This window comes from Engraulis encrasicolus, chromosome 19 (genome assembly GCF_034702125.1).
Source record: "Engraulis encrasicolus isolate BLACKSEA-1 chromosome 19, IST_EnEncr_1.0, whole genome shotgun sequence".
Lineage (NCBI taxonomy): Eukaryota > Metazoa > Chordata > Actinopteri > Clupeiformes > Engraulidae > Engraulis > Engraulis encrasicolus.
Genome location: NC_085875.1, coordinates 32877890 through 32949304, shown reverse-complemented (window position 1 = coordinate 32949304; position 71415 = coordinate 32877890). Strand labels below are relative to the sequence as shown.

Here is a 71415-nt window from a genome sequence, read left to right as displayed (position 1 = left end):
CTAGCAAAACTTCAGGAAAGTGCAGGGTGATTTGGGATTGGTAAGACCATCCAACAATTTGTCTTTGTTTTCTCCAACAAACTTCCTGCACCTTTCTTTGCCAAATAACAATTTGCTACAAATCTCTTCCAGCTTTTCTGCAACTTGTTCCTGTGCAGAAATACATGCATGGCATTTTGTAAATAGGCCTACTGTATACCGTTGGTGTGAGAGAAAAAAATGGCACCATGGCAATGTCATTATGGCATCATGTTTTTTAATCCAAATATAGACATTGAAATCTATTATTTATTTATTTTTAAGTTGTCCTTTCAGTAATGTAGGCTATTCTGCCCTACAAAGGCAAAGTGCAGTTATTACGCCAACATTGAAAAAAATATTCATAGGTTAGATAGGCCTATTGTGGTTGCAAATTTCATACAATATCTAGGAAATGTTATGAAGACCATCGTCAATCTAAACTCAATTTTGACAAAATATGTCGTTGCTGCACTTCGCCTTTGTAGGGCAGTCAAATGTCAAGGGAATGTGTGGTCCTCTACAGAGACAATGAATGAAAACATCTAAAGAACTCAACATCTAAAACAACAACAACTAAATATAATGGAAAGAAAGGAGGCTTTTACCTTGCTAACGTTACAAACTTTCTGAAATCTCCTCACAAGAAGTGTACAAAGCGAACAAAAGGGTCCCGCTTTCTATAAGTAGAATGGATTAGACAAGAAACACATTAGATGTAATACTGTTGCTTACATCAATGACAGCACGACTGCGGGTCATGTTTAGAAAGTAGGCTACTGTAGGCCCAATGCAATTCATGCTAATTTATGCATAAATGACAACCAAATTCAATGGGTAGATTTCCCCAAATTATTCACATTGACTCAAACTACACTCAAGCCCACCCTATACTGTGTCTTACTGTGTCTATACTGTGTCCTATGCTGTGAATGAATGTGTCAGAGAAAGAATAGCAAATTCATGTATGAGTAGGTTAGTTGTGTGTGTGTGTGTGTGTGTGTGTGTGTGTGTGTGTGTGTGTGTGTGTGTGTGTGTGTGTGTGTGTGTGTGTGTGTGTGTGTGTGTGTGTGTGTGTGTGAGAGAGAGAGAGAGAGAGAGAGAGAGAGAGAGAGAGAGAGAGAGAGAGAGAGAGAGAGAGAGAGAGAGAGAGAGAGAGAGATTATTATCAATGTCTTAATTAAATGTCTTTGTTTAGTTAAACTGCACATTGGAGACTGGTCAAAGGCAATTTCAAACTTCTATGCTAACCCTTTTACATAGATTTTTGACAGTAAAGTACACTTGACTTGACTTGACTTTATCTTTATAAATAAAACTGACCTATGATAATGTTTACTCCTCTGATGATGTCCAAAATGTATTACAGTACGTTATAAAAATGATATTCACACACAACATTAAAAGTGGCTACAAACATTATGTTTCTGATCATCCACACTTGAGAGAAGAAAGATTGCTTTTTGTACCTTGCCAGCGTGACTATGCTTTGTCACTGCATGCCCAGGATTGTTCCAGCCAGGTCTGACACCTCCATCCCTAGGCTTCCCCTCTGCACAGCCTCCATAGCCACACATACCTGTGGAGAGATGGAGCATCAGGACACCTGATTACTGAAAATTACATGAGTCATGTCTCAACCATCTTCAGTTCATTCTATTAACGAGTTGGATATGATCATATTTATGTGAATGTCTTACTTTCAAAATTCTATTTTCAACTTTAAAAAGTCTTGAAATAAAAGACCAATGTCCATGTCCCCTACCTTTAAGTCCATAATCTTTGAATAGGCATGTAGGTCATTTATTGAAAAAAAAAACAAAAAAAACAGAAACACAGAAAAGCCCTGAAATGTACCCTTAATTATTGAATCACCCACATGCATAAGGTCTGACAGAAGCTTTTTGACTCTTCAACTCACCTGACAACAGCAACATCACGATGAGGAAAATGTGGCCCATGGTTTCAACCGATGTCAACAATGCAGGAGATATGGTTCCTCTGGTTGTGCTGAAGTTTGTCAGTTGGTATTAATGCTTTATACGCAGTGTTGCACAGTGTTATATGTATATGTGTGACTGCCAGCCCCAGGGCCCAGCGTGAGGGAGCCACCCTGTCACTGCTGACAGATGTGGCACCTCATGGATCCATGAGCAAGTGTTTCTGGGGTGGCATTCTCGAAAGCGTCTTTGCTAACGATGGTAGCAACGTCCTTCGTAAGAGCTACTCAACTCTCTCTCGACAGCGATGCTCACCACCTGCCAGGGGGGCTCACAGGCTAGATATGGCTACAGCCTAGGGCCCCCCACCTGCCAGGAGGGTCCTGGTTGGCCAAAAGTGAAACATTGCAGAATTGTGACAAGATGCAATAGTTATCCTTAATCCCCTATAACTCATAATTATGACACTGTCTATGTAAATTTGGCGCAAAATGTACCTTCGGGGGGGCCTCACAGCAACCCGTAGCCTTGAGACCCCAGGACATCTTAATGCGGCCTTGCATCTGAGAGAGGTGGTATCTGCAAAATGTGGTCGCTGGTTTTTGTCGTTTGTTGTGGTTAGAGAGAGAGTGCAATAAAAAGGGGTCTGCAGAGCGTGTTCAGTGGGTCTGCAGGGCAGAGTTGGCGAGACAACACGTAGTCTCTACTTCAGTCATCAGTAGCCAGTCTTTGAGTAGTGCTGCTGTTTGGTCCAAATGGCTTTGACTTCTGCCATTCACGTCACCTTGGGATTCATGCTCATAATCTCAGGTAAGATGATTGAAGCTTTCCTCCATTCGATTATTTCTTTACATTATACAGTAGTGTTACTATTAGTAGTTGACTTTATTCTATGATACAGGGAATTGGCCACATGGCTTGATGGGTTTTCTGATTCCAAGATTCCAACTCTCTAATAGTGTTGTCCTCTCTCCACAGTTTTGGGCCTTCCTGACCTAGACTCAGCTGAAGAGGTAAGAATCAAAGAGGCAAACATGTATAGGTCTACTGCATGTTCACCATTTTCATAAAGGTGCACCGTGTAATGTTTTTAGTAATTAATTTCCAGAATCCATGCTGCCCATTCACAAATGTTACCTTTTTAACATGTACTTACCACCACCATCAAATTCTAAGTATTCATTATGACTGGGAAAATTGTCCTTTTTATATGAAAAAGGGGATCTTCTCCATAGTCTGCCATTTTGAATTTCCAGAAATAGATTTTTTTAGCGGCAAAGCTTACTGTACTTTGGTCATATTAGTAAATGCTAGCTCATTACTTTGTAAATATTTGTGAAAAGATCAGATTTGGCAATAGGCAGCACACTTTCAAAGAAAAGCATAGTTGCAATACCTATTCTGGCCGCAATAGTGTGCTGGTGATCGTAAGTGATCGTAAGTGATGTTACTTTATGTCAATGTATAGCTAGCATTTAACTAGTTCCTTTGTAGAGTTTTGTCTGCATGCATGCTGCTGGTGAAGGAAGCAAATGGGTGGGCAGGATGTCAGGAGTGTGTGTTTTTTTGGATTCTGTCTTAGTGGCCACCCGTGTTTTCTGTATGACTGCAACTCCACATGTGAGAGTTTAGCTACAGCCCACAAAACTCAAGGATTACGTTTCTACAATGGTAACTCTGAGCCAAGTCATTACAAATAATGAACGAATGCCTCAAGGCCATACACAAAAAGAAGCAAACACATACAAGCAAACAGTAAAGTACACTTTTTTTTATTTTATTTTTTTACCTCCGCCAAGGAGGTAATGCTTTCGGTAGTGTTGGTTTGTCTGTTTGTCAGCAGCATAACTCAAGAAACTCTCATTGGATTTGGACGAAACTTTGTGGAGTTGTTGATAATGACCCAAGGAACAAGTGATTAAATTTTGGTGGTGATCCGGATCACAAACCGGAACCAGGACTTTTAAAAAAGATTCTGTCCGCAGGATAACTCAAAAACAAATCAACGGATTTGGACAAAAGTTCGTGGAGTTGTTAGTAATGACCCAATGAACAAGTGATTAAATTCTGGTGGTGATACGGATCACGAACCGGAACCAGGACCTTTTTAAAGATTCTTCCCCATTGCTGGCCTATACATCGCCCCTAGTGACCAGAAATTGAATTGCGGGAACTCTAAACAAAAAGAAGGCAGAAAGACTTTGGGTGTAACATAGTCAAATGTTCTATCAAGCAGCTTCCTTGGCGGAGGTCTGTGCTCTCTGAGTGCTTCTAGTTTTTAAATGTTATTATCCTCTGTGGTAGGGGTCTGCTGAGAATGAGTCAGAGCTATCCCTGAAGTGTAAAGCATGCAAAATGATCGTGGACAAAGTGAGGAAAGGCCTTCCTCAGAATGCTGACCAGGTAACGTTACACACAATCCAATACAATTCATAACTCGTGTGTGTGTGTGTGTGTGTGTGTGTGTGTGTGTGTGTGTGTGTGTGTGTGTGTGTGTGTGTGTGTGTGTGTGTGTGTGTGTGTGTGTGTGTGTGTGTGTGTGTGTGTGTGTGTGTGTGTGTGTGTGTTTCATTGAGTTACGGTGAATTAAATTTACGGTCACTGGTCATATTACACGGTGTAGTTTAAAGGAAAGACATGCTGGCCTGCTATATTTCGGTTATTTCTAACCCACATCTGCACTGTTACTTCACTAAGCTTATTTGTTAATGTGCTCATGCTATCCTTGTCAGTAACCAACAGTGGTGCTTTTTCTCACTTTCTGAGATCCTGGCTACACTAATTGGGGCATACTTTTTAAAGTGTTGTAGCATACTCCAAATATAATCCCATAAGACATGCAAAATCAATAGCCTACCTTACAACAAAGCAATAACATTTTTAAACAAACTATGTCCCCATTACAATGATCAGGGTCTTGAAAAGAGCTGAAAAATGCTGCTATGTGGAGTACTGACAGGGCAAGGGTATAGCATGACCAATACAACTGCATGTTGAAATAGGCCAGAATTCTTCTTTAAGGTCACATCATTTGAACCCCATAATGACTTTACCCTCTTAATCAAACAGGCGGCGATTACTCAGCAACTGAAAAAGGTGTGTGCCTCTCTCGGCCCCTTGAAGTCCGTGTGCAAGGGCTTTGTGAAAAGGTATCTCAGCAAACTAGCAGCAGAGATCGCCTCTGCGGATGATGCAAAGACAGCATGCGTGGTAACACTTCCAAATAAGGGGCCATAATTAACAGTAAAGTAGCTACAACCTAATACTCAAGTAAGGGTTAATAATCATTACTTAATGCCACATTAGACACATATTAATTGTTATTAATGCATATGTTGAGCATTAGTAAGCAGTTACTTAACTATTCGATAACTATTACCTTGTGTTACAAGTTAATAGCATATTATTATTCAATTAATAGATAAGTAAGGGCACAGTTAATTGTTAAGTAGCTATCAGGTTATACTTAACTAAGGACCAAAATTAACACTTACTTAATACAAAAGTAAGGCATAACTAATGGTTAATTAATACATAAATATTGGGTTTTGGGACCCTTATATTAGAGTTGGCTGAGGATAACTAATGGTTAATTAATAGATAGATATTGCTGTTTGGGACCCTTATATTAGAGTTGGCTGCAGATAACTAATGGTTAATTAATCGATAGATATTGGTGTTTGGGACCCTTATAATAGAGTTGGCTGAGCATACCTAATAGTTAAGTAACTAATCTACTGTGACATCTAGTTTTCACTCGTTCAAATCACTGTAATAGTGGCAACAGGAGCCATTATATAGCAAGGATTGGATGTACACTTCTCAATGATGGTGGGGTGATGAGATGTCATTTTTTCATGCACCACTTATTAGTTTTAATGGTAAAAACCCTACAATAAATGCAGAATATTATGAAGAGTAATAGTTTTGAAGCGAAACTAAACCATTCCTTTGTGATAATAGGTTAATGTTTGAGAATATTAGCTCCAAGAAGAGCAGTGCATGATGGGTACGCAATCTAGAGACAACAATATTTCGATATTATTTAATCATTAGATATGCCTTGCTTTTGTATTAAGTAAGTGTTAACTAATAGTTAAGTAAGGGTTCAGTTAATAGTTAAGTAGCTATTAAGTAATACTTAATTAAGGACCTTAATTAACAATTACTTAATACAAAAGCAAGGCATATCTAATGATTAAATAATACCGAAATATTGTTGTCTGTAGATTGCGTACCCATCATGCACTGCACTTCTTTGAGCTAATATTCTCAAACATTAACTTCATTATCACTAAGGAATGTTTTAGTTTTGATTCAAAACTTTAACTCTTCATAATATTCTGCATTTATTTTAGGGTTTTTACCATTAAAATTAATAAGTGGTACATGAAAAAATTACATCTCATCACCCCACCATCATTGAGAAATGTACGTCCAATCCTTGCTATATAATGGCTCCTGTTGCCACAATTACAGTGATTTGAATGAGTGAAAACTAGATGTCACAGTAGATTAATTACTTAACTATTAGGTATGCTCAGCTAACTCTATTATAAGGGTCCCAAACACCAATATCTATCGATTAATTAACCACTAGTCATCTGCAGCCAACTCTAATATAAGGGTCCCAAACAGCAATATCTATCTATTAATTAACCATTAGTTATCCTCAGCCAACTCTAATATAAGGGTCCCAAAACCCAATATTTATGTATTAATTAACCATTAGTTATGCCTTACTTTTGTATTAAGTAAGTGTTAATTTTGGTCCTTAGTTAAGTATGACATGATAGCTACTTAACTATTAACTGTGCCATTACTTATCTATTAGTTAAATAATAATATGCAATTAACTTGTAACACAATGTAATAGTTATCTAATAGTTAAGTAACTGCTTACTAATGCATTAATAACAATTAATATGTGTCTAATGTGGCATTAAGTAATGATTATTAACCCTTACTTAAGTATTATTTTGTAGCTACTTTACTGTTAATTATGGCCCCTTATTTGGAAGTGTTACCGCATGCGTTAACCTCAAAGCATGCAAGTAAGTATTTTACCGGCATTGTAAAAACTGTAAGGTTTTACTTTACTTTGACAGTACTGTCAATCATGTCAAGGTGCTGTCATAACTGTCATGACACAGTCATAAGAGTGTCATAAAGACTATGTTTATATAATAAATATGAGAATAAAGTGTCATTAAGTGTCATTTTGCTGTTATCATGACAGACTGACATTGAATGGTCTCTGTGTGTGAATGGTATGTGTCATGTCATGCCTCAAGTAAGGTGTTACCAACTACAATATAGAAGCTACAGTACAAGTAGTACATGTACATGTTCCTTACAGATCATTTCTGTATGTCATATCCACTCTTTTTTACAGTTTGGGTATAACCATCCAATTTATCCCAGTAACACAATATTTGTTTTAGATGTCAGTCAGATATGTTATGCATGTTGCAGTCACTTTTGCGTTGTTGTGTACAGTATGTATGAAATAAATGGGGGCATCCATGTTTGTGTTGTTTGTGTGCAGGCCGAAGACAGAGGGCATGCCAGAGTTCATGTGACAATCCACATCCACACATATTGGGAGGGACCTCCTATTGGGTGTCCCATGATGCACTTGTTTATTTAAGAAGTCTTTTCACTTGTGGTATGGTTACTCTGATGAAGGCCTAGTGCCGAAACGTCAGCACAAAAAGAAAAATAAAAAAGTGGTGAATTGTGAAGAAGCAGTGTCGCGCTCTTCCTTGAGTTAAACGGACAATCCACATCACCCCCAGAGTAATCCAAAGCGAGGTCAACACCAAACCAACAGGCCCGGCTGTGGCTCAGATGGATGGGCACTCGACTGCTACACCGCCGGCAGAGGTGTCAAAAGTAAAAGTAAAAGTAAAAGTACTTTTGTGGTGTAATGGCACATGACATTACATAGCTATTACATAACTTACTCCATTGTGTCTATGTCCTTACCTAGATTAGTCTATGTCTGCATGGGAGAGCAAGAAACGCAATTTCAAATTCTTTGTATGACCAGTGCATGTAAAGAAATTGACAATAAACTTGACTTGACTTGACTTGTAGGCCCCTACCTAATGAGAGAGAGAGACTGTGTTATTACTGAAAAACACTGAAAACCTATCAAGGACCCACCACAAACTTGATCCAACCACTGCAGAGTTAGCTAATCGTAAGACAAGTACATAGGTCTACATGGTTACTCAGATAAGTTACTTGTGTGTTGGAAGGAAACTGTGTTTCTTTTTTTAACTTTTACTTTTACTCTTGACACCTCTGACCGCCGGTGACCCAAGATCATTTGTCAAGCCGTCCCCGTTCCTCTGTTACTGCCCTGTCACAATAAAGGCATAAAAAAGCCGCAAAAAATAACAAAAATAAAAAAACAAAAACATCAATGCCTTGCCGCTTCCATTCCTGCTAATGCATATACACAACTGAACCTAATTCGAACCTAATGCTAAATAAAAACCAATATTTGCACTTAGTGTTCTGTACATTTATGGAGTGAAAATGTGGACAAAAAGTTGAGTATTTACAGGAAAGTCATCTGTGCATGTTTGGGATATGCGTGCATCTTTGGTTGTTGTTGTAGTCAAATACATATTTGTAAACCCTAAAAAAAGAGTCCATTTGTACTTATAAGGGGTGGTGTGCTTGGTCTATGTCAGCGTAATCAATTTGTGAATGTGATTTTTGATGTAACTTCTCAGTTTGTTTTTGGATGAATATCAAACACACCTTTTCCAACTTTCATATGTTTGGAGCCCACCTTCCAATAAAACCCAATATCAATACAACTCAAATAGCAACACACATACGTATAAATATATTATTTTTATATTGTAGAAAATTATTTCAAGGTCCACTTGGAATACTTTCAAGGCCCGCCAGTGGGCCCCGGCTCACAGTTTACGAAGCATTGGTGAGAATCTAGTGATCTACACCCGTGACACATTACAGGTGCTGCACTTACACAACACACATCCTGTTTTCTGATCAGAGACCTATTTATAATTTCCACGGCCTACTAGGATAGTGAGGGTATGAGTAAGTAGATGGGAGGAATGTATACGTTATACCTCTAGTCAATGACTTTTGACAAGAATCTAACGTCACTATGCCCTGTAGTGTCTTCCAAGTAACAGAAAGTGAAAGTGAAAGTGGAAAGATGCCTTCATGGCATCTTGCAGAAACAATGGCTGCAACCAGCAACCAACTGAAACCTTCTTTACCTTTTCATGCCAACACAAACATTGTTGCGGCCATTTTCGTGATGGCTTTGTCATGTCAGACATTTAGAAGACCCCAACGTGTTTCGGCAGACATGCCTTCTTCATGGAGTCAAAGCGTTGGGGTCTTTTAAATGTCTGACATGGGCAAGGGCTTAATTTGACATACCCTAAAGATAAATCCAGAAGAGCATTTCATGCAGGTTTATTTGAAAGACGACTGTCAAACGGGGAAATGATTAAGAGGAGTTGGCTTTCGTACTCCCTGAAGAACGATGCTGCATTTTGCTTTTGCTGTAAGCTGTTTTCCACTGAAAAACACAGAATAATAGTTGACGGTATCACCGATTGGTCTAACATCAACGCCATTCTGAGACAGCACGAAGGCAGTCCTGAACACACAAGCTGCATGATTAAGTGGAGGGAACTGGACCTGCGTTTAAAACAGGGGAAAACGCTTGACCAGATGCAGATGACCGCTTTGGAGGCAGAAAGGAAAAGATGGCGAGACGTCCTCACTCGCCTCATTAGCATCACACAGTCTCTGGCCGAAAGAAATCTAGCATTCAGGGGTTCGTCAGATAGACTGTACGAACAAGATAATGGAAACTTCCTGAAAGAGATTGAATTACTGGCTAAATATGACCCTGTGATGGAGAGCCATGTCAGCAAAATAAAAGATGGAGAGACACGGGCTCATTACCTTAGCAAAGACATACAGAATGAGCTGATACAGCTCGTAAGTGAGAGGATTCTGCAAACGATTGTGGCTGAAGTGAGGGACTCCAAATACTTTTCCCTCATCTTGGACTGCACACCTGACATCAGTCATCAGGAGCAGATGTCGATCATTCTGAGAAGTGTGACTTCCAAGGGACAGCCAGAAATAAAGGAGCACTTCCTTGGTTTTGTCAATGTTGAGGCTACAACAGGCTTAAACCTGTCCAGAGTCATCTTGGAGAAGTTGGCTGAGCTGAAAATTGTGTTTGACAATTGCAGAGGGCAGGCCTATGACAATGGAGCGAATATGAAGGGGAAACACCAGGGCGTGCAAGCCAGACTGCTGCAATTGAACCCCAGAGCTGTTTTTGTCCCCTGTGGTGCATACACATTGAACCTGGTGATTGCAGATGCTGCCAAATGCTCAAAAGATGCTGTTGGCTTTTTTGGCTATGTGCAGAAGTTGTTCACATTTTTTTCTGCTGGCACACAGAGATGGAGCATCTTGAAACAGCACGTTAATATCTCAGTGAAATCATGGAGTGACACTAGATGGGAGAGCAGGCTCCAAAGTGTCAATGCAATCAGACACCAGGCCCCCAACATCCGAGAAGCCTTGCTGGAAGCCAACGATCCTGTAGCCAAAGTGGAGGCCCAGTCACTTGCGGAAGAGATCGGATCTTACCGCTTCTTGATTTGCTGTGTAGTCTGGTGTGAGATTTTGTCAACAACAAACACCGTGAACAAGCTCCTCCAATCTGCCTCAATGCAGCTCGACATCGCTGTTCAGTTAACTACAAATGCAAAGGCCTCTCTCACTCTCTACCGGGACACTGGATTCTCTGATGCTCAGACAACTGCCAGAAGCATTTGTGAGGAAATGAATGTGGATGCAGTTTTGAAGGAGAAGAGGCTGAGAACCACCAAGAGGCTTTTTAGCTATGAATCACATGATGAGCCAGTGATTGATGCCATGCGGAATCTCGAAGTCAGCTTTTTCAACATTGTGGTTGACACTGCAATAGCATCCATTGATGAGAGATTTGAAACCCTGAACCAGGTGAAAGCGAAATATGGAGTGGTGTTGAACTTCAGCTCTGCATGTCAGATGTCCGGTGAGTCCTTAAAGGTGCAGTGTATGGAAATGGAAAAGGCTCTGACCTTCAACGAAGAGACTGACATCAGTGGAGTCGACATAGCAGAGGAAATAAAAAGTCTATCTCCCTTACCATCAAGCAATATGACTGCCTTTCAGCTTCTGTCTTTTCTTTGTGAGAAGGGTCTGGAGGAGCTGTATCCTAATCTTTGGATTGCTCTAAGGATTGCTGTCACTCTGCCTGTTACAGTAGCCTCAGCAGAAAGGAGCTTCAGCAAGCTAAAAATGGTAAAAAGCTACCTAAGATCTTCCATGTCGCAGGAGCGCCTGAGTGGTCTGGCCATCATGAGCATTAACCATGATGTGGGGAAGAAAATCTGTTATGATGACATCATTGATGACTTTGCCTCAAGAAAGTGCAGAAAGGGACACTTTTGATGGTGAGTTAATACAAACTGTTATTTTAAGTCTAAATGTATAGACTGACAACCTTATTTTGTAGCAATACACATTCATTGCTATGATGAACTCACATGGATTTGCAAAGAACCTCAATGCACCTATATACTTACCTGTTATATTTGTACCTCTGTGTAGATGCTGTTACTGAGGAGGAGGTGGAGCCACTGATCTACATGTTCACAATCTGTTCAGATTACATTATTGATGTTTTTCTCTCAAGACTTTTTAATTAAACTTGATTTGAGTCTAACTTTGTGTCTGTGGTTCTCGTTTTGCGGGGCTGGGGGGGGGGGGGGGGGGAGGGGGGGGTGTTGCGGTTGCGCGCTTTATGGGGGCCCCTTGGCATATTTTTGCCTAGGGCCCCATGGAGGTCAGAACCGGCTCTGAAGCCATCACAATAAAGGCTTTTTAACTTTTTCAAAAGGAGAGTGCCTTGGATTTTCTTCAGTTTTGCAAACCTATTACCTGTTCAACCCCCTTTTCACTCCTCTCAGACCTACCCAAGTATAGACTCCTCTTCTTCTTCACTCAGGGGAACACTCAGGGCTGCGCTGGGACCAAAATATAAGGCTTTGGCCATTTTAAATGGTGGGCCTTCCTCTACACTGTAACATACTGCAGCCTGTTAAACGTAAAAAAGTAAGTTGCTCTGCTGCCTTAAGTTTGTAAGTTTACTCAACTTAAGAAAACCTCAAGCTGAGTTAAGTCTCGAGTTAACTTATAGCAGCAGGGCAATTTACTTTTTTACATTTAACTGGCTTGCAATGATCTACAGTGTAAGAGAATACAAAAAATGACCCACCAGGAAATGCCCTGTATGCCAGGGCATACTGTAGGCCTGGAGTATACTGTACTGGCCTGGGTACACTAAGGGAGTATACTGTACAGGCCTGGGTACACTAAGGGAGCACTGACTGAGTTTTCTGTGACTACTGGTTTGTAATCCAAGACCTTACCATGTAGTTGCTACAGTACTTTATTGATATGACGCCCATTGAGATACATGCATCACATGAAATATAGCCTATTATATAATGATATTAATTAATTAATGATACATGTACCTTATGTACCTTCTTATAATTTTATCTTTCAATTAGTGTATACTTTGTAGAGTACTATGCCCAGTAGAAAATCAGCAGGGCCTAGACATAAATGGCTACTGGGTCAAAATAGCTAAGTTGAACCACTGGGGTTACTCCCGTGTCTGCTGGGACCCTCTCTGTTTGTTTGTACCCATAGTTATATTTATTGTATGTGCTTTGCAGCTGTGTGTCTCGTCCATTGTTTGTACTTGTTTTGTTTGATATTGGGGAATATGCTACAAAATTTTTTTTGACATGGCAAACTTTGTTGACATGGCAAACTCTTGAACTTGAACTTGAACTTGAAGTTTGTGAGTACAGTCCTAGTGTGATGCTAGTGCATGCTGCAGGGAACTTGTATCATGAGGGAGTACGAGGGAGCGCTCTGCAACAACAGCTCCCATGTGGTGACGTAGTAATGACTGACAGTATTCAACCCAGACTGAAACGCTGCAGAGACATGAAATCACACTACGAATTTTCTCGCATCAGAGTTAAGCCAGGCCTGGAATGGTAGACTGCCATACCAGGTGAAAAAGTACTTCAATTTAGTATAATAGAAATACATCTGAAGTGTACTTAGCACGTTAAAAGTGCACTCTTACTTTTTGTGCTAAGAAAAAGTATGTTTACAATATGCTTATTTAAAGTGTACTTAAAATTAGATGTAATTAAGATGCTCTCAAATAAAGTACACTCAGCCAACCATACTTAAAGTGGACTTGGGGGATGTTTGGCTTAAGTGTATTTGCAGGAATATACTAATATGCAATTGTAATTGTACTTTGTTTTTAGTGCACTATGATTATAGCCTACTTCACCCAAATGTCTTCGAAGTGTGATTTAAAGTGGTACACAAAACATGACCATGTTCCCACCGTCATGACGATGGTCACATATATGTCCTGGTATATATAGACTCACACTTCCTTCTCTCTTATGGTGGGAGGTGAGAAAGAAGTAGGTGACCAAACAAAGAATAGTGGTTGAGGGTAAGTAATGTAATTATAGCATAGGAAGGTGGTTGAGTAGGAGTGATATGTGTATCTCTAGCCCTGTATTAATGACTATAAATGTCAGTTGTACGATGTATGCATATCACTAATACATGTTCAATGTATAAGCTCTGAGAAACATTGTGGGTTATAGTTATACATTTACATGTATGTTATTTCATGTACTTGGGAAAATACTGTAAATGTACTTCAAGCTTACTGTATCTGTTAATATCTTTATGCTTAATATGATATACTTTTTGCAGACTTAAAATGTTCCAATATAGTCCGCAGAAGCATGAAGTTAATATATTCTTATTGAACTTCAAGTAACAAGAAAATGTCTAGAAGTGTACTCCAACACACTCTTTATGCCATACGAACATAATTTCAAACGTAGGCTTGTAGTGCACTTAAAGCTGTCCAAAAGCGGTGCCAATTTAGCATACTCAGTGTGCTGCAAGTGTGCAGAAGTACTGTTTTAGTAGTGCTGGCCAGCGCACTAATAGTGCAATGAAGTGCACTTTCAATCGCTGAAAATAGTACACTTTGTACTAAGTATAGTTATCAAAAGTACACTTTCATGTGTCACCTGGGATACAGCCAGCCAGTGGGCCAGCAGTCCTCAGGGGCCATAATATAGCTATATTTTTTACATTTATGAATTATTATTATTATTTAAAAAAGACTGGTCCACAATTTAGAGGGGACCATGCAAAATGTCTGGCCTTGTTTTTTGTCTCAGCTCTGAGTTTTGCCATAGTGTAATGCACCATGCAGAGTAGGCCTATGTGGCACGTGTGTGTGTACGTGTGTGTGTGTGTGTGTGTGTGTGTGTGTGTGTGTGTGTGTGTGTGTGTGTGTGTGTGTGTGTGTGTGTGTGTGTGTGTGAATTTTGTTAATCGGCTTTGAGTACCAAGAAAAGTGCTGTATAAAACTGATCTATTACAAGGCCTATTAGTAGCAGTATTTTTCTAACGGGTTCAAAGGTCAATTTCTCTCAACTGGCATGACAGCGAGCATAGGGTGTTAGTTCTGAGTTTACGCATTCAGGCCATTTATATTCAGCACAAAGTTGAAGTGGCTGACTGATACTCATCGCAGTTTTAGGTCTATATAAAGATACACAGTGCTGCTCTGCTGTTCGTAGCCTATTGCAGTGCAGTAGGTTGCAGTAGGTATGAGGGGCAACTCAGCCGCATTCCGCTTGGCTGCTCTCTTAGTCCTGCTGACTTGTTTTGGTAAGCTTTTTTAACATTCTGTTACGATTTGTTTTACTCTCCTTGATTGACAGAATTGTGGGCTACTTATAGTACACTGTGCTTTAGTAATATTGCATAAATGTTGATACATGTAGTTACACTAAAAAATACACGGTAATATTAAGTGCTACCTTTTAGTCATTAAAAAAATCATCAGGGGGACTGCATTGAATTTGGAATCTGACAGCTCCTGTGTGTACAAACTTTAAGCTCCTGTGTTGATCTTCTCTCTGTACTGCCGTGCAAAACAAGAACGCAGTAACTCAAAATGGTCGGGAAAAAAAATAATTTCGGAAATGGGCTCTACACTACCTAATTTGTCTTGTGTCAAAAAAATGGTGGTCCAACACCGTCCCGTTTTAGAGAAAAATCATTTTGAAAGTGCAAAAATGACCCCAAAAAAGTTACGGCGGTGTTGTTGAGTTACTGCTGCACTTTCCAATCGGAATTGGTTTGGGAGTCCACAGTAATACTAGCCAAGAACGCAGTAACTCTGTTTTTTGTGGCAAAAAGACACATAAATGTTATTTTTGCGGGAGTTTTTTTGTGTGCATTTAATTTCTGTCCTAAAAAAGCATAACAGAAAGTGTCACCACCACTTTATCGACAACACAGTTGTCGCGCCATGTAGGAAACTTTGAAGCCTTTTTTCTCAGTTTGCAGTTTTAAGAGTTACTGCGTTCTTAAATTGTAGGGCAGTGTAGCCTATGTTACATTTTATGAAAAGCTATATGCTCAAAAAGCTCTGATGGTCAGATGGTCTTTTAAGCACATTAATAAATTTGATATATTCAATAAATAAATAAATGTAATAAGCAATTTCTGATGTGTTGACTTTATTCACAGTTTGGACAACTCAAGGAGATAAAGATGAAAAGGTGACATATATTTGACAACTCTCAAAAGAATTTCCGATTCCACTTTCTGTAGATTGAATTTGAGTTGAAATTCTACTTACTTACTTGCTTACTGGGTCATTCATTCTTGATTTTGAATTTTTGTACAACCAGGACTGGCAGATTGCCTTGGGAGCCAATGTAGAGATCCCAGGGGTCTGCAGAGTTTGCAAATGGCTCATTAAGAGGGTCAGGGGATCCCTTCATGAAGCAGAAAGCAAGGTAAGTTTCTATGCCCATGTCTTGCTCTTTTATTTTATGCAGTAGTTTTTAAAAATATATACATTTTGAGGCTTTTTGCCTTTATTACAATAGTGACAGTGAAGAGTTGGACAGGAAATGAGTGGGAGAGAGAGATGGAGAGGACTGGGAAATTACCGAGGGTCGCAATGAAAACCCAGGTCCCTGGTGTAAGAGTGCAGTGCCCTGCCTACGCAGTAGTGTCTTATCTATGGTATCTTTTTTTTCGTCTTTTTGACTTTATTTATGATATGACAGTCAAGGTGGTGACAGAAAGCGAGTGGAGAGAGAACGATGGGGAAGGGCCGGCAAAGAACCTGGGCCGGGAATCGAACCCGGGTCAGCCACATGATAGACAAGTGCCCTACCGTTGGCCACGGTATCTATGGTAGCCACACAGAATACAGCCAGGACAACAATAGTGTCTCTCATTGGGGGACAAATCTCTCTGTGACATAAGTCATAAATACAGTATGTCTTCATTTTTACAGTTTTCATGGAAAACATAGAGAATATTTCATAATGCATACTGTATATATCATTAGCAATCCAACAAATACCTCAACTAAGAGAAACCACAGTTTAAGAGCATTATTTACAAGAAAATTTTACATTTCTAATATGAGTAGTCTAACTTAATCCAAAAATATATTTCATCTTGAATTTAAGACACAGTGGTCAAACAGTAGAGTGTTGTTGTGATACGGTGTGTTTCCTTCACAGGAGGAGATCAGAGAGCAGTTGGATGTGGCGTGTCAAAAGGCCAGTTTCCTCAAGCGTGTGTGCAGATTCTTTGTGAGAAAATTTGCAGACAAACTCCCGGATGAGATATCTTCCTCAGAGAATGACAGAACCGTCTGTGTTCACCTTAAAGCCTGCAGGTGGGTCTATTGCCTTCTGCTTAGAGTACTTCCTTAAGTTCCTTCTTACCTTAAAATGTGCATCGACCTCTGAGTTTCAGAATGTAAAGTCCTACCCATGTATTCATTCTGCCAGTGCCGTTAACAAGTGATTTTGCAAAAAGACGAATGAACAAATCTGATTTTATGTGGGGAGCTCAGTTTTCCTGGTCCCTGGGAGAAGGGGGGCCCAGAATTGGGTCCTTATTATTACACTCAATGCATTCGGTGATGACTCTGTCCAGCGCCCAGCCAGCGGTCCTGACTCCATCTCTGTTTGTCTTCTTGTCTATTCAGGAGAAAGTACTTGCTGTGAGGGCCTTGCAGACTGCAGTTAAAACCCCCAAAGAGCAGAGCTACACCAGTGGCCAAAGATCAGATGTGAAACCATATATGAAACATGATTATCTGCCATTAATAATGATCTTCTGTATCATTGTGAGCTAAAGGGGGAAATAATAAAGCATTATTAGAAAAAGTTAATGTTGTTATTTCCTTTTCTGAGATGGAATATTGTGCACAGTCTAGATTCATGGAGTACATATGTAAATGTAATAAAATGAAGAGCAATTTTCCAAAACGCTATATCCACCATTTTTGACTTTTTGCATTTTAATATTGGAATTCACTGTTAAGATGTCCTATCATCTATGTGTGAATTCTTGCCATTCAAATATTTTGGGAACATACTTTAAAACCTCTATAAAAACGCATTTTGCAATGCATTTCAATGGAATACCCAATACAAAAATGTAAATTTCCCAACATTCTATAAAATGGATATATCTCATTTTGGAAAAGAACTCTTCAAATAAAGGTTTCTGGGGTTTTTGTTGGTATGGAAAGGCTTTCCTTTCAGAGAGATCACATTGGCTTTAAATCTTCAATGACTTAGACAATAACCAGACTTAGCAGTTTGCATATTGCATATCCTTTACATCAGTGCTTCCCAAACTTTTTCACATGACGTACCCCCTGGAGCACTTCATGTCCATCCAACTGTGGAGGAGGGGGAACTGTGGAGCTCTGCATCCAGTTGAAGAGGGTGCGTGACGAGCTCTTGTGACTGAAATCCTGGTTAATGTGAGTCGTCTGCTACACATAGCCTGTGTCGGCGTTTAGTTTTCAGGCTTGTCAAAAGCAACACAAATAAAAGCAGAGGGAGGGTCGCTTTCGAAAGTAGGCATATTGTTTTGTTGTTCTCCTGCGCCGTCAGGCGTTAATATTGACGGCTGATGATCAGCAACCAATGTAACGTGGATGGACTTCACAGATTTCCTCAATACACTCCTTTGAGTGCTGAAGCATTGTTGTGAAGGGTGCTTGCCGAATAATGCTAAGAAATTATATTAATTTTGGTGCTCTTGTGAATGTAAGAGACGACGAGATTGTTATTTATTAAACACCACGTCGCCTGCAGAACGGAGGTCTCAGCTGTCAATCAATACCGTCCGCGCAGGCAGAGAGAGAGAGGGAGAGGGAGAGAAGTTTTACAACTTACAGCCATCCAACATGACTGCTCTGGTTTTATTCATGTTCTGTGTTCCTTGCCCGTTTGACCACGCCAGGTTAAACGAAAGTGATTTGACGACATGGTCACCAAGCCATTGCTCTTATCTAGCCATAGCCCAATTTGCGCGAGAGATCTATAGCGGCCAGGCACGCATGCAGCATTCACAATGAAGGATGGATATTATTACTTTGTTGTGGACGAGACATTGTTTCGGTATCTGTCATTGAGTGTTGTGGAATAGTAATGAATGATGGTTGCCGAATTAGGTTAAGCTTTGGCGCTTTTCTCCGTGAATATTAGACGACCTTTAGAATTTAAAGGCGTCTATTTCAAAACAATATGTAACCAAGCCACCAATGAAAATGTATGTAAACGTCCATAAAATGGCAGCAAATAGGCCTACATTTTCAAATAAGATCTGCGATCGATATGCGCATCTCAATTCGGAGGGAAACTGTTGCCTTCTGCACGCGCACAAGTCAAACAACAAAGTGGTCCGTACGCGCCAGCAGGTGGATCGCTTTAGAAAAAAACCCCAGGCAGACGCGTAATGAGAACGCGTAATGAGAATTTTTCCCTCACCTCCTGCGTAGTAAAGTGCTGGGACTGATTGCAAGGTCTCTTATTTATTGTATTAGGCCTATGTTGCCACTATTCCTTGCCATTTGATTTTTTTTTCTTCCTTCAATTTTTTTTCTTTCAAATTCCAAATCCTCTCCCATACCCCTTGCAATGACGTCGCGTACCCCTAGGGGTACGCGTACCATAGTTTGGGAAACACTGTGTTACATGAACTACGACATGCATCAGATTTATTTCTGAGAAGATGGGCGTCTCCACATGTCCCTAGCCCTGACTCAAGCTTCCTTTTCAGCCCTGCAGATGCACACCGCACCATCTGAACTATCTTGAGCTACCCATGGCAGGAAACTACACGTTTTACTTTGCACAGTCACTGTTTTTTTGACTTGACATTGTCATTTGAAAGTATGGGTCATTGAAAATATTGGTCATATACTAGTTTTGATTAAAATGAAGTCACTCATCATTTTCTGGAATTATTCTGTATAGATAACCAGCAGAAGAATGCCAAATTTGTCACCTCCTCTTTTTTTAGTGGTGCTGCTATGACACACCAGCACCATGCTAAACTGCCTTGAAATGCATTTACCTTTTAATTTCTGACAATACTTTTTGGGACAAAAAAACGAATTTTTCATTAGTCATGAATGCAAATGTATGAAGTAGGCCTATACAACAATATAACTTCTATCACATCTTCAACTAACTATGAAATAACACTTTCCTACTGTATTTGTGTTTGCGAGGTATTTATCAGCACAGAAAAAGGGTAACATTTGTGAATGAACAGCAAGAATTCTTGAAATAAACTACCAAAAATTTTACAGTGCTAACCTGATTCTCACGCAGATGGATGTTTCTCGCAAAGTTGAGCGAAAATGCACAAAGGGTCTGCGTGAGAACCGGGCTGACACAGTGCACCTTCAAGGTGAAGAAAACGATATTATACAGCCCATGCATGCACGGACGGGTGGGGTGCAGACAGCAACAAGCGGCTATCACATCACCCACTACATGATGAGTTTGAGGAGGTTCTAGAAGAAGAGTTGGGGTGGTGGAAAGTGGTGGTCAGCTCCGGTTGCTATAACGAGGGTCTTGGTCTCCTACCTACTACATGAGGACACATCAGAAAGACAATAAAACAAGTGGCAGCCATCAGCTTGGGTGGGTGGGTGTCAGTGGCAGCATGGGTGGGTGTCAAAGTGGTCTCAAAAAAAACTACTGTGGTGCCTCTGATGTCACTGCTTAGTATAAAGTCTTCTTGCCCCCCTAGTTAGCCACAGAACACCTAGCTGCTCTTCTCCATCAAGATGAAAACAGCTTTGGTCATCCTGGTCTCTGCCCTCATAGGTGCCGGTGAGTTAAGACATGCAGCAACGCCTTCAATTTACATTGTTGATAAATGCAGTCTGCTTCAACTGAACAGACTACAACTATATTAGTGAACACTTGTGATGGATATGATGTGAACATTAACCATCTTCTTTTCAGGTTTTGCTTATGACTGGAGAGGTCCTGACTTCGACGAAGACAGCCCTGACTTCAACCAAGATGTCCTTGTAATGGTAACTAATATCACTTCGACAGCTATCTTACTCAAATGAATTTCAAAGACTCCTGATGACTCAAACAGACTGGTGTTAAGTTTGATTTATAAATACAGTATCGGGCTCTGTGTGCGTGTCTGCCTGTGCGCATGAGCGTGTCCGTCTGTGTGTGTGTGTGTCTGCGCCTTTCTGTATGCTGTGTGTGTGTGTGTGTGTGTGTGTGTGTGTGTGTGTGTGTGTGTGTGTGTGTGTGTGTGTCTGCTGTATGTGTGTTTGTGTGTCTCAGGTCAATGGTGTGGCCGTTGCGAAGCCACCCGGCGTGTGCTGGGCCTGCAAGTGGCTATTGAACAAGGTCAAGAAGTCCATCTCAGCTGCCAGCTCACCGGTGAGAACCAGGGCCTCATTTACCAACATGTCATCTGAGCACAAGCAAATGACTGATCTTTCTACTGTAGGTAATGTGCCAGGGCCGGATTAACACACAGGCTAGATGTGGCTGCAGGCTAGGGGCCCTCAGCTGCCTGATTGGCCAAAAGTGAAAAATCGCAGAATTGTGACAAGATGCAATATTGAAAAAATAACACCGTCTCTCTCATGTTATGACACTGTCTATGTAAATTTGTTGCAGAATCTGCCTTTCCATGGGGCCACACAGCAACCTGTAGCCAAGGGGCCCTGGGCCATCTTAATCCGGCCCTGCCCACTGCACAATGTTTCTACTCAGAGTAGCTGTGCCTTTGTAATATCGTCTTGATGAGCATCTTGGGTGCATTCCAATATGCTACCTTGCGTCCTCCACTTGTGCTTGTGGCCTCGCCCCGCCTTCTGGCCCCACCTCTGTGGAGAAAACAAAAAAGTTTCCCAGCTGTCAGCGTAGCCAAAACAATTTTTGGGGGACTATTCTTCCTTAACCATCCTGTTTGAAAATGAGAAAATGACTTAACAATTGAGCTTTTGTGAGATATTGAAATATAATGCTGTTGTCAGTGATGTCCTCATGACATATTACTTCCTGGTACGAGGCCACAAGCACAAGTGGAGGACACAATTGAGTCAATGGTAGTTACGGCCATGCTTTCTACATAAACTTCCATGTTAACTGTGTAGTACTGGGTAGTACTGTATGTGCTAATCAGGGCTCTAAATTAACACACGCCAACACGCCAAACACGGGTGAAAATTCATTTTGGCTAGTAGAAAAAAATACCTACCCGCCAATTTGGCTAGTAGCGCCCGAGTACAGTAACTTATGAACGGTAAACCGCTGCTCTGACGAACGTTATAGGGCGAGATTTCCTACATTACCCATGGACACTAGCGTCACGACGTAGCCTCCCACCGTGGGCTTTCCAGTGCATCGAGCGTCAACTCCATGCTGTTGCGCGCGCCAGGATTGAAAACATTTCAGACGACCAGCCTTCTGTCAGCTAAGCTGCGCTCACACTATTCTGACAGGCAGCTCTCGTCGCTTTCGCTATAACCCTTTTAACGTCACTACTGCTATTATTACTATATGAACCTTGCTGTAACAGGCTGCATTTTTGAAGCAGCGAAACCCTGACCGTTTCAATAACAGGACTTACGCAGATTATGCATAGCGCTACTTCTGTTGTGTAGACTATGTTTTGTGCGAGTGATGAGAATGTGGCGGGGGTTAGAGCAAGGTTCTGTGTGTTGGTGAATGCTAGTAGTAATTGTAAATAGTGACGTTAAAATGAGTGGTAACTTGTGGAACGAAATAGCGACCAGGGCAGAGGAGGAGAGCCGACTGTCAGAGTAGTGTGACCGTAGCTGTCAGTTCAGTTGTCTTCTGAAATGTTCAGAGTCGTGGCGCAACTAAGTTGGAAAGCCCACGCCATCGGAAAGAGAAAAAAAAGCAACCAACGACGAAGCTGTGGAAGTAACAAAGGAAGCGAAGATTCCCGAGATATTATTTACTTTTAATTAAACTAGGCTTCTTGTCATTTTGTTGCGCATGGTAGAGAAGAGCTCCTCCTCTCTCCTCTCATTTTCCTCTCATCTCTTCTCCTTCCTTGGGGTGTGCGTATGTGAGGTTTTGTAGTGTTTGGCTGTGTGCTTGGTTACTGTATGTTAAAGGTCTGTTATGTGAGTGGATTGTGCGATGTGATTCAGCTGTTTTCAGAGGAATTGAACAAAAACTAATCAAATTAATTAGGCCTAAGTAATGAAAGTAAAAAATAAAGCAGAAGTTTAAAAAAAATGTAAAAATATATAGGCCTATAATATGCTTAATTATTATGTAGGCATATAGTAGCCTATGCAGGCCTATAGTGTATCTGTGTTGTAGAAACAGTTGGACAAAATGACCATTTAATTAGAAAAAAAATAACTAGCCTAATGCATAGTTTATTTTGGCGAGATTAAAAAAATGGCTAGTTGAACTTCTGTTTGGCTGGTAAGAAAAAATGTCCACTAGCCAAATTGGCTGGTGGTGGAAAAAGTTAATTTAGAGCCCTGGTGCTAATGCTGGTGATGGCTCTCTCTCACAGGACGAGATTACGGGGAAACTGCGAGCGGGCTGTGAGCAGATCGGCTTCCTGAGGTCCATGTGTAAGGGCTTTGTCAAGAGGTACTTGTCAGTACTGGTAGAGGAGCTCTCCACCACAGATGAAGTCAGGTCCATCTGTGTCTCCCTGAAGGCCTGCAAGTGAGTTTTTTGCACATTTCTTTTTTATTATTATTATTGATAAAACGTTTAAGGTACACTGTGCAAGATTTTTAGTTATTTATTTCCAGAATTCATGCTACCCATTCACTAATGTTACCTTTTTCATGAATACTTACCACCATCAAATTCTAAGTATTCATTATGACTGGGAAAATTGCACTTTTCATACATTAAAAGGGGGATCTTCTCCATGGTCCGCCATTTTGAATTTCCAGAAATAGACATTTTTAGCTGCAAAATTGACTGTACTAGAAAGTATTAGTTTATTACTTTGTAAACTTTCATGAAAATATCAAATTTGGCAATAGGCAACCCAGTTTCAATGAGCAGCAAAGTTGCAGTACATTTTTTGACAATTTCCTGTAGCTTTAGTTTAAAGGATTTCCCTCCAAATCTAACCGTTTGTTTGCTTGTATTTGTTCCACAACTACAGGAAAAAGGAACTAATCTACATGTGACATGCCACTGGGAAAGCGGCACGGACATATTTGAACATTTAGTACTCATTGTTAAATGAAATTATCTTTAAATATTTTATCTGGGTTAGAATAAAATGTGTGTAATAATTGTCATTAATAAACAAAACTTCTCAATGCTAAAATGACTCATCCACATACTTTGTTTCTAATTTATCTGGAGTAGCATTGAACATTTACCTTGTCTGACACACAATATGACAGAAGACAAAATGATCAAAAGTAGCCTCAGCTTCACTTGCTCTCTGGTTTAAAGGGTCCTGATAAAAGCATACGGCCTCTAAACATAAAATGCATGAACACAAAACTTTGTGAACTGATGTTAACACAGTTAATAAAAAGGTCCTTGCAGCACAATATCATTTAAGGCTCAACTGTTCTTGATTCTCAGCATGAGCGACATTACACCACAACAGGGGAGAGTTCACAGTCATTTTGCACCAAGAGCTTTGCCTTGCGGTTACTCATTTAGTTCTCTTCAACTTCCACATCAAAGCTGTAGAAAGCTTTGTAGCCCAAGAACTGCGTGGGCCTTTTCAAAAGGCTCGGTGTAAATAGGGTAAAGAGTAGTAGTTTCATTTACAAAAGACAATTCCTGTCCCTCTTTACTGTGGGTATGTTGGTGACATGCTCATTGACAACTAACTATGTATTGAAAAACACTCAGGAACTAGTGTGGTCCTTGGAAACAATAAAAACAGTATCTGCAGTATCACCAGATAATGTTTAATTTCATTCAAAAAAAGAGTTTGAATCAAAACCCCTTAAATACACACAAAAACACGTACAAAAACACATAATACACAGGTAGAATTCTGTACATCTGTACATTAAGACCAGGATGGAGCCAATTCAGACAGTCTTCAGTGGAACAGCACAAGAGAATCCATGTATCAGACAGCACATGCTCTACCTCAGCTGGACATTTCTGATGGGGTCATTTTACATAGAGCCAGTGGAGTCATATTGAAAACCTCAAGTCAAACAGCACCAGCAAGAGCCTTTGCAGCAGACAGAAATGTACACGTCTGTGTTCATGTTTTCACCTCCGTTTGCAGTTTCTGGGGGAGTTTGTTCATAAGTCTGTGTCCATGTTTTAATCCCCATTGGCTGTTTGTGATGGTAGCATTCAGGGCTCTAAATGAACTTTTTTTTTGTCACCAGCCAAAATGTCTTGTACCTGTAGATTATATTCTAATAATCTAGACAAATACACTCTCACTAATGGGTCGAAGTGGATAATAAGTTGCTTGAAACTGAAATATCACCAGCATTTGGCCAGTTGGCTGGTGTTAATTAAGAGCCTTGGTAGGATTTACACAGTGGTAGCCATCATGCACTTCGCTTGATGGGGAATCACCTGTGTGTATGTCTACCAGGGCCGGAGCTATAGGGAGGGCGAGCAGGGCATTTGCCCCTGGGCCCAGGGCACTCTTGCATTGGTAGTGGGGCCCAATTGTGGTCTTGTCAGGCCATACAGGGGGCCAGATAAGTGTTTTGCACTGGGGCCCTGTGTGCAATTGTTCCGCCACTGGTGTCTACAGTACATGGCATACAGTGGTCTACTAAAGAAATGCACACGTCGTGAACGATCAAGTCTTTCTGGTGGTGCCATAATTTACGTTGGGCCACATCCTGACCACCTTGGCAAAGTGGGACAGAGTCTATCTATGTAGCAAGTTGACAGCAAGTTATGTACTGCAGGCATGTACTGCATCATGCACTTGGCGTGACGGAGCAGTACCTGGCTACTGCTGCCCACCTGTACCTGGCCACTGTCCCCCAATGCCTGGCCACTGGGCCACTGACCCCCAATGCCTGGCCACTGCCACCCCCCTGCTGCAGAGTGGGACAGAGTCTATGTAGCAAGTTGACAGCAAGTTGTGTACTGCAGGCATGTACATATTGTACCATTGGTGGTCATCATGCACTTGGCGTGCCGGAGCAGTACCTGGCTACTGCCCCCATGTACCTGGCCACTGTCACCCAGCTGCTGCTGCTGCTGCTGCTGCCGCCAGCTCTGCTGTAGGGTCTGCTGGTCCAGCTTGTTGAGTCTCTTGGAGCACAGGCGCAGGTCCTGCACCAGCTCCGCCAGGTCATCCAGGGACACCGCGTGCCACGGACCAGCAACCTGACAACCTGACACGCACACACATAACAGGAAGCCACGTTTTCAGTTTCAGTTCACGGTCATAGTACCTCGTTCAGATAAACTGAATCAGGGAGGGCAGAAGTGGGGAGACAGAGATTAAGTTTTTAATAATAAGTTTAATAATAAACTCAGTCAATGGTCATATAGAGCAGTGTTTCTTAACCTGGGGTGCGCCAGAGATTTCAGGGGGTGCATGGATTTTTTTTCTGTGGAGGATGCGACCAAAATTCTGCTTGCGAACATTATAATTTGGCCAAATCAAAACCGAATTAAAACATGTTTTAGTCCCCATGTAAAGTGATTAAGATATTGATGAATGTCTCAAGTCATTGTAATTAATCACTTAAATCAGTTTTTAGTGCGATACATGTGTAGACGTTTGGGATAGGGGTGCACGGCTTGTCCTGGGCACAGGCAAGGGGGTGCGTTAAGAAAAAAAGGTAAAGAACCACTGATATAGAGGTTAAAAAAGACTCCCCTTCATCTACCATGCACCTTCAGTACCCGATGAGTGAGACTGTGTGTGTGTCTGAGTGAGACTGTGTGCATGCATGCGTACCTTGGAGGTTGAGGTGGGTGAGGGGGCGCCGGGCGTCTCGCAGGCCCACCAGCAGGCTGTGAAGTCCGGCTGACGTCACGTCAGGGTTGGCCGACAGATCCAGAGACACCAGCGAAGGACAGACAGGCAGGCACCTGCACACACGCGCACACACGCGCATGCACAGCAGTGGAAAACATTAGTCACAGGTTTCAATGGCTACCACGTGTCAATAATACTAGGAGGGAAGCAATAACCCAACACAACAGAAACCACATCCTGCGAATGCATGCAGCAAGCGACATGCTACTGTTGCATGCTACTGTTGCATGGTGCTTTTCAATACTACGGTCTCCGAAGCGATAAAAAAGTTGAATGAAACATGTAACTTTGCCACTCTGGATAAAATCATCAGCTTAGTGTAATGTAATGAGATGTGATGTGATAACTGTGTGGAGCAGAGTTCAGTGGTGACTGCAGACAGACCTGGACAGTGATGCGATGCTGTGGTCGGTTAATCCATTGCTGGCCAAACCGAGATGGGTAAGGGCACAGTCACCCTATGAAGAGATAAATAATTAAAACGACGCACGCGCACACGCACACGCCAGGATTCTTACAAGACTTACAATTTAGGCCCATGATATTGTACATTCACACCTCCTCATGAACATTTTTACAGCAGCAACATTTTACGGCAGCAAACAGCCAGCAAGTATAAACACTTTCCCTGTTACATCCACTAAACCAGTCTCTTAGATAAGGATTGAAATGCCTATGAAACGCAAGAAGACGTCCAGTTACTCACAACTCAAGTAGCATAACTGGAATGAATGAGAATCTACACAGACCAATCGTGTGCACAGCACTCTAGAATCTTTGGCCGGCCTACTATCAGTTGAGGTTGGAAATTGTGCACATCCCAGAATAAGGAGCAGGACAAAGGCTGAGTGAGGAGTCCTCACACTTAGAATCCCTTTTTCTTTGATAAAAAAAAAAAAATCATGGCAGGATTACGTTTTGACTATTGTCTTCTTCAGGTTATGAGTGTGCAGACTCATCACTCCATACCTTCAGACGTACACTGTAAAATACTGTAGCCAGATACCTGTACATGTAAAAACTGTAGGTTGCCCTGCTGTCTTAAGTTTGTAAGTTCACTCAACTTGAGAAAGCCTGGAGTTGAGTCAAGTCTTGAGCTTACAAACTTAAGGCAGCAGGGCAACTTACCATATCCTTTTAACTGGCTTGCCATGTTTAACAGAGTAGTACCATACCTCACCCCATACGTTCAGACGTGGTAGGCCTACTATACCTGAGTGAGGAGGGTGACCAGCAGTTCCAGGGCTGGTTGGTCGGCCGGCCCCTTGCAGACGGCCGAGAGGTGGAGGTGGGAGAGGCAGTGCAGAGGCAGCGTCTTCAGCACCAGCTCAAAGCCAGTGGAGCCCAGTGCATTATGGGAGAGGGACACGGACCTCAGGTGACCAGTGCCTGCATCCAGGAGAACACAAGTCAGGAGCAGAAACCAATGAAAAGGCAGCCTCTTTAAAAGGTAAAGATTGTATGTAAGATTGTGGCCAAAGCAGGTATATTGCCACTATGCTGCCCACAAATTTGATATAGTAATAAACTAATATTTACTGGTTTGGATCCTGTTTCCTGAAAAGCACTGTTGATAACCAGTTAGCAATTTACTTGGTTGCAATGCAATTTCCCATTTGCAACCCACTAAGTTGCTAACTTGGTCAGGGGTGCGTTTCTCGACAACACCGTTGCTAACTAGTGACGGGGGTTTTGCCGCTAAATATATCCATTATTAGAAATGGCAGCCATGGAGAAGATCCACGTCTTTATGTGTAATTTCCCTAGTCATAATTAATACTCACAAATTAATGGTGGTGAAAAATACATACACAGCATAGCATCAAAGGAGTTGAGAGGGTGGAAAGGAGAGAGGACATGCAAGAACGCTGTACAAAACTTTGGTTTGAGAGAGGAAAGGGTGGCAGGGTATATAGACTAGGATGGGAATGCTATGCTATGGAGTGACATGGGAGTGGGCTGGGCTGTGGAGTGTTTACCGGCGAGGGCGCTGGCCAGCAGGAGGCGATGTTGCTGGAGGAAGCGAGCGGTGAGGCCACAGCCCTGCAGGGAGAGAGAGGCCAGCACCGGGCAGGAGGACAGCAGGCACGACAGAGACTGAGCATGACCATCACCCAGCGGGTTCATGCTCAGATCCAACTCCTCCAAACACTGGGGAAAAACACACGAGGGAGAGGGAGACGGAGAAGGATGGGGAGAGAGAGAGAGAGAGAGAGAGAGAGAGAGAGAGAGAGAGAGAGAGAGAGAGAGAGAGAGAGAGAGAGAGAGAGAGAGAGAGAGAGAGAGAGAGACATCAATATCCATCCTCCAAATGCTAAGGAAATCTAGAGGAAGAGGAGGAGGAGGAGAGCAGAGGTGTTGAGAGTGGTGAGACAGAGGGTACATGTCAATATTCTTCCTCCAGAGACTGGGGAGACATATCGGAGGAGAAGGAGGAGGAGGAGGATGGGGGAGAGGAGAGCAGAGGTGAAGAGAATGAGGTGTAGAGAGTACCAAGAGTGTTCATGCTCAAACCCAGCTTCTCCAGAGAGAGGAAACCCGAGAGGAGGAGGAGGAGGAGGAGGAGGAGGAAGAGGAAGAGGAGGAGGAAGAGAGTGAGGTTTAGTGAGTGGTAAGATAGACTTTTTAAAAATATATTTTGGGCGTTTATATCCAAGACCTTGACTATGGTCATGCAGCCTGTAAAACAGCACCAACCACCAAGCCAACCAAGATGTCGTACTGAGTCATGTCTTTTCAAGTTGAAGTCCAACGAGTGATGTACCGTATGTATGTCAGCAGTTGTGTTTAGTTGAAGGCTGGCTCGATAGCTTCTAGCCTACCAGGATGTATATTCCTTATTTGGAGAGACAGAGTCCACCCTAACTGTGCTGCCTTTTATAGGCAACACCAACTCTGCGCCATCATCAATATACTGAAATGCATGAAGTAGGCCTACAGATCAGACACAGATTAAAGCTGTCGGTGGGTGGTGTCAAACAAGCTTGCATTGGCCGACCTCCCAGGTGGACCTGCGAAACAGGTCTCACCCAAGCCCTTACTGGTAAGACAATGTGGGGTGAAGTTGATGAGCTTGGTGTTTCGACCACAGATGTGGTTTCGAATGTACTCACTTGGGCAAGTTTGCATTAGCAGATGATAGAGGCTTTACAAGCCTTTATTGTTTTTTCTCAGACAGGACAGTGAAGCAGAGACAGGAAGTAAGTTGGGAGAGAGAGATGGGGAAGGGCCGGCAAAGGACCCAGGTCGGAAATCGAACCCGGGTCGGCCGCGTAGTAGACAAGTGCCCTACCATATCAGCCACGGTAGGGCCTCGAAAATGGATCTAAAGACCCCCTTAACCATTAGGCCACAGCAGAAAGAAAAAAACACTAAAAGGATAATTAATAGGCCCTGCTGTGGCCTAACGGTAGGGCACTGGATTACTACGCTACGAGATCCTTCCCCATCTCTCTCCCCACTCATTTCCTGTCTCTCCTCCACTGTCATGGCAAAAAATGATTCTTTTTAAAAAAAGGATAGTTAATAATGAGATAATTAACAAAAAAAGATAATTCAAATCCAAATCCATCCACTCATCGATGGTACTGCCAAGAGTGCTGTGGCCCACTAACTCCCCTACACTCCCGGGTAACTCACTGGGAAGGCAGGCTGACTCTTCCCATCCAGCGAATCGGCTGCCTTCTTCAGTCCCTCCCCGGTGATCAGATTGGCCGAGACGTCCAGTAGGCGGAGCTTGGGCATGGTTGCCACGGCGGCCATCAGCTCAGGCAGGAGCGCGTCTGCGAGGCGATTGGCTGAGAGCCGGAGCTCGGTGAGGCTGGCCTGGAGCTTGAGGGCCCGGAGGAGGGGGGCCAGCGCCGGGGGAGAGAGACTCAGGCCACACACGCTCACCGAGGAGCCCCCATCCTGCACCTCACACAGACGCAACACACGGGCACTCTCCTCTGGAGGGACAGACGAGGACACCCGCACGCGCACGCGCACACACACGCACACGCACACACACACATACACACAAGCATGCACACACACACACGCACACGCACACACACACATACACACACAGAAAAAGCACAAAGAATATAAGTGAACTCAAGCACACATACTGTATGTGCATACACCCCAAACTCATCTGCATACTGGCATATACAAGACACTTATGATGAATACATAAGCACAAACACAGACACACGCACACAGGCAAGCATGAATACTCGCACACAAAGCCCTATGCACATAAATGTGAAAAACAGTTCACACTGCCTTATAAAGGCATATACAAACCAGGACAGCCACACATATTTGACATTAAAAAAATGTACACACATAAGACCATACACCAATATTAAAATGCAAAGACTGACTGCCCTATCAAAATGAAAAATGGTTCAACATGGTGTAAAATTATGCAGCCTTTCCACAGTAACAGGAGGCAAATGACAAATAGATGTGTGACAGCACAGTGGAAAGGAAGTCAATGGCAGTCACACCAAAGCCGCCAACAAAGTTGATACCCACACCCCCGCTGGTTTCTTGTGAAGATGTGGTCAGGCAGATGTGTGAAGAGCTCATATCTCTACACAAGTGCTCAGTGTCGTGGTTAGTTAATGCACGGCAATTAATCATCGCAATGCATTGATCATAACAGAAGATTAATTCAGCTGCACCTTTAATATGCATTGTGCTTCCATTCCTTCTCTGCTGTATTTTATTGGTCTTTTACGACTTTATTGATGATAGGACAGTTTGAGAGGTGGACAGGAAGCGAATGGGGAGGGGTCGGCAAAGGACCCGGGCCAGGAATCGAACCCGGGTCAGGGGTGATAGTGAAAAAAAAATCCTGAGCCTGAACTTTTTCCCCTGCTCTAACGACGATGACAAGATACTGCATAGTGACGTAACGTAGGCCTATTTTGACATTATTCAAGCCTGATAGTAGAAGAAAACCCTAAACCTGTAACACTTTCTGAGATAAGAATAACCTAATGGCTAATTATTATCAATGTTTTTAATTTTGCAAACTCTGACAAGCCTGAAATCAGGCATGGAGCCTGAATACTATCAGCCCTGCCCGGGTCAGCCCGCATGGCAGACGAGTACCCTACCGGTTGGCCACGGCAGGGCCCAGACCACGGTTCTATGCGGTTAGAAAGCAACATCATGCCATCACTTGCTGCCGTCAATCGCACTTTTAATAAACAGCTATAGATAAACTATTCTTAAGTGAAGTCAATTTTGAGCGCAGTCCATTTTTGAGCAAAGCCATTGGCATTTTGGCATTAGGGGGTGTACAGTACGTGGCTCTGAGCAGATGTCCATGTAAGGTTTGGGTCTCTTCCACATGAAGTGAAAGTGAAAGCCCAACTGGGAAACTCCAACTCCAGCACTCCACAGCACACAAGTGAACACTGCACAAAACACTATTGCATTTATGCCTCACCTGTGCAAGGGGGCAGCCCTCAATGGCTCCCCAAGGGAGCAGTGTGGCGGGACGNTACCATGCTCAAGGTACCTCAGTCATGGAGGAGGATGGGTGAGAGCACTGGTTAATTACTCACCCCACCCCCCCCCCTCCCCCACCAACCTGGCGGGTCGGGAGTCGAGCTGGCAACCTTTGGGCTACAAGTCTGATGCCATAACCGCTTACGAGAGAAGTATCTGAGAACAAAATGTTGCATTCTAATGTTCTGTGCTCATCGCCACAGCTTGTCAGTTTACTGAAGTTAAAAAACATCCTCATGTCCCTCTAGTGCAGCAGATGTAATGACAATTTTTTTGTGGTATGGTTTAACCTCCATCTGATTTGCTCGTAAATGTTTGCTCATCTGGTGACAGAGTAGCCTGGTAAACCAGCACCACTCGCTGGACGCCTACGTTTTTCAGATAGCAAGTAGGTCTGACCTCGGATCTGAGAACCTTTGAACGCTGTGCCCTGAGTCTGGCAAAACCAATCAAAACGCAGCGATTTGTTTTTAATCAAAGCGGGCGGGCTTTTGAGGGAGTGACGACGAACCTCGCAACACCGTTGGGAAAGCACATCAATGGCAAAGATCACCGATTGGTCAGAGTGCTGGCGCGGTTTGAAAAAAAGAACAGGTTGTTCTCATCAACAATCTTCCGAGGTATTGTTCATCGGGGCCAGACTAAATTACTCCGGTCTCACATTTAGGCTGGTTTATCAGGCTAGTGACAGAGGGCTGCAGGAAATTGAGAGCATGGGCGTAATTTTAGGTGTGGATGGTGGGGTCATGTCCATCTTTGAGATAAACCTACAGTAGCTTGTCCCCATCTCTTTTTCACAAATATAATGCAAAAATAGTATCTGGACAATTAGTCATATTTAATGTCCCCACCACTTTCCAAACCAAACCTACACTTTTGATTGAGAGGCTGGTTGTGCGGAATAGGACAGGACAGGACAGGACACTCACCCACAGCCAGGCTGCGGCAGGCCTTCTGGTAGCGCTCAGGCAGAGGGGGCAGGTCCCACGAACACACCTGAGCCAGCACCTACACAACACACACACACAGCAATCAACACACAAACACAACACATTCAACACCACACACACAGCAATCAACACAACACATTCAACACCATGCACACAGCAATCAACACACATCAACACAACACATTCAACACCACACACACAAACAGAACACAACACAACACAACACATTCAACACACACACACAGCAATCAACACACAAACACAACACATTCAACACCACACACACAGCAATCAACACAACACATTCAACACCATGCACATAAACAGAACTATTAACTTTGTTGACATGGCAAATAAACTCTTGAACTTGAACAACACAACACACACACACAAACACACTATCAACAACACGCAAAAAAACACCCCACAAAACAAGACCTATTGCTATGGTAAACAGAACAGTCTGGATGTAATCAGAGAATCCATTCTGCCATCCAGACTCTACTAGTGGCATTACAAAACAAACTATCAGCAGGGAAAAATACATTCATACTATCGTTGTGCATTTGTGTTGTTAACAGGGCTCTATCTTAACACCAGCCAACCGGCCAAAAGCTGGTGAAAATTCAGTTTCGCAATTAAAAAGAGAACCTACTAGTCACGATGACTGATAGTGTGTATGTTTGGCTGTTAAGAATGAACATCTACTAGCAAATTTGGCTAGTGATGAAAAAAGTTTTTTTTTTAAATGTTCTGGTTATCAACATGACATCTCTGTCTCGTGATAGCAAAATGAAATAAATGCCCTTTTATCCTTTTAAAGGTATTGTTATTGTATCATCCTTCAAAAGTATTTTTTCTATTATAAATTCATTTAATTCATGCTTTCAAAAAGTACTGATATTATATTATTATCCGCACTCTCGGGTGCGGCTTTTTTACTTAACATGAACTTTGCTGTTTGCTCACACCCGAGGACCTTGTAAGAAACAGTTGGGAGTTGAGCACACTTTCTAAAAAAAGATTGCATTATTATCCCCCTGGCCCTTCTCGGGTCTCTGACCTCCTCGTTGGTGTGCAGGACGGCCAGGAGGGGGTCCTGCGCGGCCAGGAGAGCGCCCTCTTTCTGCAGGGAGAGGCGTGGCAGGAGGCCGCAGGTCTGGTAGTACCTCTGGGCAGCCTGCTCGCACAGCCAGGACACTGTGCAGGACTCAGCTATGCTGCAGGGCAGAGGAGGAGGGACACACACGTCAGCCAACATAAGCGCCCACACACGCACGCCCACACACACACACACAAACCATCACAACACACTAATGACTGGAAAATGTATTAGAGGATGGCAACAGGGACAGCTGAGGCCATACACTTCAGCATGTATTGGGACATGGAGAACTCGGCTATGCTACCGGAAAGAGGCTCCTGTCAACACGCAACATCACAAAACACTGACTAGAACATGCGTGTGAAGATGTACTGTAAGAACTGTGGTATGGCCATACATACGTATAGTAAAGCATTGACAGTTCAGCTAGTTCATTTGTCAATAGTCTTCTTAGCTACCATTGACATATTACAACCTTGACATGCACAATATTGTCCTTTTTCACAGTCTCACTTCTAATCCTCTGTGGGTTTTCCGACAATGGAGACCTAAGAATGCGTGTACCCTCGGCGGGCGGCAAACAGCACACACCTCGCTACCCACACACAGTCCCACCCCCTCCCCTGCCGCAGCAGCAAGTGTCAAGCATGCCCATCAATAGTGGTAGTCGTCAGCCAAGGATGTGGTGTATGTGTGACATTGTTAAGGTTTAAAAAAATAAATAATGTTTTGTCACATGTACACCACAAAGATGATGACGAAGAAGATGAAGAAAAAAAGAAAAAGAAGATGATGAAGAAGATGAACAAGAAGAAGAGAAAGAAGTTGTTGATGATGAAGAAGAAGAAGATGGGGGGGGGGTGACAAACCTGTGTGGAACGGGAATGAGGAACACGTTGTCCTGAACCCTGACTCTCATTCTGATTGGTGCAGGCATCGCAGGGGCAAAGGCCGGCGCAGGAGTCTGGAGAAGCAGCAGGATGGAAGAGAAACATACACAACTGATACATTTATACTTCTACATACTTCCTATGCTGCAATGCAGTCTTAGAGAATGGCACTCAAACTCAAAATGCCCAGATTGTCTTAACATGAATGCATGTCCTAAAGTCTGAACTTGCATTTCTACAATGCTGCAACCACAAACATAAACTACTCAATTGTACAACCATATTCCACACTGTGCATACATTAGTCCCTCAGACTGCCATCCAACACCGCAGAATCATTAACTTCATTAATCCCTAGGTGTAGGCGTCTGTGTAAGACGCTGAACGAGGCTTAGGCCAAAACGTCTGTCTGTCATACTCACCCACTAGATTAAACAAGAATTACACACGAGAGTGTGGCTTTTTTTAAACTAAATATGGTGTCTGTGTATGGCCTCACCCTGGCTGGTAGTGAGTGGTGCTGGAGCTGGTGTTGGTGCTGATGTTGATGCTGGTGATGTTGGTGCTGTTTCTGGTTCTGGTGCTGATGCTGGTGGTGCGGTGTGGTAAAGGGCAGGGCTTCGTCGTCCGGCGGGATGGTGGGGCTGGGGGACCTGCTGACCTCGCGGCGTCCCAGCATCACCATGCCGGACAGCTGGGTCATCTTCACCTGCCGCGCCGCCTTGGCCTGGCTCCGCTTCAGGGAGAGACCCCTGCTGGAGGACGAGCGAACTGCAACCACAGGCCCAGAGACATTGTCAATACTATGTAGACACAAACTCTCAAAGACAACAGACGAATGGACAAACTAACATCCTGACCATGTGTCTTATAGTGTTGCATGTACTCAAGTAATCAACGAGCGCACTGCAACCTCAGGTCCAGAAAGTCGTACAAACTCTCAAAGAAATTAATCAGTTCTCTTTTCTTCACAACCGACAAATGGACAAACTAACGTACTGACCAAGTGTCTTATATTGTGACATGTACACAACTAATCAACACATTAAACCATTCAGTATGTTCTGTATTTTATTCTTGTAAGTAAAGCCTGTGTAGTGTATGCCTGTATTTGACTCAACATAGACACCGCCGGACCATTAGTAGAAGTTTGTGACAAGGATGTAAGGCTCATGAGTATGTCTGACTGACCACATGTTCTGCACTTTGAGGCTTGCAACAGCACATGACTAATGGTTACTAACAACACATTTCGCACCCCTCCCTGGGAGGATGTTGGTGTGATACTGGGAGGGTTGGCTGTGAACGAGAGTGTGAAGTGCACTGGTGTTAAAAATGAAAAAAAAAGTGTGTGGTGTGAGTAAGTGCTGCCCACCCCTGTTGGAGGACTCAGAGGAAGTGGAGGCCGAGAAAGTGGACCCGGTTGAGGACCAGCTCATCTGATTGGCCGACTGTCCTCCACCACCACCTCCTCCACCACCACCACCACCACCACCTCCTCCACCACCACCACCACCACCTCCACCTCCTCCTCTTCCTCCGCTGCTGCTGCTCTCCCTCCTCCTCTCCGGCTCGGGCCCCATCTTCCTCTTCTTCTTGGGCTGCATCTCCCCCAGGTCATCCTCCAGCCAATCGTCTGCCAGGTACTCGTTCTCCGGCACCAGGGCTGCCCTCTCATTGGCCGACAGGGCCGGCGTGCTGCTGAACGCGGGCTCCGATAGGCTCTGGGAGAGGAGGCGGTTCTGGGCGCTGCCCAGGTTCTTGATGGCCTGGCGGTACTCCTCTCTCCCGGAGGAGAGGCCGGAGGAGGTGCTGGACGTGGCTGTGGTGGGGGGTGGCTCCCGGGTGGGCATGGCAACGGGAGCAGTCTCCTCCTCCTCTTCCTCCTCCTCAGGTCTGGTAACCTGTGGAGGTGACGGGGCTGCTGGGAAACGTAGTCTGGGCCTGACGGGCCGCAGGGGACTGATGGGCTCCTCACAGTCGCTTTGATCTGAGGAGCTGCTCTCAGCCTGCAGTGGATAAACGCCTTGTCAATCTCTGCTCTTGAATCTTTCAAAATGCCAAACAAAACATAAAAAAACGCATTAACCACTTGGTGAGTTGCACATTTTTGAAAACAAATGCTCAGCGTGGTATCAGACATGCCTATATAGACAGTAATTCTAAAGAAGCAAATTTCTAAATAGCCAAACAAGAGGCCCCTGCATTGCATTGCAGACAAGTCAGAACAGGGCTAAATATCCTTTAAGATACACACACACTGATGAATTTGTGTGTTTATACTTTTTTAATGCATTATATTAAAGAGCACAGACAGACCACGGCTGTGGAACCTCATATGGAATCCCTGCGTTTTTCCGCCCCAGAAAATATTCCTCAAATATTCCTCCACAAACTGACCATGTCAAGCCCTCCGTGTTGATTTGCACTCAATGTGAATGAACAGGCACTGAAATCAATCGGGAAAAAAAAGGGTAAATTCATCCACTTCGTTCAAAATCTTTAAACGGTGACCTGAGACTACTACGCCAAATTAAGCAATGGTCAGTGTTGATGAGATTCGGACAATAGCTGGGTCGCCTGCAAACATTCTACCGATAAGAGTGATGATGGAGCCGCGGCTCCGGCATTAGTACCCCAAACAAAATGGCGTCCTCCGTCCCTCTGTGGCGCCGGGCCGCGCTGGTTGGCTGCCTGCGCTGTGTGCTGGGCGGGGCTTGACGACGCTCGGGGCTCCTGGGACGAGGTGGCGGGGAGCGCTGCATGGAGGACAGGAGCGGCTCAGAGTTCTCCGCATCAAACAGCTGACTGTCCAACAGCGGAGCCTGGGGCCTAGGGATGACTGGTGCAGCGACCACTGGAGGAGGAGGGGGGGGAGAGAAAGGGAGAGAGAGAGAGAGAGAGAGAGAGAGAGAAAGAAAGAAAGAGAGAAAGAAAGAAAGAGAGAGAGAGAGAGAGAGAGAGAGAGAGAGAGAGAGAGAGAGAGAGAGAGAGAGAGAGAGAGAGAGAGAGAGAGAGAGAGAGAGAGAGAAAGAAAGAGAGAAAGAAAGAGAGAAAGAAAGAGAGAGAGAAAGAAAGAGAGAAAGAAAGAAAGAAAGAAAGAAAGAAAGAAAGAAAGAAAGAAAGAAAGAGAGAGAAAGAAAGAAAGAAGATAAATAAATAAATAGAGAAAGAAAAGAGAGAGAGAGAGGGAGAGAGAGAGGAGAGAAGAGGGGGTAACAGAGAGAGAAAGGCACCGTCAACTACAATCCCCTCAAACCTCTGAATCAAACTAAGAAATGCACTGACGTCATAGTCTCTCTTTTTTGAGGATCCACTGTACTGAAACTGGTCACGTGCTTGTGTGAATGTTGGTGAACTCGGGTTTTGTACTGTGTGTGTCTACAAATGGTGTGTGTGTGGTGTTTGGTTCATGTTTAAACTTGTGGCCTATTAGGGGTGTTACGGTAAGGTCAGAGATTCTTTAACTATATAGAGATATGCCAACATAATGGGTTTCTATGGGCACCTAACATGACTAGGTTGCGGTCTGCCTAAAGGGGCGTGTCATAATACTCCTAGCATTGAATAGAACAGTCCTTAGGTCTGCCTAGGTCTGCCTAAGGGGGGATTCCCCCCCCTCCCCCTTGCAATAATAGAACCCGGAAACAATGGGCCAATGGAACCTCTCTCTCTCTCCCTCTCTCTCTCTCTCTACTCTCTCTGGTAAGGTCACGTGACGCCCGCGGTGGCCATCAAGTGGGGCTCTGGAGTGTGGTAAAGGTTCAGTGAATAAAGAGCATGGCATGCGGAATAAACCGGTGTCTTTATTTCGTTACATGCAGATATAACAGTGTGCTCATAGTCATACCCCTCCCCCTCATACCTCCTCCTGCGAGGGCCTTCTTCAGCAGCCTCTCCGTGTCAGAGCACTCCTGCTTGGTGCTGGGGTCCAACTCTCTGCTGTACGTCCTGTACCACTGACGAAGACTGTCCACCGGAGTATCACCCTAAACACGCACACACACTTGGGTTCATCATTGGATCAAACATTATTCATTACTCCTTTGCATTATTCATTACTCCCACCAAGCGATCAAGATACTGAACACTCAACCCACTCTCCCTCCACGGTCAGCCTCTAGCCAGCAAGGCCACTGACAACCCCCCCCCCCATCCCCCACCACCATATCTGCGACTGAACATTCCACCTGCACTACTATATTTGTGACTGAACTTTCAACCTGCACTACCTCAAAACATGCGCGCACACACACACACACTGCACTTTCTGCACTAAACCCAAACATACACACACACACACACACTGCACTTTCTGCACTAAACCCAAACATACACACACACACACACATTCTACCTACCTAACACACATACACACACAAACACACACACACACACACATTCTACCTACCTAACACACACACACACACACACACACATACACACACACACACACACACCGCACCTTCTACCTGCACTAAACACACACACACACACACACACAGCACCTTCTACCTGCACTAAACACACACACCGCACCTTCTACCTGCACTAAACACACACACACACACACACACAGCACCTTCTACCTGCACTAAACACACACCTTCTACCTGCACTACACACACACACACACACACACACACACACACACACACACACACACACACACACACACACACACACACACACACACACACATACACACACACACACACACACACACACACACACACACACACACACACACACACACACACACACACACACACACACACACACACACACACACACACACACACACACACACACACACACAGCTGCTGGTGTACTTGATAGACCTTTTTAATATTTATTTTTCTTCAAAATGCTACTATTACTATGTCAGAACGCTATAAAGGACTTTTTAGGAAAAGCACAAAAGCACAACAATTACCTCTTAATGTATGTCCTCTACAAGTCTTCTGTTGTCCAGTCTTGCACTTTAAATGTCTGTATGAGCACTGTCTATGTCCATACTGTCTTAAGTCCATGTATAAGTACTGTGTATGTCTATACTGTCTATGTCCTTACCTAGATTAGTCTATGTCTGTATGGGAAAGCAAGAAATGTAATTTCAAATTCTTTGTATGACCAGTGCATGTAAAGAAATTGACAATAAAAACCTACTTGACTTGCAAAAGATAGTTCAAACCTGATCAGTGTCAGAATGTGTGTGTATGTGTGTGTGTGCGTGTGCGTGTGCGTGTGCGTGTGCGTGTGCGTGTGCATGTGTGTGTGTGTATGTGTGTGTGTGTATGTGTGTGTGTGTAAGTCTGACAATGAGAACAGCATGAGAATAACCACTATGACCATATAAAAGGCTGATATGAGTCAGACAGACACTGAGCAAATTAGGCCAACTGCCATCCCTCACCACAGGTTTAACCTCCAGTACAAGCTGGCATGAAGAGGATGAGCAGCAGATAACTGCACCTTGCAATTTATAATAATAATAACTGTATTTGTATAGCACAATATCATACAAGGCAATGTTATAGATGAAAATAAAAAGTGAAGTAGAAAAGAGAGACAGAAACAAAAAAGAATAGCAAGAGGACAAAAGACGAAACTAGACGGAATAGAGAAAATATGTAGATAGGTAAATGAGCAGATGCTGTAGATGCTGTATTAAACCATTCTAAAGAAAACTGCTACATGATTCTGCCCACCATAAGGCCATAAGACCAAAAAAGCTAGCTAGCTGAACAGAAAACTGGGTAAACCAGATGTTTATGAAGCCAAGTTAATGAGTGGAGGTGCAAAACACACACCAGAAAATTAGGTGTTGGCAACCTGTAAAACACTTGAAAGAAGAGAGAAGTGCCGCACACTCCCCAGTTGCAGAAATTATCTTTAAATGTTTCGGTCTGTCAGCCTTCCTCAGGTCACGTAACCTGAGGAAGGCTGATAGGACGAAACATTGTCACAATAAAAGATCATTTCTGCAACTCGGGAGTGTGCAGTACTTCTCTCTTTTTTCTACGAAGCCAAGTTATAAATTGTTGGTCTGTGTGATGTTTCTGACTGATGCTGTGCAGAGAGTAGTGTTAGTTCATCATTAGAAGTGGCTAAACTTGACTATGATCTTGTGGCTTAACACACTGTAGGTGTCCACCATCATCCCGGACACAAAACTGTGATGTCGTGCAACACCTTTTCAGGGCTGTGCACCCAATAATCTTTTTGCAGGGGGGACTCGCACACAGAATTTCAGACAGATCATGTTTTTTTTTAAAAAAAAAAAGGACGCCAAGGCACTCTTCTAAGATAAAACCGCTTTATTAACAAGGCTAGTTCATGTTTGAACTTAAATGATTAAAAATACTGCCACTGCCAACATGTTTCGGCCGCTACAGGGCCTTCATCAGGGCACAAGGTGAATCAAGCAGTGTAGCACACAAGAGTCTCAAACACACTAATCAATCAGCTGATTGACTCAAGGAGCAGACTCCGCCTACGTCACCTTGAGTCAATCAGCTGATTGATTAGTGTGTTTGAGACTCTTGTGTGCTACACTGCTTGATTCACCTTGTGCCCTGATGAAGGCCCTGTAGCGGCCGAAACATGTTGGCAGTGGCAGTATTTTTAATCATTTAAGTTCAAACATGAACTAGCCTTGTTAATAAAGCGGTTTTATCTTAGAAGAGTGCCTTGGCGTCCTGCCTTTTTTTAAATATTTTCTACGTCTTGGCCAAAGAGCATCTTCAAACCACCATCAGTTTTACCACTTGAACGCCGCAGCCCTCCAGCCCTCTACTTTTTCATGTTTTTTTTTTACTTTAAGGCTAAGGAAAAAAACACAATTTGAAAAAAAATTGAGTTTGTCATTCTGTGTGCAAGTCCCCCTGCAAACAGTTTATGCTTTTTTGAGGTTTTTTTCAGACTTAAATTTAAAAAAAGTTTAAGAGAAATTGAAAGCAAGACAAGTGAACTCGTATACAGGTGTGTTATATCCTACCTTGGCATTTCGCACTTTAACGGAGGCCCCCTTCTCCACCAGCAGTCGGGCCACAGCGAAGTGTCCGCAGCTCAGGGCATCGTGGAGCGGCGTGACGCCATCGCACATGGGGCCGCCGGGGTCGTTGATGTTTGCGCCCCGCTCCAGCAGCATGCCAACAACCTCTGGAGGGATGGGAAAAAGTTGCAAGGTTGAGTTTCATGAACCTCTAGGAGGGTGGTGTGTGTGTGTGTGTGTGTGTGTGTGTGTGTGTGTGTGTGTGTGTGTGTGTGTGTGTGTGTGTGTGTGTGTGTGTGTGTGTGTGTGTGTGTGTGTTTGGTTCAACTTCAGTGAATCCTCACGAATTCTGTGCGATATCTCAACTTTAACCAATCATCGCTATTTCCCGCAACTTCAGCACCTTTTTGGCCAACGTTTGGTTGCGTGGCTCAAAAATTGAAGCATCGGGCCGCAGCGCCCTCTCTTCCTCTCACTCACCCTCTCCCCCAAATGTATGACAGAGTCAATTATCATTTGTAACATGTAGGTAAGGAACCTACTGCTGGCCAGGTCTCTCTCTCTTTCTGGTGTGTCTGTGTGTGTGTGTGTGTGTGTGTGTGTGTGTGTGTGTGTGTGTGTGTGTGTGTGTGTGTGTGTGTGTGTGTGTGTGTGTGTGTGTGTGTGTGTGTTTTTTAGTGGGCGAGAGCTCTACCTTGGTGGCCGTGGTTGGCGGCCTCATGGAGAGGGGTCCATCCGCAGTAGTCCCTGGGGTTGACCGGGTGTCCCTACAGGGATCAGACAGGTGAAAATGTCATGAACCACCATGGAACTTCAAAAGTAGAGAAGACGCGCTCACACTATCGCCTAAATAGGCTATTGTAACAGTTCTTAACTGGGTGCTGAATCCCACATAAAACATAAATGAATGAAGGAAGCGAAGGACAGCACTCTTCACATTTTTTCTTTGTGTATTCGCCCACAAACGTTTCGGGCAGAGACTCGCTGAAGAAGGGCTCTGCCCAAAACGTTTGTGGGCGAATAAACAAAGAAAAAATCTGAAGAGTGATGTCCTTCGCTTCCTTCATTCAAAAATCACCATGGCCCATTAGATTCAGATTCAGATTCAGGTGCTGTTTCCACGTAGCAGGATATTTTTTTAACAGGGTATTTTTTTTCTCCTGTTTAGGTGTAAACGCAACATGTGGATAAAAATAAATCCATTGTAACAAATGCATTTTACCCCCCTAAATGGGATATTTTTTCTCCTGCTTTTTTATATCTGGATTTTAAATATCTGCTACGTGGAAACGGAAGGCCAAAACCAATGCAACCAGGAGAAAAAAATATCCACATATAAAAATATCCAGCTACGTGGAAACAGCTCCTCAGAAAACTTTATTAATCCCATCAGGATTAATCCCATTAACAAACCAAGCTAATCAAGCAATGACACCTGTCATTTTGATGCATTTGTAGGTCTAGTAGTACATGAAGATATTGACAATAAAGCTGGCTTTGACTTTGTTAAACCCCTCCATGCTGGTGTCTCCTCCTGCCACACCGTGGAGTAGGGCTGCACAATATATCAAAAATGTATCGAAATCGCGATATCAAGAGTGTCAATATGCGTATCGCGAAAATGAATGAATTATCGCACACAAGTAAAACATTTCTGTGCAGTCATCTCATTGAATATCAACAAATGTGAAGAAGCCCGCCATGCCCAAAGCCACGCCCCCCCACACACCGACAAATCAGTGAGAAGAAAAACACTTGGCTATATTTCTAAATATTGTTAGAGGTATTGCATGCTGTTATGTGGTGGGCTTTGGGCCTACTCTACTCACCTGTTCCAACAGCAGCTTCACCTGCCGCAGGTTGCCGTCGATGCAGGCCCTGTGCAGACACGTCTCGCCCTTCTCATTACGCCTGTTCCACTGCAGGGCAGATCACAAGACACACAACATCAGGAATCCCTCAGGTCAGGGGTTCACATCCCAAATTTTACCATGAGAAACCATGACCTACATTAATTACTCAATTATTTATTTTGTTAAGCTATATGTAATGCCACTACTCCACTTTTGTTAAGCATGTGTGGTGGTACTCACAGGTGTGCTATACTTTTACTGTAGTACAATTATGTGTATAAGGTCTTTTATTTGTATATGCTCTGTATTTGTGCATTTATGTAGGCTGACAGACACCTTAACTTCCTTCGGGATTAAGAAAAGTACTCTACTCTACTAGCTAGATGGTTCAACAGCGACTTGAGTTAACCTCCTGACAGACTTAATGAGATGCTCATCCAGCTGCTATAACTTGTGTGATCTTAAAGGATAACTTCGGCCAATTTCGACATGCAGTTAGTTGTAATGCTCACTCTATCCTGAACTTGTCAGTACCTGAGATTTTTTTTATATTTTTCTTTAGCCTTTTCCAAGATCCTGGTCATTGTAATGGGGGCAGGTGTTTGTTTACATTTCAAAAAAACATCTTGATTTATTCCCAATAACATTCAAAAGGTTATGCAACATCAGCAGACTACTAGCAAACAGCGATAACTTTTGGGATAATATTTGGAGTAGGCCTATATTAAGAAAGTCTTTAATGTAAACAAAATCTGCCCCATCAGAATAGCTCAGATGTCGGAAAGGGCCGAGTCGAAAAATGCAGCATCACCGGGTACTGACAAGTCAAGGGTAGCGTGACCAATACAACAGCATATTGAAATTGGTTGAAGTTATCCATTAATTACTACGTTGTGCACTTGAAATGGAGGAAATAAGTCATCTAAGGCAACTTCTCTGGCTGAGGCTTATCGTGATCTTGTGGCTTGACTAAGTGACAATTAAATAGCACTTCTCATCAGCCCTGAGGTCAGGGGAAGGTGTGATGGCGCTATTCATTTTCTCAGGGGTTTGCATCCTGGCTGCGTGACTCAGTGCAATGTTTCGACCACTGTTAGTTTCGCATTATTAAATGAGTGGAATGACTCCTTTTCACGCCATCTACAGTCTTCGTTAACTTATTCAAGATCTCCGCTCAAAAAAAGTGTAATAACAGTGACTATAGTAACTAGTAGTATTAGTACTGGAAATAGTGTAAAGACAATACAACCTGATAATAAATCAGAACTTGCTCTGTCCAGGGGCCTATACTAAGAAGCTGGTTCAGGAGTAAAACAGGCAAAGTTAAGAGGTAAATCACCTAATAGAAGAGCCTGGAGTCCTCATTTTCTTAGAAAATGAGGACTCCATGCTCTTCAGTCAGATGATTTACTTCTTAACTTAACATGGTTTACTCCTGAACCAGCTTCTTGGTATAGTCCCCAGATCTGAGATCAGACCTAAGCCAGACTTCAACCATACTACCTATGACGCTACAGCAGAGCTGGGGCCTATACTACAAAGCTGGTTCAGGATAAGTTAAGGTTAAGTTAAGAGGTCAATCATCTAATAGAAGAGCCTGGAGTCCTCATTTTCTTAAAAAAAAGCTCTTGTACATAACTTTAACATAACCTCAACTTATCCTGAACCAGCTTTGTAGTATAGGCCCCTGGAGATGGTGATGAAGGAGTCTTACCCGGCCAGGCTTCTTCCGTCCAGACAACATCTTGTCATACTCCTCTGGGTCCTCATCTGTCGTATTACATTACATTACATTACATTTTGCAAACACTTAAAGGAACAGTCCACCCTTTTTTGATTTTCACATACACTCGCCTCCAAAAGAGTTGTCACCTACCAATCTGTTTGGAATAACAGCTAATAAACTGACTTTCAATTAATCACTTGGCTTCAGAAGTCACTCATATGAAAGCTACAACCCTCTCGAATGAAAATGAATGAACAAAAATAAATTTCATGCACCAACGAAAGATTGACCCTTTAATGAACACAGACAGGGCAGATTTTGACAAGACAAAAGTTGTGTCGCCTATCGTAATGTGAAAATGAGCAGATAAGTCACTTCAAAACACTTCTAATACGCAGATCGGGTGTCATACTTAATCACTGATTCACTCACACCTCTCCAGAAAATCAACTTTGGCCTTAGGTGTATGTTTAGGGTCATTGTAATCCTGGAAAGCAACACAATGAAAATCAATGGAGTTCAATGAGAGGTGGTGACATATTTGCTATTCGTAGAGCAATACATTTTTAACTTCATGATGTAATCAATGATAAAAGCCCTCACACACCAGCAGCATGCATGCAGCTCCACATAAGAGCTGTATCCCTCCCATGTTTGACTTTAGGCACCATGTATTTATTCCAAATTCTTCACCTTTAACACCAAAGAAGTCTCTCCCACTGCCCTGTCTCAAAAAAGCCAACCAAGAGTATGTCAAGCCTAATTCTGACAAAAATGAAGGCTAATGGGACTCATACTCTGAAGTCAAGATCCCAAGATCAACCATTTTAGAACTGATAGCATCAACACTATATGGTGTTGGAGATGAAGAATATGAAAAAAGAGAAATGGTGCATAAAGTGAAACATGGTACAGATACAGCTCTTATGAGGAGCTGCATGCATGCTGCAGGTGTTTGAGGGCTTTTAACATTGATTAAATCATGAAGTTAAACATGTATTGCTCTACGAATAGCGAATATGTCACCATCTCTCATTGAACTCCATTGATTTTCATTGTGTTGCTTTCCATGATTACAATGACCCTAAACATACACCTAAGGCTAAAGTTGATTTTCTGGAGAGGTGAGAGTGATTCAGTGATTAAGTATGACACCCAATCTGCGTATTTGAAGTGTTTTGAAGTGACTTATCTGCTCATTTTCACATTATGTTCGATAGGCGACAAAACTTTTGTCTTGTCAAAATCTGCCTGTCTGTGTTGAATAAAGGGTCAATCTTTCGTTGGTGCATGAAATTTATTTTTGTACATACATTTTCATTCGGGAGGGTTGTAGCTTTCATATGAGTGACTTTTGAAGCCAAGTGATTAATTGAAAGTCAGGTTATTAGCTGTTATTCCAAACAGATGGACAGGCGACAACTCTTTTGGAGGCGAGTGTATTTACAGTATTTCTAAGCATTATTCATGAATGTGCATATCATTGTTGTCTATGTGTTTGCATTGCCTAGTTAAACGGTATAACCAAATTAAGCGTAGCAATGCAAGTCTATGGGGGCAAACAAAACGTCCTCAAATGTACTTATAAACTACTGTAAAATGAATTTAAAACACACCAGAGTGCAAAACAGCTATTTAATCCCATCCTGTGATCACTTGTGGTTTGATGCTATTGCCCCCATCCACTTCCAGTGATTATGCTAAGCTATGCTAAGCTATAATTCTGATCCAATCCATCTAAGTACTGAAAACACTGAGAAGAAAATGATATGCACGCTCATGAATAATGGTTGGAAATACTGCAAATATGTGAAAATCAAAAATGGGTGGACTGTTCCTTTAATGAAAGGGACTTACAAAGAGGACATTAAAGCAAGTATATAGAGTGTGGTATCAATGCAGAATACAGCAGTATAATGCAGAATAAAGAGCAGTGATATAAAATTAGTGGAGTTGAGGAAGTCAGAAATGGATAGTGGACCACACAGCAACAATGCACACAGGGGTCAGAGTTATTGCCTACATTAACAATAAACAAAGCCATTTATGTTATAATCAATAAAAAGCTTTTAGTGTGGTTGGGTTGACGCTGTATGCACACATGTGTGTGTGTGTTCATGGCAAGTTTTTTGTTTTTTGAGATGAAAGGTTGAGGTTGAGTTGTGAAGCTTGTTAATGTGCATGGCCACAAGGGTACATGTTCTCACCGGAGTCTGACAGCTGGATGTCGCTGTCCTCCAGGGGCTCGCTGTTCTCCTCCTCCTCCTCCTCTTCCTCCTCTCCATCGCTGTTGTCGGGGTCCAGCCCCGCAGCGGAGCACACCTCCTCCAATCGCCGGCGCGTGTCGCCAGTGTGGGCCGAGCCCAAGCGCCGCTGGACTGTTAGCCACTGACGCAGCACACGTTTCTGATGAGGGACGGAGAGAATATAGATGATCATACACACACACTCCTTTAAAATGTAAAGTCAAAATAATCATCTCAGTGGGTTCAGAGGCATCAGGTACTACTGAGAAATGAAAACAAGTTGAACTTGACAACAAGGTTGACTCAAGGGGGCTGCCTAAAACTATGGCAACAATTTGGGCCAGAATAGCTAAAGTCCTTTGGATGAACACTGAGCGAAGCCTGCTCCTTGGTTACATTTTGCTCAATTCAGTTTGTCACTGAAATGCTGCCAAATTTCACTCCCAGAAAAAGGGTCTTCAGCGATAGCCGCCTCAGTCCTTGGGGTCAGGTCAATTCACCTGTAGTGATGTTGAGGAGGGTCTTTCCTTCTCACCTGTAGTGATGTTGAGGAAGGTCTTTCCTTCTCACCTGTAGTGATGTTGAGGAGGGTCTTTCCTTCTCAGCGCAGCGCAGTGCTGAGGCGTAGCTCTCATCCAGGTCATCCACTGCAGCCCCAGCCTCCTCCTGAGACGCTGCTATGTTCAACCACGTCTTGCACTCCTGACAAAACAGTCACTACGTTTACATGATGTTTTTAATTCCGAATTAATAATTCAGAATTAAATAGTTCCGTCGAGTTTACTTTGATCTTTCTTTTAATTCCGAATTAAGAGGTGTTTACGCGACATTTTCAAAGCGGAATCAAGCTTTATTCAGAATTAAAGTCAGTTAATTCCGAATTAAAATGTCTCATGTAAACATAGCAAATGTCCTTCAAATACCTCACATTGGTAGTGCAATAACATCATAACAAATCAAAAAGCATCCTGACAACTGGCATCACTGGCAATGTTTTAGACAATTAATGGGCAAAACAAAAGGCAAAAAAACATTGCTCTGTATAGAATTTCCGTGATGAACCCTAATACAGGTATGATGAAATATGAGACGTCCCATGTTCTGGCGGGATGAAAACATGGCCACAAAGTAGGAAAAAACAGCTGCTGATAACTTTGTGCAGCAGCCCTGTTTAAAATATGATTGTTTTCTCATTTTCAGTAATTCTGAGCGGAGCATTGCCCAGTTGTATGCTCAAAGGCGTTGCCCAGTCCATCATCACCTTGACCAAGGAGGTAATTACATTACATTACACTTACTGACGCTTTTATCCAAAGCGACTTACAGACGTTACAGGCTATTGGAGTCCCTGGAGCAGTGTGGGAATAGTGGGAATAGGTGCCTTTCTTAGAGCCATGGATGTAGGGACTGGTAGGATTTGAACCTGTGTAAAGCCTGGTTTAGACTCATCCTTCAGTTGGAGGACACGCACTATCAGCAGGGGGTAGCGGCAGATCAAGTACCCAAACAGCCACCACACCCCCTCTTTTAACACTGAAAAGACCCCTTGCGACCAACGTTTATTTATTTCTCACAGGCTGAATTGTTGCAATAGTACATTAATTCTAGTAACTTAATTAGTAACTTATTACCGGTAACTCTTTTTTATGTAACTTTTAGAAACTTGTTTTTAGTAACTTAAAAAGGTACACTGTGCAGGAAATGGACAAAAAAGGTACTGCAACTATGCTGCCCATTGAAAATGGGCTGCCTATTGCCAAATTTGATCTTTTCATGAAAGTTTACTAAGTAATAAACTAATATTTTCTAGTATGGCCCAAGCACAGTCATTTTTGCAGCTAAAAATGGCTATTTCTGGAAATTCAAAATGGCAGACCATGGAGAAGATACCACTTTTCATGTATGAAAAGTGAACATTTTCCAGTCATAATGAATTTAGAATTTGATGGTGGTGGTAATTATTCATCAAAAGGGTGACATTATTGAATCGGTAGCATGAATTCTGGAAATAAGCAACTAAAAATATTCCAGTGTACCTTTAGCTTAGTGACTTAATTAGCAACTTTTAAATTTTTTATTGGACTGTGCTGCCCTAACAGCTTATGGACCTAGACGGCCACGAGATGGTTTTGTTTCACGGAGAAAAACCTAGTATTTTGCGGTTCCCATTGCGCATCAACTTTCCGGTTCGCGAACACTAAAATCTGTGGCGTGAATATGACGGCCGGTTCGCGATTAGGTGTGGGAACAGGCACCCGCACGGTTCTCAGTCGGCCTGAATGCGCAGAGTGATGCGTGCTGCTCACCTCTCTGGGGTTGCCCTGCCTGAGGGCTAACTCCTGCTCGTAGTGCTCGATGGCCTTGCTGTGCTGCCGCAGGTCCGTGTAGGTCATGGCCAGAGACACGTGGATCACCGCCAGCTCCCGACTGGACTTCCCCAGGGTCTTGGCGCTGGACAGCTACCAAGAAAACAGATGCTGAGGTTAGGACTCTGGCCCCATGCACACAATGGTGAGTGTTGTGGATCAGTGACAATGAACAGCAACACCACAAGATTTCTTTGCATTTAGACAACTTGTCTTTACATATCTTCTAATACAGTCGCTGCATCTTAAAATAGGCTTGTGTGTAACATCTAGAACTATGGTACCTAAACTCGCGCCGGCTATGAGTATCACATTGCCAATTCGTGGAAAGAAAGGGAAATCTTAAGACATACACACACTTTTAATATATATTTTTTTCATTCTGAAGTGAGCATTGTGTTGAATGATAAGAATGCTTGAGAATAAATTGGGGGGGGGGGGGGGGGGGGCAGTGTGAAGAAAAAGGAGTCGCACGCAGGAGCTTGATGCTGTTCAGTGAAACTGTATTAAAAGCCAAAAATAAAGAGAAGCCAAAACAAAAAGTGGGTTGCAATCGTTTCAGGTCTAGCCCATGATGAAAAACAAAAAAACAGGGGAAAAGACAGGTCATGATGGAGTGAGGATGGGCTTACTTGCGTGAGGTAGGATTCGAGAGCCTTTTTGTAGCAGCCGACCTTGGAGTAGAGGTCACCCAGCTGTTCCGCCAGGCCCAAGGCCTCATGGGTCTGGTCCTCCCTCAACTCCGCCACCGCCTCCTGCAGATGGACACCGCGAATGGCTGCACACACGCACATGCACCGAGTAAGAAACAACAACAACAAAAATAAAAAACAAAGTTTGTATTTTCTTCAGATTTTGTCGGTTTTGTTAGGTAGCTAGCCACCTAGCGGCACACCTCATGGCTCACCTAGCGTGGACTACATGGATGCACCATCCACATTCAAGTCAAGTAGTCAAGTCAAGTAGGTTTTATTGTCAATTTCTTTACATGCACTGGTCATACAAAGAATTTGAAATTACATTCCACAACATACAGTAACTCAGTCAGACACCGGCAGAAACAAAATGCCTTTTAGTCAAAGTGTGCTTGTAATGTGTTGTTTGGTGAACTTGGCCAAGGAAAAAAGATGTACTGATAGAGAACGTATAGGTGTTTGAGGTCATGGAGCTCACTTTGTTATTGTTTTATTTAAATATTTTTTAGCGGCTTTTTATACCTCCATCGACAGGACAGTATGAGATGCTGACAGGAAGAGAGTGGGGGAGAGAGAGATGGGGGAGGACTGGGAAATGACCCCGGCCGGACTTGAACCTGGGTCCCCACGGGCAATGTAAGCCCAATTGTGTGGGGCTTAGCACGCTGCGCCACAGCGCCCCTCTGGCAGATCACCTTGTTTTAAGGCCCTCTTGACGGCCTCCCGGTCGGCAGGTTGCTGGGAACCCAACGTGAAGGCTTTCTTCAGGGAACGACGCGCTGCCAGGAAGTCTCCCAAACACAGCTGGATCTAGATCGGAGAAGTCGCAAAAACGTAACGCCATCTTCCAACAAGAACATTCAAGATTGTTTCAATGTCACTCACCTCACAATGTCTGCTGCCAGAGTATCAGTAATGTAACACAAACACAAAATATCAATGTTACGATTAGGGGTCGACCGATACAGGTTTTTTAATGGCCGATGCGATACCGATTTTTTTTTCATCACCCTTGGCCGATACCCGATATTTGGGGCCGATAAGGGTTAAAAATTTTTTTTAAAAATGACAAATATTCCAGGTCTCAAGTTAAAAATAAACATTTATTTAACATTATCAATTTGAGGTAGAACTTGTAACATTTAAACACCCACTCTAACAATCAAGTAATACAAAAATAAAGTGTCTTGGTGCTTTTAAAAAACCTGAATAACAGAAAATAATAAATATTGCGTATCGGACAAAATCACACGTGTCTCGGCCGATACCGATACACATCGGTCTATCCTTAGTCAAAGACCTCTGCCACACCATAAAAACGTGAGCATGGGATGGCCAAAGAGGGTCCAAAAAGTCAGAGAATGCATGCACATCAGCAGCACAGGTGCTGAACCAAACATAAGACAGCTGAAAGAAACAAAGGTCCGCAACACTGTTTGATGCTCCCAAAAGTTTCCACTGTGATGAAGGACTGAGAGTCTGAAACGTGCCATTACATTTGTGGGAGCATCAAACAGTGTTGCGGACCTTTATTTTCCTTTCAAATGGCCAAAGAGGATACCTCGGCTATACTGCAGAGGCACTCGCCCTCTCCAAACTTGTCCTTCATCTTTCTGGCACATTCCTTGGCCTGCTCCTGGCAGCGCATGGCTTGAGAGTGCTGGCCGTTACGAAAGTGAATCCTCGCCATCAGGGAGTTGGTTCTCTGCAGATCCTCCAAGAAATTGTTTTTCCTGCACAATAAACAATACACTGTAAGCAAAATACAAATGCTGTCGCTGGTCTCTTTAATAATCTATTTTCATAACCACCTGATTATCACCTGATGACTACTACAAAGTAAATGGCAAACTGTGTTTAAGACCATACACAGTCAAAACATATTTTTGTTCTCAAAGTTCCTTGTGTGAACCAGATGTTGAATAATACTGGGCAACAATTATTTGTATACATGTAATACTGTTTGCATTTACACGATACAGTGCAGCGTAAGCACTAGGTTATCCAACAGATTACTGAATATTACTGGAGCTGATCTGCTAGGTTCATTCCGAGCATTCGTTCCGCCAGACACTCACTCTGAGATGAAGACACTGCGGCGGATGTACTCGACGCATTGCTGCGGATCCTTCAGGTAGTCGTAAATGCAGCCCAGGTTGTGGAAAAGCCGAGCCTTCATTTCGCTCAGCTCCCGGGGAGGCAAAACACCTGACAAAACATCAAGAGGCCACATCAGCAAATCAGATCACATTTACAATTATTTGCACTACAAGGCCTGAGATGTAGTACTATACCGACGACGCCATCATAGCATGCTAACAACCCCAATACAATTCTGCTTTGACTGGCTAATTGCATTAAGGGGAAAAGTCCTGTGATATTAAAAGATCACCTTATCCTTTGTTTTGTTTTTTGGCTTCACACTACTCTCGCGGTGAAACAATGACATGATATGCTGCAGGGGGGTATACGTACTAAGAAGTTAGTTTAGTAGTAAACCAGGTTACCGTAAGTTAACCTTGAGGTAGAGGTAAATCATCTGATATAAGAGCCTGGAGTGTTCATTTTTTAAACTAAATTATGCCTGCAGGTATATCTATTTACCACTTCCTGTAGGTGAACCAAGTCTGGTCTATCACTTAACCATGCTCCTAGTACAGGCCCCAGATCTTGACTGACCTTCAAGGCGGCTGTCCACAATGTCCAGGCTCTTCCTGAACGCCCTCTCCGCCTGGTCCAGACTGTCTTGCGATTTGTCCGCCTCGTAACGAAAGAGGTACGTTCGGCCAATGGTGGCCAGGGCTCTCTGTTCTTCCACGGCATCGTTGACAGAGCGTGCCAGGTCTAGGTGCTTCCTTTGATGCTGTAGGAGGCACAGTGTCCATCAATTACAAATGACTAATCATTTATGGGCATTAGCTGTGGTGGTACCAACTAAAATTTGCTACAAAAAACATCACTATCAGGCTATTCTTAAAATGATGGCTGCCATAGACCTAGGGTGGCCAGACGGCCATCTTTAGGATGGACCGTCCGCCTTTTCAGTGCCTTATCCCGCGTCCGGCACAGCATTAAGTCGGACACCTGGTTGATTGAAATGCATTTAAAATGCATAAAATTGCATCTAAGAAACACAAATTTTCTTGGGGGAAGGCCCCTAAACCCCCCGTCCAAAAATATGTCCGCCTTTTTACTGGTCACGGAGATGATCACCGCACATCATGGAACCCAGTGGACAAATTGGCAGCAGATATGCCAAACTACTAGGGATGCACGATACAATTTTAACAAAACAAACAAAAACGATACGAGTACAAGTACATTAATTTCTGTACTTGCCGAAACAGAGTACTGATACCGATACTTTTACCCCATAGAATGAGAATAAATGCACAGCCTTGTTTTTTCCATCTGTGGTGCTTGTTTTATTGTGAATTTCCATGTAGATTTAAATGATTTTGGCAAAATGTATGAGTCAATGGAACACAACGAGATATTGTGCTGCTTCGTGTAATAGCAATATCGGTGCCTGGTATTTAGTGCTTGACGAGTATGAGTATGAGTATAAGGAGCAAATATTGGGGCCTAATACATCAATATATATGTATCGGTGCATCAATACAAATTTCATGTTTTTATTACAAAGTGATTGTCAAGTCAAGTCACTAACTAACTGTTCACTCACCTTCAAAGCCAAATCAGTCTTCCCGATCTCAGCGAAACATTCTCCAATTTTCCTGTTGGCCACTGCAGAGCCAATCACATCTCCCAGGGCCTCCGATAGGGCCAGCTCACGCCTGTGCTCCTCAATGGCAGCTTGGTAATCACCTTAATTTTTTTTAAAAAAATGTAAAGCAGTATGTTAGTAAGAGTCTCTGTGTGGTTATATGTAATGTAATGGATATAATGTAGTGTCTGCAATGTTATACAAGTCTAGAGTCATGCAAGTTCTAATTGACTGTAGCAATGCAATGTAGAGTATCAAGATGTGTGCAATGAGGAGTGAATATATGCAAATTTGTCAATAACTAGAACATCTGTACACCCAGGTACATGTCTTTACTGCTCACACTCTTGTTTAGCCTACTGTCATGTCAAGGTCTATTCAAACACAACACAGGATACCTACCATTTCTAGCCAACAATTCTCCAATTTGATTGCAAAGACTGGCCTCTTCCCTCAAATTATGATTACTCTGTGCTTTGTTCCTGGCTTTCTGCAAATCTGCAAAGCAAGAAAGACGGGTAAGAACACGTTTGACTACGTCGTACGACAGGACTATTTGTCATATTTAGGATCATGGTAGGCAGACAGCAGGCAGGGTAACAACAGAGTTAGCAATACGTTCATTTGGAAGAGGACCTCCATTAAATATGTCAGCGTTCTTTAGACGCAAGTTATAACATTGGGCAGACAACAACACACAAGAAACTTGATCAAGTACAGGCAATATCACATTGTTCTTACGTTTGATCTCCCGAGAAAATGTCATTTTAACACGCCTCTACCAGAAGACAAGCAGAAGCTAACGCTAGCCGAGGAGCTTGTATCATACAACGAACACAGACGGCGGTCATCTAATGTTTCCTTGCATAGACACTGAATTGTCGTTTTGTCTTCGCTGACATAAAGTAACATTTGGTAGCTATGTGCACTTCCACAAATCCTTGATCACGCCATCCATGTAGACTTGGATCATAGGGATACTGTTGTTACAAAAGTGACTTCCTTTGCAACGTCGCGCCAAGGATACCAGGTGCGTCTGATTGGCCGAATACTGTTCCCACAATGCAGCGCGCCACTTTTATGTCAACAGTGGACAGTGGATGTTTTCGTTGAAGCCTGTAACAGATGCTTTCTTACACGAGTAGGATGCTGCTGCACAAATGGATGCGCAATTGGTTAAAAAAAAAAAAAAAAAGAAAAGACGCTAGTTCAAATAATCTGGACTTGTTATGTGTAGTAGGTATAGGATGATTGGACAAAGTATACATTGGGCTGGAGTTGGCACACAAAAACTATTGTAGGCCTATGAAGGGAGCTGTTCCCCTGTACTGAGAAGTTATTTGATGTGTCAAAAAGTATGATCTTAAAAATGCAATATAAAGTAGGCCTATGGGAAACACTCTTCCTGCTGGAAGCATGTAGGAATTGTACCCAAAAATCTTTGACATTGAAACAGCTGGCTGGAAAGATTTTAAAACATCAGAACAGCAGGTGACTAGTTTCTCTCTCTCTCTCTAGTTGCATAGTATTGCAACTATGCTGCTCATCGAAACTGTGCTGCATATTGCAAAATTTGACATTTTCATGAATATTTACTAAGTAATAAATAAACTACTATTTGCATGACCAAAGTACATTAAGGTTTGTGGCTAAAAATGTCAATTTATGGAAATTCAAAATGGTGAACATGGAGAAGATCCCCTTTTCATGTATGAACAGTGCATTTTTTCCAGTCATAAGGAATACTTTGAATTTGATGGTGGTGGTAAGTATTTGTATATATTAAAAAAGTAACATTTGTGAATGGACAGCATGAATTTTGAAAATATTACTACTAAAAATATTACACAGTGCACTTTGAAGGCCTATTCATATTTTGAAATGTAGAGATGTGTAGAACTGCATTGTAAAATTGAATAGAAACTGTTAGGCCTATTGTTCCGTGTTCTGTTGGTTCAAACTATTAACCTTATTTGGACATGAGTAAGGTAGCTAACAACAGCCCCCTCCTTAACCACACCACAAAAGATGGTCATGAAACTGAAACAATGTGTGGTGGCCCTCTTTGTGGTATACAGTAGCTCAGTAGGTGTTTATCTATACAAAATTAATGTTGAATAGCCTGAGTAGTAACACACATTCTGATTTTGTTCCCCATGAATCCTAAAAGGCCAGTTTTCCAAATAACTTCCAATATAATTTCTTTTTAAAATTCTTTTATAAATTTGTTGTAACCAGAATGGCAGTGATCAAGTCGTAGTGCATTAGTAAAGGCTCTGTGTTATGCCATATACTGTGTAGTACTATATGTTTGTTACCTTTTCAACGACTATTACAGTGTTCCGCTGGTGGAACGGTGTGCATTATCTTCTGTGTAGCCTATATTCAAGCAAAATTGCAATAGCGTTGAATGTACAAGGCTGATCCGTGGACTGTTAACTTACTGCATCTATGCATCTGCAGAGGTGTTTGACTTATACTCATGAAATGACATGCAGGTGGGTGTTATCTGTGGTTTGAGAACTGCTATAAATGGCTTAACCTGCACAACCCTGACCACCACTTCAGAAGATGGCTCGGCTGATGCTGATCGGTGGTATCTTGCTCTGCTTGGGTGGGTTAAATGTCTGCATTAACAGATATACTAACAGGTGTGTTCAAAAGTAAGCAACAGTATGAAGATGCTTAACTTTTCTATCCTCTTTTGCAGCTGTAAATAGCTTCTCTGGGCATGTGCTCAACCATGGACAGCGCCAGCATCAGTTCCAAGGTAAAAGTGACCATCTGACATCCTGCTTCACTGTAAAAAAATTCTTGTCAAAATTACGGTGAAAAACTGGCAGCTGTGGTTGCCATTTTTTCACCGTATAAAACACAGAGATCTTGTATATGGATTTACGGTAAGGTAAATTAAGACTTGTAGAATCAACATTTTCAAGATGTTACAATAAAGGGGAGTTACTGTTTAAATAACAGTGACACTCATGTAGGCTCTTGGTATACAGCTGTATAATTAACAATGCAACCCTGTTGTTTTTTAAGTGAAATACTAACCATTCCACAGCATTCATTTGCCTATTTTACTGTCAATTTCTGTTAAAACAACAGAAATTATTCATGCCTTGACGGTATGACTGTTCAATTTACAGTATAAAGCATATGTTTTTAAGGTGAGTCTCTATTCATTCCACAGAATTTATTGCTAAACCAGCAGCACAATTGTGTTGCTCAGGCGTAGGATTCAAAGTTTATATGTGTTGCATTTAAGTGGAATTCCCATAAATTTCACATAATAGGTGAGTCCTATAGAGTTACAATCAGACAACTGATTGGACTGATTCTACTCACTGAAGGGTATGAAAATGCATTCCTTTTTTGAAAAAGGCCTGAAAATAACCTTGAGTAAAATGAAGGCCACAGCTAGCGGGGCAAGCACGCTAACAAACAAGCTAGTTAGCCAGCCATACAGCCACCCTTACAACGTGACCTGCTAGCCGGGCCGGCCAGGTCAGGCCAGGTGAGGGCAGGCCGGTCGGCCGGCCGGCCTTACAGCCAGTCAGCCAGCTAGCTAGCTAGCTGCCAACCAGTGAATAGCACAATGCAACAGTCCCGGTTTAAATACATGTTCAAGTGAACCATGTGACCCGAGTGATGAGGCATTTCGCAGGTGCAGGCAGTAAGTTAATCATTACATGACAGCCCTTAGCACTCAGGTGAGGTCAGGAATTGATTGATAGATTGATTTGGATGGGGTAGAATGACAGTTTAAAATAGACTGGGCTATTTCTAAGAGACTGAATCAAGGGATTACTGTCCCAGGTAGACTTTTTCAGATTATACTAGCCTATAGGTATATTTTACACATTAAATGAGGCTAAACTGTAGGCTGTTACCGGAGAAATATATAAGTTACAGTGAATTATTGCAAAATGTCCTTAACTGTTGCACAGTTTATTCAGTTGCCAGCTTCACTGTTGTCAAATCTACAACGTGGAGGCACCTGGAGCCAAGCAGACAGGCAATCTGTTTTCTGTGGAGTAATTAATATTTAATTCATTATAACCTCCATTGCTTTCTGTTGGGGAGGAATTGAGGAATGTAAATAAGGATATTCTGAATTTTATAGAGCTTTAGTTTGTGAATTTGCCTCTCAATCTAAAACTCTGATGGCAAAGCCTCCAAGTCCAATAAGGGAAATGTTGCGCAGGATGAACTTGAACACATGCAGAGGGTTGTAATCTAAGTTAATTGATGGCTACTAATCAAATAGCATGTTGACATCAAACTCTGCCTGTTACAACCAGCCTATCAGTGGTTTGACAAGTTGCACCTGGAACAAGTGCAATCACAAGAGATCTATTGGACAAAAAGAGGACTCAAAAAGCCTAACACGACCAGAAAGAGCACCTACTTTTTGTAGTATACACAATGTGAAGAAAAGCAGAACAGAGTTCTTTGTCTGTTGGTTCACAATTTGGTTCACTTACAGAGGATTGAGTTTGGTTCACTTATAGGGGACTCAACAAAAATGGCTGCTCATGTTGCCAAAACATTTGACATTTGAGGAGGCATGGTTTTCATAACATCCCTGGGGAATTAAACATTAACTCTCTAGCTCTCTTAGCTCAACAACTCCGATCCAGAGGAGTCAAATAACACTGTGTAGTCTTGCTGCAACTCTTGGTGTTTAGATTTTGGCTGAACACAGTCTAACCAGTCTGATCAATCTAACTCTGACAAATTTGCTGTGTACATATGACACCAGTGAAAAATAAAGTCATGTACCGTTTCTTGACTACTTCATCTTCACTTAACAGTATTTTCAAATATTTCCTTTTCAGTGAACAGTTAAGTATTTTCTACATAAGACACCAGTGAAAAATAAAGTTATGTATCGTTTCTTGACTATTTCATCTTCACTTAACGGTATTTTCCAATATTTTTTCGTTTACAGAGAACAGTCCAGTATTTTCTACATATGACACCTGTCAAAAATAAAGTCATGTAGTGCTTTTTGACTTAATAGTAGCTTGCCGTATTTAGTACAGAGACAAACTGTTTTACATTTTACGGTCACTGACTGTTGCAATTTGACAGTTTTTTGCCGTAATTTCAACGGGCATTTTTTACAGTGTTCTTTACCCCTTGGCTTGCTGTGAATGGGTCTGCTGTGTTTGCTTTGAAGCACATGCTCTACCAATCCAATAATTCACAATATGTTTTAGCTGTGAGATATAAAACGATCTAATTGCAATGTAGGTCCAACTGATGCAGATGACATCTTGGAAGATGAACTGGCCTTGCTGCGCATGGAGCTCAAGGTATGTTAGGATGAATGTGGCAAGTGTTGAATGATGGAATGGATGCTTTTGGTTCATTTAATCTGCTTTTTATTTTAATGTATTCGGCTTTTGGTTCATTTTATCAGAGTTGCAAATTGCATCAAACAGTCTTGTGCTCGTTTCTTTCAGCGTCTCAACATTACCCACCAAATCCCGGGCGTCTGCAGTGTGTGCAAAATAGTGCTGAACAACGTGATCAAGCTGGTGTCCGAGAATGAGACAAAGGTAAAATGAAGTTATGCATCTGTGAAATAGGCCTATCTGACTTTGTAGATGTATGCATCACTTGTATGCGTCACTTGTACTCTGTTACATTGCGTCTTTGTAACTTTGTAATATCCTCATTCCTCCTCTCTGGGTCTCAATAGTTTTATATCTACACAGCATTAATGTTGATGTGTATGGCTGTGAAGTATTTTTCTAACCTTTTCATTATGATTATTTGTTGAATCAACAAGGAATGCTCAGTTTCGCTGTTCTTGTTATAATGACAAATAAAAACTATTTTCTAATTCTATTCTATTCTATTTATAGGAGCACTTGACCACCGTTCTGCATGGAGCTTGCACTGGCATTGGTGTTCCGCAATGGATCTGTAGCCAATTTGTGAACAACTACCACACCAAGATCATTATTGACATCATCAGTAAGCATCTGAGGGACTCCAGGAAAATCTGCATGGCCCTCGGTCTGTGCTGGTGGCCAGTGCCAAAGCATGGATTCCCCAATAAGATAATGGGGTAACATGTTGCCTTGATAGTCTGTCTGTCCAGACGGCTTTTAGGGATGGTTGGTTGAAATTCTGCTTCATTACTGTTTGTTTAATGATTGTGGCCTTAATCATACCCGATCCCAACCTTAACACCACACAATTTCAACATTTACAATGTGTATTGGATAAAGTGTATTGCTGTTGTTGATTCTGCATATCGGGAAATGTATACCTTGTTGCTAGACATCACTCGTGCTTTGTCATATTACATTTCAAATTTGGTTGAGCTTAAGTTGTTTGAGTATGTGTTCCAGAGTGTGTCAGTATACTGTTGTGTAACACCTCATATTGCAAATAAATTCACCAACAATGTTTTGTGTTGGTTTTATTCAAATAAAGCTACTGCAAGTACTTCCCATGTGTATCATTGTATAAGGTTGCTTTTGGTGGTATTCTTATGTAGTTGTCTGTGGATTGCAAAGTGTAGGTCGCTTGGAATGCAAATCACTGAAAACACTTCAAAAGTTTGTTGGCACAGCCATAGTTAAGAAGGGGAATCAAAAGGCATGCTCAAAACTAAAATTCACATGAAAATATGATCTTTATCAACACTATGGCATCACTTTGAATGCAGAGTGGAATGAAATAGATCTTCAAAATGTCCAGGGATTTGTGTAGCCTATATTCATCATGAATGTGGGAAGACCATTATTTTGCAAAGACTAGGAAACTGCTTTTTTATACTATCACCTAATGCGTGATAGACTTTACGGATTACCAGTTGACAAATTGACATGTCACAAGTCACAATATTAGCTTCTAAACAGCAAAGCACAAAATAGATGCATGAGAAGTCTTTGAGTAGCTCATCACACCTCTCGAGACCAGTAGGGTAGAGGGGACAGATGTGTTAACTAGTCAACTATAAATACCGCTGCCAAATGTGTTTTACTTCACTTCCTCAAAATATCAGACTGAAGATTAGAGCATTGTAAAATATAACAAAATTAGTTTGCATACATTTAAAAAATTATCATCAATGGCACTGATTTTCAAATGGGGGGGAGGGGGTCTTGGGGCTTGTGTCAAATTAGAGAAAGTTACGCAAAATAAAATAAACAAATGAACAAAGTGCATTCAACATAGAGCTGTCAGAGATATTTGTCTCTTAGATCACCAAGTTTTGAAGGGACAGAAGATTATTTTGGAACAGCGAGGATCCTTGATGAGTCTTATAAGCAATCTTCTGTGCATATTCAATCTTCTGTGCATATTCAAGCAAAGTTGCAATACTGTTGGATGAACAAGGCCGATGTGAAGTGAAAAGTGAAAGCCCATTGGGAAACTCCAACTCCCATTGTCATTGTGACACAGCACTCCACAGCACACAAGTGAACACTGCACACTGCACACAATGCAATTGCATTTATGCCTATTCCGTGCAAGGGGGCAGCCCTCAATGGCGCCCCTAGGTAGCAGTGCATCAGGACGGTACCATGCTCAGGGTACCTCAGTCATGGAGGAGGATGGGGAAGAGCACTGGTTGATTACTCCCCCCACCAACCTAGCGGGTTGGGAGTCGAACTACAAGTCTGATGCCCTAACCACATACACATGACTGATCCATGGAATGTTACAGCATACATTCAGAGGTGGGCAGACTCAGACCCGAGGGGCCACACGCTGAGTGTTTTTTTTTTGGCCCGCAGAGCCTTACAATAAATTAAACTTTTAAATTCAAAGTGCTTTTCGTACCAAACATCCTTAATAAAATGGCTAATTGAATTCAAATGAGCCAATTGCTGTATAGACTGTCAGCGTGCACTATTTCTTATAAACAGAGGCGAGTTGGCAGGAATATGGCCCTTTGGTCAATCATCAAAACCCAATGTGGCCCAATGTGGCAGAGTGGAATGAAACAGATGTTCAAAATGTCCATGGATTTTTGTCACCTATATTCGTCATGAATGTGGGAAGGCTGTACCCGACTCTTGCCATCTTGTAAAGGGAACGCCCCACGTGTAGTTGGTGAACATAGCCAGATGACGTAAGTCAGGTTAGGAAGACTACCATTGTTTGGCAAAGACAATGAAACTGCTTGTTTATTATATCACCTATGCGTGATAGACTTTATCAGCTGACAAATTGACATGTCACAAGCCACAATATTAGCTTCTAAACAGTAAAGCACAAAACAGATGCATGAGAAGTCTTTGAGTAGCTCATCACACCTCTCGAGACCAGTAGGGTAGAGGGGACAGATGTGTTAACCAGTCAACTATAAATGCCTCTGCCTAATGTGTTTTACTTCACTTCCTCAAAATGTCAGACTGAAGAGGAGATCATTATAAACTAAATTAGTTCCATACTTTAAAAAAGATGGAAGATAGGTTTTCAAAAATGTCCTATTGGCACAGTTTTTGTACACTTTCCATATTAAGGGGGGGCTTAGCCATGGTTATGGGGCCTTGCCATGGTTATGTTTAGGAACCCCTGTTCTACAATACAGTATATACTGGCCATTTAATCATTTAGAAAATGTCAAGACTTTGAAAAAACACATAACTGGGAAAAATGTATTCACAATTTTATTAATTGTTCAGGGATGCCAGCAGGCCTGCCAACAAGGGGTTCAAACGGGCCAGTTCTTCTCAGGCCCCGGGAGAAAGGGGCCCCCGAAGTGGGACCCCACATTGTATGTCTTGGGAGAAGAGCCCTTTACGATGACTTTGTCTCGGCCTGGTCAAATGACCCAGTGACCCTGGATGCCAGTATTTTATTTGATGGGGGTACAACCTGTGTGACAAAACAATAATGCAGCTCTCTCATGAATACATCGGAAGACCACTAGATCCAAAGCCAGGCATTTCTTCTCAAAAATGTGTTGTGAAGACTGGAGACATTTCACATGTGACACATTCTAATCTCTAAATCTACAGTACTTCATGTGCCACTTTCTGTCACATTAGCGCAGATGATGTCAATCACCCCACTGACCCTAGGACAGTATAAGTTCACAACACCACAGTTGAAAATAACACAGACCACCACTTCAGGCTCATGTGAAGAACAGTCTGAAGTCTGAAAATGGAGAAACTGCTTGTGACAGGTGGCCTTCTTCTCTGTCTGAGTAAGTAGACATCTAAATGTTTCACCCATTTATTGTGTCATTAATCAGATTTTCAAGAAGAACATAGTGATTTCCCCCCCCCCCCTTTTGTGTTGTTAGTGCTCGGTAGCCTGGTTGAAGCTGTTGGACGTCCACTGATGCAGCCTGATGGTAAGCGTTGCCTGCATATTCTCTTACATGTGGTCTATACAGTAGGCTATGTAAAACTCCAACGTTATCTTTGTAAAACAAGTTCATGCTAACCTTGCACAAATCGGTTAACAATAACCAAAAAACTCTTTGGATAAACCAGACTATGTGTTCATTTAATTGAAATGTATACGATTGTATTAATTTATATGATGTATATGCTACCAGTACACAAGTTGTCTCTCTTGCTGTCGTCTGTTTCAATGGCTCTTTCTCTACTATAGACTATTGGTCTCCAATTTGTAGAATGTCCCGGACATGACATCCCTGAGTGATTTACGAGGGAAATAATTACACTTTTTGATATTATATTACACTTTATGGTACCCAACCACACCAAATACCATGAATGCCATGTTTAAACATGCACCACTAACTAGAAAGTGGTGGAAATTCGTTAGGAAGTGAATCTGCACCACCACCTTCAACCCGTGAAGACACAGCGTTATACATTTGTTGTTACCAGAATGGCAATGATCGAGTCGTAGTACATTACTAATGGCCCTGTGTTATGTCATAGTAGAGTAGTACTATGGTAATAATTAACCTTTCAATGACTATTACAGCGTGCCTCAGATGGTACAGCATGCATTAAGGGACTACAAAGACCATTTCTGATGCTGCTTGTTATGAGGAATATTGCACACATTGTTCTGTTAGCAGAACTCGATAATGAACTGGATGGAGTTGGGCTCACACATCTGATATAATCTGCTATGTAATAATTGGTTGATTGACTGATATTTTGACAGAGGTTTGTGCATTATATCGCTATTAGGGTGGTTCAAGACTACCACAGACATGTGTAGGTCAGGTGGGTGTAAAGTATACCCCCTGGGCCCTTGACTTGAAGAAACTGGCCCCCTCCACATGATAGTAGGCCCTTTCTTTTCATTCGGGGGCCCATTCTTGGCAGCTTGCAGGGGGGCCTGAAGTACTTGCGTTACGCCAGTGGTAGGTGCTTGAGTAACTTTGGTCTCGTCATCTGTTCTGTAGATGTAGAAGTGGAATATGAAGTGGAAAATGTCTTGAAGGACCTTCATAGAGAGTTAGAGGTAAGCGGCTCTGTATACCTGTTTGAATAATACTGGATTAGTGTTTCTCAACAGGGGCGGTACAGCCCCCCAGGGGGCGTTGGGGAGCCCTAGGGTAGGGGGGCATTGAGAAGTACACAGTTGAGAGGGGGCGGTGCTTAGTTGTCACTGGGAGCATTAGTCCATTTAATTTTTTGGTATTAAGGGGGCATTGGCAGACTTATGATGAGGTCAAGGGGGCGTTGGGAGGCTTAGGATGAGGTCCAGGGGGCGTTTGTTCAAAAAAGGTTGAGAACCACTGTACTAGATGAAAGTATACTTGGTGTTATCCAATTACTCTGACATCTCAAATGACCTCTGACCTTCATTTTTTCCAGAGACTTAACATCACCCATAAAATACCAGGAATTTGCTCTATCTGCAAAAAAGTCCTTAGCAAGGTTGTGGGTGTGATACCCAGCACTGACACCAAGGTACAGACAAACCTACCTGTTCTCTTTTTTGTAATTATGTCGATCATACTATGCATCTAGAGTCTAGTCTATGTCTGTCTGCATGGGAAAGTAAGAAACGTAATTTCAATTCTTTGTATGATCAGTGCATGTTAAGAAATTGACAATAAAACCGACTTGACTTGACTTGACATTGAAATGTTCACTGCTCCAACGGCCTTACCACTTAGCTGCTGCTTAGACTCAATCTGTCCTGCCGTCTTTCAGGAGGAGGTCAAAGCTGTCCTGACCAAAGCCTGTGGAACCATTCCTCTACTTGGCTGGCTCTGCAAGAAGTTTGTGAACGGCTACCTGGGTGAGATCTTCATCGACGTGATTCAGAAGCACATGAAAAACCCAGCCAAGATCTGCAAGGCCATGAAACTTTGCTGGTGGTCAGCAAGCGACACGCATTTCTAAATCCATGCTGATAAGCTTTCCATCAGCAAAAAATGAAGAAAAGCCACATGCGTCTGTTCTCCTCTGGTTCGTGGACAAGGAAGGGGCCGACTTAATGAAAATAAATAAAGTCAGAGCATCACAGATGGTCTTCATTTTTTTACAACCAAAAATCGATCCTAATATTTCCATGTCTTACATCTTAAAGTTAACTTCGGCCAATTTCGACATGCAATTGTGATGCTCACACTACCTTGGACTTGTCAGTAGCTGAGATTTTTTTTTCAGCCTTTTCCGAGATCCTGGTCATTGTAATGGGGGCAGGTGTTTATCTACATTTCAAAAAAACATCTTGATTTATATTCCCAATAACATCCAAAAGGTTATGCAACATCAGCAGACAACTAGCAAACAGCGATACCTTTTGGGATAATATTTGGAGTAGACCTATGTTAAGAAAGTTTTTTTAATGTAAACAAAATCTGCCCCCATTAGAATAGCTCAGATCTCGGAAAGGGCTGAGTCGAAAAATGCATCATCACCGGGTGCTGACAAGTCAAGGGTAGCATGAGCAATACAACAGCATATTGAAATTGGCAGAAGTTATCCTTTAATCAAGACGTTCCTCTCCCTTTTTGTTTGTCCAAGCCATTGATTGTATAATTGTATGTACTCTCATTGCGTCCCACCTGTTACTCGGGGTTTTTCTTCATTTTTACTAAACTTTCAGCAGAATGCCATATTAAATTCAGAAAGAAAAGTGGTTTGAAATTTCAAAGCTTCTTGTATCTACAAGGAAAAAAACACACGCAGCGAAAACTGAGATAGATAGATAGTGTGTGCGTTCCAATATGCGACCTTGTGTCCTCCATTTGTGCTTGTGACCTTGTTTCAAGAAGGAGGCCGCACCTTGCATATGCAAGGTGCGGCCTCCTTCTTGAAACATTGAATTTGAAATTTGGGCCAGCACCCTCAGAGACTGTAATAATTAAGAATGACGCCTGCTCCAAGAAGAAAATTGCTTGTGACCTTGTACCAGGAACTAATATATCATGATGACATCACTGACAACAGCATTATATTTCCATATCTCGCAAAAGCCCAATTGTAAAGTCATTTTCTCATTTGCAAACTGGATGGTGAATGAAGAATAGTCCCCCAAAAATTGTTTTGGCTAGGCTGACAGCGGGGAAACTTAATTGTTTTGTCCACAGAGGCGGGGCATCAGCAAAACGTGAGGCCACAAGCACAAGTGGAGGACACAAGGTCACATATTGGAATGCACAAAGTGTCTACAACCTCCTGACTAGTTCCTTGGAAATACATAGAGATAGAGCATAAAACTATAATGATTTGTTGTTCTTTTAAGTCTTGCTAGAGCAACATTTCACTGAGGGTGTCTTCCTTGAAATTATGAATAAACAAATAAAGAAAAATCAATTCATTTGTATTGTCAAGAATGTTATACCTCTGTCAAGCCTACACACAGGTAGCCACATAAAGATATTACTACAACAGTATTACACTATTATTACAACATGACACAGCCTTCAATAATATATAATACTACTTGGTCATCGCCACTCTGGTAAAACAAGTTTATAACAGGTGCCATGTCTTAGGAGCATAAAATGTGTTTGGGTGGGAGTGGGACCGGTAGGCCTATTAACGGTTGCGAGACGATTTGTCTAACGCATTCTTCCGAGGGGACCATTCATAAATATTGTTCCAGAAATGTAAGAACTAGAAAGTACAGATAATTGTCAAAAAATGTAACAGAGTAAAAGTAAAAGTCTGCATTTACTTAAGTAGCCTAAGTACAAATTCCAGGAAAAAAAACAATGTCTACCAGTTAAAATGTGTAAGTAATTTAAATTTTATTTATAAAGCACATTTAAAAACAGTAAAAATGACCAAAATGAGCATTTAAAACAGCTGATTTAGGCCTACATTTTTAAATCGACAAAAACCGTTAAAAACAGCTGATTTACATCTTTAAATCAACAGAAAGTAAAACAAAATAAAATAGGCATGTACCAGCTTATTTAATAACGAGGCCTAATACAAATAAAATAATTGCTGCAGATTTACATTTTTAAATCAACAAAAACCGTCAAAATGAGCTTTAAAATCAGCTGATTTACATTTCTATATCAACAGAAACTAACAGAAAATAGGCAGCCTGAAGGGATGATTAGTTGAAACCTAAGGATGTTTAGTTCAAATTTAAGGACGTTTCGTAGGTCTTTGCGGTAGACCGAACTGACGTCCTCGACGAAACACCCCATGGCTTATACGAATGGTCCCGCGTTTCATACGAATGGTCCCCTCGGAAGAATGCATTCGACAAAAAGACCTGTCCCCGTATTAACCTGCCAGCAGTAATCATGAAAGCAGTGAACAGGTGCATTTGTAAGGACGGTATGGGGAAAGCATGCTAAAGGGGGTGGGGTGGTAACCTGGCTGTCACGACGAAGTTTAACGAAGGTGCACGAAGCACGAAGGGTCTGTGTGAGAGCAAGGCTAGTGGGGTGGGGGGATGGTGTGTAAAAATTAGTGTTTCTCAACGGGAGCGGTACAGCCCCCCAGGGGGTGTTGAGAAGGATACAGTTGAGAGGGGGCGGTGCTTAGTTGTTATTGGAGGCCTTAGGTCTTTTTTTTTTTAATATTAAGGGTGGCGTTGACAGGCTTATGATGAAGTCAAGGGGGCTTTGGGAGGCTTAGATGAGGTTCAGGGGCGTTTGTTCAAAAAGGTTGAGAACCACTGCCCTAGATGGACAGAGGGTTTTTTTCATTTGTTTTATTTTCAAATGCTACAGAATATATCAGCATAAATTGCATGCAAATGTAAATGTGGCCACACAATCTAATCATCCAGATGTCCTGGTTTGATGTGCGTATTCAACAGAATTCAAATACACCAGCACAGAGACACAAGCACAGAGACACAACATGACAGACAGACATGCAGGTAACAACTAAACAGAGAGGGGAACAGTGATTCATTTCCCATGTAAATGAAGCATATTTGAATATAACGAGAGAGAAAAAGAGAAAGAAGGAGATGCGGAGGTGTACATGCATGTTAATGGATTGTGGATTATAACATTCTGTGAATCCACTTCAACAGTTGCCAGGTTTTTTCTTTCACTCTTACTTATGAGCACACCTCTATCATCATGATACACCAGTGAAATTATTGGTAACACTTTATTTTAGTGTTACATCTATTAGCACTAATACATACATTTTACATGTTAATGCCTGCATACGTAACTTGTAAGGCATGTACTAAGCAAAAACTAAGGCCTACTAGGTCCTTACTAAGGTTAAATTGGTAATAAATCTCTTATTGTGTATGAACAAGACATTTTGTGAATAGATGCCTAACAAATGTTTGATTTTGCTTAGTAAATGCCTACAAGTTACTTATACAGTCATTATATGCATGCATAAGTGCTAATAAATGTAACACTAAAATAAAGTGTTACCAAATTAGGTCTATCTAATTCTCACTTCCCTCTCATGTTGCTGTGCATGTAGGCCTAGTATGAACCTCAGGATATTTAAATGAACACTGCCTATAAATGCATGTCAAAACAGGAAACAGTGCATCATCCAAAGATGAAGCGGCTAGGAATATGTGTCCTTCTGCTGTGTCTGAGTAAGTCACAACATCTAAATTGGTCATCCTTTTTAATTAAATGTATTCACCTAACTAACAATTGTAAAGTAATGGAATCATCATATTCCCTCTTTTGGATTAGTGTGCAGCACTGGACACCCACAATATCCAAGGAAGCCGTCTGAAGGTAAAGAAAGCTAAACATTTTTCATGTATTGAGGATTTTACTACTTGTGTTTAGTTTTGTGCATCATGTAACGTAAGGCGTAGATTATATTATTTTACCTTACATGGCTTCTACAGGCTTACGTGAGTGATTTTAGTCCTAATTTAGGCCCAAGTGAATTAATTTTGTCCCACCTGGCTTTTGCACGAGTTGGCTGAAAGTTCTACAAACATGAGGGTGGAGGGGTATTAGTGAAATCATTTGTGGACAGATGTGTCAAACAGACAACGTTATCCATTGCATTCCTGATACTTCTAATTCAGAATATAATTTATCAGGCAGAAATTAAATTTCCATACACCTTTTGTTTGTCAGGAAAAACAATACGTTTTTGGGATATTGACTTTTGAGGTCACATAACACTTCCCTTTTGTAGTTCCTGTTTTCTTTTCTTTTTTGGGCGGGAGGGGATTTATTTATTTCTGAATTGTAGATTAAATAATAGATACTAAGGCTTAAAGTCAGAGGTCAGAATCTCAAAGGTGCCATTGAGCATTATATTGTGTATTTCCGGGCCCTTCCGTGGCCATTCGGTAGGGCACTCACGTGCCATGCGGCTGACCTGGGATCGATTCTCGGCCCGGGCACTTTGCCGACCCCTCCCCATTCGCTGCCTGTCTATACCTCTCATACTGTCCTGTCCATGATAAATTCTAAAAAAATATATATATATATCTACATTGTGTATTTCCTATCATGATTGACTGAGTGTTGTTTCTGCTCACCATCAGTGAGAGACAACGAAATGGGACTTCTGGAACATGACTCTGGGGACCTCAATCTTGAACAGGACCTGGCAGACCTTATTCTGGAAACTGAGCTGAGAGACCTTCGTATGGAGTTAGAGGTACAGTGGAGTGAAATCAAAATAACGATATCACAAATAAAATATTATAGGCTAGATTATTTTTGTGACCATAGTGGAAAGTAATACTAACAACATCCATGTAGCTAACTCGTCCTTCATGACCAACTTTTTCAGAGACTTAACATCACCCATAAAATACCTGGCATCTGCTCTGTCTGCAAATGGGTCATCGGCAACGTTATTCGCCAAATACCTCCAAATGACACAAAGGTAGGCCTAAGCACTTTATACCACAAGTGTTCTTAATCTTGGCCCTGCCTTGGCCTAATGGTAGGACACTGAACCTGGCGACATGGGTTCGATTACAGCCCGGGTCATTTGCCGATCCTCCCCCATCTCTCTCTCCCACTCGCTTCCTGTCACCATATCCAACTGTCCTATATATATATATATATGAATTGTTCTTAATCTTAATGGTGATTTAAACAGTCTGTATATCTGTATTTTTAATTTCCTAATCTGTGCTACTTGTCCTGTCTGTCCTTCCCGTCTACCAGGAGCATGTCAAATCTCTGTTGCTCCATTCCTGCGATGCGTATCGTGTGATTGGCTGGCTCTGCAGGAAGTTTGTGAACGGCTACCTTGGTCAGATCTTCATCGACATCATTCACCAGCATATGACCAACGCAAGTACTATATGCAAAGCGCTGCATCTCTGCTGGTGGCCAGGATTTCCAGCTCACTGATGAGCTCTCATCTGGTATTTGACCGGTGATGCAAAATCGAGGTCAGCAACCATGCAAAGATGGAAGTTCTCAGATTTAATCTGACCACCAGAGTTGCATTCTCTCCCTTCTTAAGAATTTCGTTTGAGTTATTGAATGACTCTCCCTACTTTACAATGTGAATAAAGAGACAACAT

At 42.3% G+C, this 71415-nt stretch overlaps 4 protein-coding genes and 1 long non-coding RNA gene across 5 annotated transcripts in view; 3 read left to right on the top strand and 2 right to left on the bottom strand.

Moving 5' to 3' along the window:
- Positions 1-2034, bottom strand: part of LOC134435276 (uncharacterized) — a 3147-nt gene extending 1113 nt beyond the window's left edge. Inside the window, exons 1-4 of the long non-coding RNA XR_010031989.1 lie at positions 1940-2034; positions 1488-1597; positions 627-698; positions 2-150 (exon numbers count right to left, since the gene is read on the bottom strand). This is a non-coding gene — a long non-coding RNA (uncharacterized LOC134435276). The remainder of the gene's footprint in view (position 1; positions 151-626; positions 699-1487; positions 1598-1939) is intronic.
- A 605-nt stretch (positions 2035-2639) lies between these two features.
- On the top strand, positions 2640-8990 carry LOC134469844 (antimicrobial peptide NK-lysin-like). The gene is made up of 5 exons (XM_063223873.1): positions 2640-2768; positions 2937-2971; positions 4263-4361; positions 5028-5168; positions 8955-8990. Exons 1-5 carry the CDS (start codon positions 2714-2716, stop codon positions 8988-8990), a joined length of 366 nt encoding a protein of 121 aa, XP_063079943.1. The 5' UTR covers positions 2640-2713.
- A 4635-nt stretch (positions 8991-13625) lies between these two features.
- Positions 13626-23192, top strand: LOC134469843 (antimicrobial peptide NK-lysin-like). Its single transcript, XM_063223872.1, has 5 exons — positions 13626-13675; positions 16854-16860; positions 17176-17259; positions 20807-20905; positions 23031-23192. The coding sequence occupies exons 1-5, from the start codon at positions 13626-13628 to the stop codon at positions 23190-23192; spliced, it is 402 nt and encodes a 133-aa protein (XP_063079942.1).
- Positions 14662-17330, top strand: LOC134435268 (prosaposin-like). Its single transcript, XM_063184148.1, has 5 exons — positions 14662-14822; positions 15690-15721; positions 15854-15961; positions 16703-16860; positions 17176-17330. Exons 1-5 carry the CDS (start codon positions 14762-14764, stop codon positions 17192-17194), a joined length of 378 nt encoding a protein of 125 aa, XP_063040218.1. The 5' UTR covers positions 14662-14761; the 3' UTR covers positions 17195-17330.
- A 1198-nt stretch (positions 23193-24390) lies between the features above and the next one.
- Positions 24391-55548, bottom strand: tonsl (tonsoku-like, DNA repair protein). The gene is made up of 29 exons (XM_063184149.1): positions 55279-55548; positions 54940-55035; positions 54496-54638; positions 53490-53673; positions 52889-53018; positions 52372-52543; positions 51506-51620; positions 50748-50893; positions 50056-50208; positions 48320-48451; positions 47711-47909; positions 45492-45547; positions 43754-43843; positions 42619-42691; positions 41928-42091; positions 38793-38916; positions 37564-37784; positions 36471-36936; positions 36303-36347; positions 35427-35698; positions 34907-35001; positions 33996-34152; positions 32912-32990; positions 30117-30424; positions 28457-28628; positions 27691-27866; positions 26862-26935; positions 26397-26530; positions 24391-25824 (listed from the first exon to the last, which is right to left on the bottom strand). Exons 1-29 carry the CDS (start codon positions 55301-55303, stop codon positions 25544-25546), a joined length of 4482 nt encoding a protein of 1493 aa, XP_063040219.1. The 5' UTR covers positions 55304-55548; the 3' UTR covers positions 24391-25543.
- Between the last annotated feature and the right edge of the window lie 15867 nt (positions 55549-71415).

Excerpts from the sequence above, each read along its gene's own strand:
- LOC134469844 (XM_063223873.1), top strand. The coding sequence starts at position 2,714 with ATGGCTTTGACTTCTGCCATTCACGTCACCTTGGGATTCATGCTCATA. Across the intron at positions 4,362-5,027 it reads TTCCTCAGAATGCTGACCAG|GCGGCGATTACTCAGCAACT; the intron begins GTAACGTTACAC and ends TTAATCAAACAG. Across the intron at positions 5,169-8,954 it reads ATGCAAAGACAGCATGCGTG|GTGCTGCACTTACACAACAC; the intron begins GTAACACTTCCA and ends GACACATTACAG.
- LOC134469843 (XM_063223872.1), top strand. The coding sequence starts at position 13,626 with ATGTGTATCTCTAGCCCTGTATTAATGACTATAAATGTCAGTTGTACG. Across the intron at positions 17,260-20,806 it reads CCAGTGGCCAAAGATCAGAT|GTCAATGGTGTGGCCGTTGC; the intron begins GTGAAACCATAT and ends TGTGTGTCTCAG. Across the intron at positions 20,906-23,030 it reads TCTCAGCTGCCAGCTCACCG|GACGAGATTACGGGGAAACT; the intron begins GTGAGAACCAGG and ends TCTCTCTCACAG.
- LOC134435268 (XM_063184148.1), top strand. The coding sequence starts at position 14,762 with ATGAGGGGCAACTCAGCCGCATTCCGCTTGGCTGCTCTCTTAGTCCTG. Across the intron at positions 15,722-15,853 it reads AAGGAGATAAAGATGAAAAG|GACTGGCAGATTGCCTTGGG; the intron begins GTGACATATATT and ends TTGTACAACCAG. Across the intron at positions 15,962-16,702 it reads TTCATGAAGCAGAAAGCAAG|GAGGAGATCAGAGAGCAGTT; the intron begins GTAAGTTTCTAT and ends TTTCCTTCACAG.
- tonsl (XM_063184149.1), bottom strand. The coding sequence starts at position 55,303 with ATGACATTTTCTCGGGAGATCAAAC. Across the intron at positions 38,917-41,927 it reads TTAAAGTGCGAAATGCCAAG|GGTGATACTCCGGTGGACAG; the intron begins GTAGGATATAAC and ends GTGCGTGTTTAG. Across the intron at positions 28,629-30,116 it reads AGAGTCAGCCTGCCTTCCCA|TGTTTGGAGGAGTTGGATCT; the intron begins GTGAGTTACCCG and ends GTTTTTCCCCAG.